General features: G+C 42.9%; 1 protein-coding gene and 1 long non-coding RNA gene across 4 annotated transcripts in view; both read right to left on the bottom strand.

The window, feature by feature from the left end:
- The window catches only part of LOC124469661, a 16,766-nt gene extending 1,122 nt beyond the window's left edge, over positions 1-15,644 (bottom strand). The window contains exons 1-2 of the long non-coding RNA XR_006956322.1: positions 15,496-15,644; positions 12,843-12,845 (exon numbers count right to left, since the gene is read on the bottom strand). This is a non-coding gene — a long non-coding RNA (uncharacterized LOC124469661). The remainder of the gene's footprint in view (positions 1-12,842; positions 12,846-15,495) is intronic.
- A 14,315-nt stretch (positions 15,645-29,959) lies between these two features.
- LOC124469328 lies at positions 29,960-69,594 on the bottom strand. 3 transcript variants are annotated; one of them, XM_047022542.1, is made up of 9 exons: positions 68,932-69,594; positions 54,127-54,263; positions 42,716-42,763; positions 41,035-42,618; positions 40,325-40,416; positions 31,034-31,131; positions 30,749-30,967; positions 30,498-30,598; positions 29,960-30,350 (listed from the first exon to the last, which is right to left on the bottom strand). In XM_047022542.1, the coding sequence occupies exons 4-9, from the start codon at positions 41,133-41,135 to the stop codon at positions 30,218-30,220; spliced, it is 744 nt and encodes a 247-aa protein (XP_046878498.1). In that variant the 5' UTR covers positions 41,136-42,618; positions 42,716-42,763; positions 54,127-54,263; positions 68,932-69,594; the 3' UTR covers positions 29,960-30,217. The 3 variants fall into 3 exon arrangements, with proteins under 3 accessions (XP_046878498.1, XP_046878497.1, XP_046878499.1); XM_047022541.1 differs by lacking the exons at positions 40,325-40,416; positions 41,035-42,618; positions 42,716-42,763; positions 54,127-54,263; positions 68,932-69,594 and having other exon boundaries at positions 31,034-31,592; XM_047022543.1 differs by lacking the exons at positions 40,325-40,416; positions 41,035-42,618; positions 42,716-42,763; positions 54,127-54,263; positions 68,932-69,594 and having other exon boundaries at positions 31,085-31,592.
- Positions 69,595-72,089: the final 2,495 nt, after the last annotated feature.

Raw genomic sequence — 72,089 nt, 5'->3', positions numbered from 1 at the left:
AGTCGGACTCCGCTTTGGCCACAAAATTTATAAGGTACGGCAGAACCTTTTCATCTGCAAATTCTATGCGTTTTCGGAGTTCATGTTCATCCACGGGCCAGGTTCCGGTAAGTCTCTCCTTCAAAAGAACTTATTTATTTTAATTACATTTATAAATTAAAGCACTGAAACCAAAGTTTGATGCAAATATATTTGTATGTTTGTCATTTTGTATCTCTGTCCATGTATTGTGTATGTCTCATCCGTGTGTAGAAAAATAGTTTAGAATATAGCCACCATCATTTTCTTCGCTTCCAAAATAATATGTTAATAAAGACAAGAGGTCTTTAGAGCTTGGGCTCAAAGCATGTTAATTCTCGCATGTAGATTCGCTTACGTCTCCGATTGAGTAGATTTGCGATAAGTCATATAAGTGACTACATATATATATATTACTGTAAATCTTGATAAATAGAGAAAGGCAAACAACCGGACCAGCCGTACGAGAATCGTTCAGGCGAGACAGCTCAGCGCGTCCCGTTTAGGGCACTCACTGCACACATTGCGGGACGGACATTGTCCGTTTCACTCAGTGTTAAAAAATTGAAAGGAATAGACTTGGTTTTTCTACTTGGTTTAAGGAAAAAATTTGCTAACATTCCCCATTGTCCCTTAAAGTCCAAATGGCAGGTACATTATTCCAACGAATTTGCGCCATTTGTTTGTTGGTAATAAACATTTAAACTGTTATCCATTGTATTTGATGTTGTTGGGTGTCACAAAACGCAACATAATACGAAAAAGATGCTACTTTTTGCAATTATTTTACAATGCATTGCATGACGTCACGTTGGCGAGACAACAGACAAAAGTCTGCTTTGAAACAATTGAAATCGATTAGAAAAAATACTAGCCTAGTACCAGAGAATGTCTAATATGGGCTTTGCTAGTACCATCAAAACGTGGGACATGTAATTGGAAAGGTTTTTACATTGTCGGGGAAAATATTTCATTTGGGATGATATTGGGGGATTTTACAGGTGGGACTGGCAAGTTAGCCCATAGCTAGCCCATAGCTAGCATGATGTCTTCTAGATCTAGATAGAGCTAGGTTTACCCAGTAGTCTATCTGAACTACAACGACATGATTTGTCCGGGACAAGTGGATTTGTAGGGCAAGTGGAAGAGAATGTACTTGCCCCACTGAACAAGTTTAAACTCAAACAAAATAAAATCGCATGTTACTTGCACTGGCCAGCTTGCAAATACTGAGGATAGCCTACCGAAGTTGAGTTAGCCAATGTCGCTAGCGATGCTAGCTAACGTTAGTTTGCTAGCTGTATATAACATTTCACTGGGTCTTGCAGCTGTTTGATTGACTGCAATTATTCCCAAATGTTATGTTCTACTACTAGCCATTTGCCTACTTAAGCAAGTCACAGTATTTCCAAGCTCTGATAATGTAACTGAGAAGACTCAGTAAATGATTCCTCTTTCAAGTAATAAGCCCCCGTTCAAGTCAAATTAGCTGCACGGTCTGTAAAGATATTGGGACGGAGCTGCAATACAGTACATAACAGGAAGTGTTTCATTCTGCAGAAATTGTGTAAATGTAACAAATACCGTTTTTTATAACACCTCAATTGTTATCATTTGTATAATATTAAAGCTCATCTTCGTTGGTCAAAGGCACAATGTTTACCCGGACGTGACTTTTGTGCGTGGAAAAGTGAAACGTAAATGTAGGCTAGTGAAGTGCCTCAAAAAGTAATGTCAGGCACTGAATGATCACTAGATATAAAGAAAATGTTGACTTCCACTCGGTGCTAATCACTGACAGTAAAAATAAATTGTATGTGCACTGCTGTTTGTAGACGAGCTCCAGAGGTCGTTGCTGCGTTGCTAAATGATAGCAACTCAACAGGAGGACACTTCATCAACTCTCCACTCATTCTCCTCGGTACAATGAATCGTAAATGAATAATTTAATAAATTATATATTAATCATTTATTTGGCTTTGACGGTCGGCTGCGGGCCATCATATACATTAGTGGTTCTTGCCACCTCTTCTTCATCCCAGTCAGTCGCCATAGTTCTAGTACTAGACTGAGGCTACTCTGTTCCACGACTCCCCAACATGACGGCATCGTCGAATTACGCTAATATGCTAATGCTAACACAAAAAATGACACACTTGCCTTAAACACCATTTTGAGACACCATTTTGAGATTTATTGTATAATATACATATCTTGAGTGCTTTATGTACCCATTAATCAACAGTGGTGGTTAACCTGCCATATGGCCTTTAAGGATTTAGTATTAGTGTGGCATTATTCAAAACCGCTAAATAACTGCAAACAAAACAACTTGTGCCAGTTTATTTGTCACTAAAAGAACGAAAAAAGTGTATAAACTGAGTAGCTTATTTTCGGACACAGAATAGGCAAAATATTTCCAGGCTGCTTCACATGAGAATGTCTTAACCATAAAACTGAGAAAAATGAGCAGACATATTTCTCTAACCTGTAACGTTTAAAACACATCCCGACCTGCAAAATATTAGTTTTAATCACAGGCCGCCCCGTAAATAGAAATAGTTGTTCCCTTAACCCGAAGAAGTGTATTTTAGAGAGAAACGCCTGTAAATCTCTGGAGTCGAGTCCGTTCGGCTTGAAAAAAGAGCAGACCCTTAACCATCGGAGCACTCACGAGACAGTCGGGCTGTCGGGGAGAGAAGTCTGAAAGATCTGTAAAAGGCCCCCCTTTCTCTGCCCCAGGCAGAAAATCACAAAGCTATAGATAAAGACAGGGAATAGTTTGTGTGAGTTTACGGAAAGCTCAATTCCAATGTTTCTTGGGTCCTAAGTTGTGAGGCATAGGCTATCTAAACTCTCAACTCTCTCTCGCCCCCTCTCTCCCTCTCTCTTTCTCGCCCCCCGTCTCTCTCGCTCTCTCTCGCCCCCCCCCCTCTCTCCCACACACACACAATCTACACACACCCCTCACACTCTCATTCACACACTCACACTATTCACACATCCTCACTCACATTCACACACACAACACACACTCTCCTACTCTCATTCATTCACACAAACACAGACACACACACTCTCGCTACTCACAAGTATTGTTTATAAAATAAAGCAAAAATATTATTTTAAACAAATCAAAAACCTCAGAGATCCCGTTTAAAGACAGTGTGACATTATAAGAAATGTAAATACTAAATAATAGTGATAACATTCTACTTCTCCCTCTCCCTCGCACATACACACACACCTCCCCCACACCACCTCTTCCACACACACACACTCACTACACACAAACATGCACACACACATTCCCTCTTTGCGGCTCTCGTTTTCTCGTTTTTACTGAAGTTGTAACTGATTTATTGGGCTGCAATAGATAAGAAAACAAGGACCTTTTATAACAACCTGAAAGGAGAGACGCTAGAAACTGTGCTTGCATTTGCAAGCTAAATTATCATTGAACACATCAAATACCCGAGAAGATCCAGTGGTAGTCGGTGTGTCACTCTAACGAATTGACATACTAGAAAATAGACAAACACACACATATTTATTAATTGAGAACTGACAAGATGCTCAGCTGAAATACTCAAAGCTGGGCAGATCACCAAATCATTGATACCGCCCCCAAATATCTTTTTCCCTGGCGTGTCTTGGCAACAAGCATTATATAATTGGTTTGATTCTACAGGTCTGGCCCAGAGTTTGGAACAGACTGCAGTAGCCTTTATTCTGGTGACTTCCATTTAAAAGTGCCCGTAGGGCAGACCATAGCAGTACGGCAAAGGCCAGCCACACATCTGTCCCTCAGTATTACCGTACAGGGACAGAGCCCCACCAGTATGACCACTGGAGCCACCCCCATATTTAGGAAGTAAACGCTAGTTTACGTATTCTTAGTATAGTTTACATTTACATTTTGTCATTTAGCAGATGCTCTTATCCAGAGCGACTTACAGTAAGTACAGGGACATCATCACGTCATTTGGCACGGCAGAGAATCGATCCAGCAACCTTCTGATTACTAGCCTGACTCCCTCACCGCTCAGCCATCTGACTCCCCCTGTTTAGACCTCATAATAAAAATTGTAAGACTCCTATATGTTTAATGTATGCACTTTCCTGCCAAAGCAAATTCCTTGTCTGAATTTGCTCCCCCCCCCCCCCCCCCCCCCCCCCCCCCCCCAAAAAATAACTTTCATGGGATTAAAAACCTATTCGGATTCAGATTCTAAAGAAACTTAACGCATCACCTCCAATGCAACAATCAACAGATCGCTCATTAGGGTAACGACCCAAACAAAAAAGCAGAGCGCAATCGCTGGAGGAGTGGGACAACATAAATCAAAAATGCCAAGACTGGGAAGAGTCATTGCAAAGGACGCATTATGAAATAAACAACCTGACAACAAAATTACGAAACCGCTGTGACAAGAAGTCCACACCCAGGCCAACATCTGAAGTCAGACCAAACGAGGACCCCCACAGCGCATGGCAACAGCTCAGCAGCAGAGGGGCTGTGCACTTAAGTCATACAACAGCAGCACTGGGTGAGAAATGGAGGAAGACTGGGGAGCAAAGCAGGTGGAGAAATGAGACTGGGAGTGCCTGGAACGCAAACAACACCACACAGAGACTGATGGTGATGAAGGCAATGCTTCAAGATGTACAAAAGTGTCTAGATGATGTGGTAGGCCTGATGAGAATGGACTGGCTATTGCTCTCAGGACACATAGTCCATCACGTCAATAACTGCAGCGAAGAAAAACAGGAAGCGGAGGCCCAGGTTCCCGAGAACCCGACACCCCAGGCTCCAATGAGGTTCCGGCCACCACCCCACCCTCCTGCTCCACCCAGACCAATGCAGGCAACACCAGTCAAACCCCCAACTATCACCCTGCCGCCAATCCAAATGCATGGTGGCCCCTCAGATGACAACCATCATTCCTGGAAGGAAAGACGTGGACCTATGCAACGTGGAGGGAGACCCCGTGGGACAGTGACAGGTTGAAAAAGAACGACAACATGTCGTAAGTCCACTAATGATTATAACAGACCCCCACAGCCAGGTATAACCACCAGCATACTGGTTACAATTGGCACCACAAGAATCTTCACTGACCCAATCATTGGAAGAGTGGGAGCCGTGGGTCCAAGCATTAGTAGGGAAACCAAGAACACTACTCCAGATACTGCTCCACTGCACTCTTCTATATGACAAACATCAAAGTCACACAGAATATTTTATTTGTATTTCTTCATTTATTTTGCAGGGACATAGCACAATCAATCAACAGTAAAACTGAACGTTAGCCTGAGAGGCTAATTTTCATTTGCTGTCCCCTGCCAGATGTTTGAAGGCAGCCTAAAATTATGCCGACTGTTGGATAGAGTTGATAAAAAAAATAACATAGATCTCGTGAATTAGGACCACTAATAAGAGTAGCTTTACAGGTATTAGAATAGAGGCCCACAAATAAATACACATATCCCCTGACACACGTTATCCTAGAATTTTAGGAAAGTACGACGGAGGGACAGCTGAGACAGTGAATATAAAACACCAACAGAACTATGTAAAAATATAATGTAATGTCAACCTTTTGTTGTCAATATTTGTTAGGACAGGTATCCCCAACATTATGGTACCCTACCAGAGACCGTATCCTCACCGACACCACGCTATAGACGGGATGAGACCCACTTAGGGTCTAGTGACTGCAGGAGTACCGATAGAAACAAAAAGCGCCTGTAATACACCTATTTTTCCAATTAACAAGCCACACTCTGATTGAATGATTATCAATTGGTACATGATCTGTGGGCTATTAACTCCACTGGAGACTTTCCAAAGGCGATTGTTTTTGATCCACACATATTACTTTCCAACATTCTGCCAGGCACTAAATTATAAACACTTGTTGACCTGTGCTCTGCATTTTTATGTTTCAGTACATCCAGACTCAGGTTACCTGTTTGCTTTCACTTTTGAAGGAAAACACAGTACTTAAACCCTGTTGCCCCAGGGATTCCTGGACAGCCCAGCTGAGTTTGATCAATGTTGGCCCAGGACCTGCAGAATCTGCAGGTTGCCAGAACCGTTATCCAGTAGACCACATAACTGTAACTTGGCTATACTTAATTTTTGTTAGACGACAGTAGATTATCTGGGGAGGCTGCTCAGTGGGGATAGGAGACAGATAGCCTTGTTACAGATAGAGGTCACAGCCAAAGCTCCGAAACCCCAGACGATAGGGTAAATGCTTACCTTGTTGGGAATGGCGGGATACAGCAGACCATGGATTTGTGATTATGCCCTCAAATCAGCACCTTTGCGAGCCCTTACTAGGACTGCAGGGCAGAGAAGTAATGCTGCTACATTGCAGTGGACCAAAGAGGCGGAGGGAGCTTTTTAGCCTTTTCAGCCAATCTCGATTACTCAAAACCATTTCATCTATATGTCATCATCATCTAACGATCTGGATATGCTACTGCTGTATTGTTACAGGACACGCCCATGGGGGAACAACCATAGCCTATTACAGTACATAAGTAGATAAAGGCAGGACTGCCACCTTGCTATCAGGGACTGGCAGCCGCTGCTTTTGTTTTCAAACAAGCATGATCACTGACTATGGGACACCCAGTAACTTTTCTACGCATCCCATCAACTATACACCTTACTCACAAACCCACATTGTGTCTTAATACAGGCCGGAAGACCTGATTACGAGGTCATACTGTCAGCCCCAGGACTCACCATACAAAGGCACGACACAGTCAACCCAGCAACTAAGATGGTGTTACCAGTAGATGGGACACCACATGACTGTGTTCATGAAACCGACATCTTTGTGCGTGCACGACAAGACCTGTTCAATGAACCCTTCACAGCAGACCTCACTCTGTTCGTGGATGGATCTTGCTATAGAGATGGTGTGGGTAACCACGCTGGCTACAGTGTTGTACAGCTCAAAGATGATACCACATTTGAGATCATCCAATCTGTAAAGGTTGACCAACCATGTTCTGCCCAATTGGCTGAAATAAAGGCACTTACAGCAGCATGTCAGTTGGCAAAGGGCAAGAGTCTTAATGTTTACACTGACTCTGCATGTGCATACGGCATCTATCATGTGTATGGTAACATATGGAAGCAAAGAGGCTTGTGCAGAGCCGATGGCACTGTGATCAGCCATGGACAGTCCATTTCGCAGCTGATGCCATGCACGTTCCAACAGCCCTGGCCATTATTAAATGCCCAGCCCACCAACAGACTGACACTCTCATCGCCAAAGGTAACAACATGGCAGATGAGGCAGCCAGGCAAGCGGCAGCAGGGACTGGGGCAGTGATGGGACCTATACAGGTAGCGGATGATCCAGCCCCACTCACCACTTTATCTTCCCTTGTGCTAGCGCAAGACCGAGTTAGTCCTCAAGAAAAAGATATGTGTTTGAAACGTGGGGCAATGCAACACACCCAGGATGGCAAGTTCAAGTCTTTTATTTCTCAGGTACACAGAACAACACAAGGTTAGACTGGGCACTGAAATTCTTAAGACAATACAACGCAAGCACCTGGCATAACATAACATATTTATTTGTTTATTTGAAAGGATCCCCATTAGCTGACGCTGAAACGACAGCTAGTCTTCCTGGGGTCCAAAAAGTACATACAAAACCAGTAATCACAATCACAATTACTCACAAATATCGTATATAAATACACACCAAAGAAAAAGTAAAAATTCGGAAAGTACTGAAAAAAGTTATAAAATTCATGCAAAACAACCTGTCACATAATACAATCATGCTCAACCATTCCAGACGATTTTATAATGAAAGCAAATACAGTCTAAATCTTTTTTTTAAACCAGTTTTTCCCTTGATTTCACGAACCCCATCTGGAAGATTGTTCCAAAGCACAATTGACCTATAAAACACTGTCTTCTTCAAAGAGTCGGATTTTGGTAGGGGTAAAGAAATCTGATGACTATTCGCCCCTCTTGTGTAATGTGAATGCATATCTGAATAGTAAATTATATTGTCATAAAGAAATTTAGGAGTGAGGGTGTTAATAATTTATGAAAATATACTAACATGTTAGCAGATAGTCTATGCTTGACCCCCAGCCAAGCAAGACGGTCATGCCTTGAACACTAGTCCGCAAAGAACAACCAAGAACCAGCCTTGCAGCCTTATTTTGGGCCACTTATAATTTTTTTAAGTGACTACTTGATGCAGCAGACCATACGACAGAACAGTAATCCAAATGACACAAAGCCAATGTACAAACAACACGACTGAACAAACGTGAATTTAGAAATTGTGCACATTTACGCGTTACTGCAACAGCTCTACCCATTTTAGTAACAACTTTGTTGACGTGATCAGACCATGACATTGTTGAATCCAGCCAAAGTCCAAGAAGCTTCACATGTTTTACTTGCTGTATATTTTGACCATTTACTTCTATATACATTTTGGGATTATCAGATAATCTATACATAGAAGAAAATATTATACTCCTAGTTTCTGAAATATTTAGAACAAGTTTATTTGTTTTGATCCAATTATACAATTTCCTAATCTCGAAAGACAGAACCTGATTAAGCTCTGAACATGTAGGAGCTGCAAAACAAAGAATGGAATCATCAGCAAACATAGTCAATGTAGCCTTATTGTGTATATACGGCATATCATTTGTAAAAATCGAAAATAGCAAAGGTCCGAGGCAACTCCCTTGAGGAACACCACAATCCAGGGACTTACTACACGATAATGCCCCATTAAAATAAACTCTTTGCGATTTCTCCGACAAATAGCTCTTAAACCATCTGATTGCTGATGAAGTAAAACCATAACTAGTAAGTTTGGAAATCAAAATGTCATGGTCAATCACATCAAAGGCTGCACTGAAGTCCAGTAAAATTGTACCCACAAGCATTGAGTTATCAATTCCTGTTAGCCAGCTATCCGACATTTGCGTCATTGCAGTGCAGGTGGAATGACCATGCCTGTAAGCATGCTGAAACTTAGTCAAATCGTTGTTAGAAAAGTAATCTTGCACTTGCTCAAATACTATGGAGCTAGAAAGCTGACAAAAGTATCTGAATTTGAATATGCAAGATCTGAAATATTTGTGTCGAATTTCATAAAACTGAAATATTTTGCTGTTGAATATATAATATCTGAATTATTTGTATGCCGAATTTAATAAAACTGAATTATTTTGATCCAAAAATACAAATTTCTAAAATTCAGATTGCAGGAATTCAGATAGCAGGAATTCAGATTCCTTAAATTCATATTGCTGAAATTCATTAGTTGCTAGTTTATTAGTTGCTCGTTGGAGGAGGAGTATGGAGCAAGTGCTTATGAATCTTGTGTCTTCTCCTCTGCCAAAATCGGAAGTTACTGTTATCAAGGGAGTCGAGATAGAGTCAGAGGGCGGCGGAGACCGATGGAAGACGCGGAACAACTGGCAAAGCTAGCCTTTATATTTATGTTGCGTTTTTTCTTTTCTGTGTTGGAGTTATTTTAAGAGCTTGATGGCATTAACATCCAACCTGATATAAAATCATGAACTTGAATTGTGTCTCTTAATTATAATAGACCTACCCACACAGAAAATCCAGGTTGAATCAAGTCACGCTAGCTAGCTACTGTATTACTAATAGACAATTTTGGATGGTCAAGCATATTTTTCATTGTCTCCTTATTCCTATCAAAGTCAATGTTCAGCCTATGTTAATTTCCTAAGTGACATTTCAGATCGGTTATGGATAGTGAAATATTTGCTGTCTGAGAGATCGGACATAGTATTTAACAGCATAGATATAAGGAGTGTGGTTAACAGGATATATCTGTAGTGCGGCCGGGTGTGATTGGATTCATCGTCCACACGTCGTCTGGAAGTCAGTTTCGATCAAATGCCAACGATCTCCATACTAGATCTTGCCAACGTATCTTCTACACATCGGGACGTTTGTGTACTATCCCAGATACGTATGTGTGATCTGGGTATTCCTCCAGCTAGCAACTCAGTTGGTTCTGAGGTAAAGTTCGGTCCTTCTGAAATCGTCTACTTTTTCCTGTGAAAGCAAGCTGTTTCACCTTTGGCCTAGTTCAGACAAAATCTGAATCTGAATTTCCGCAATCTGAATTTCCGCAATCTGATTTTCAGCAATCTGACTTTCAAGAATCTGAATTTCAGCAATCTGAGTTTCAAGAATCTGAATTTCAGCAATCTGAATTTCAAGAATCTGAATTCCTGCAATCTGAATTTTAGAAATGTGTATTTTTGGATCAAAATAATTCAGTTTTATTAAATTCGGCTTACAAATAATTCAGATGTTATATATTCAACAGCAAAATATTTCAGTTTTATGAAATTCGACACAAATATTTCAGATTTTTCATATTCAAATTCAGATACTTTTGTCAGCTTTCTAGCTCCATAAAATACAATCTTTTCCAGTAATTTACTTAAAATAGGCAGAATGCTAATAGGCCTACTGTTTTGACCACAGAAGGTTGATTTTTTTTCTTTGGGTAAAGGGATTATCTTGCCCACTTTCCAAAGTTTTGGACACAGCCCACCAATCAGACATCTGTTAAAAATGTGACAGATTGGTTTAGAAATATGTCCCGCTGATAACTTCAACAGCCGACTATCCAAGTTGTCTGCACCAACAGACCTTCCCACAGTTAAAGATCTCAACAACATTTCCACCTGCTCAACATCAACCTGATAAAATTCAAAACTACACATTTTATATATAAGTACACGGAACATAATTTACATCAATGCTGAGCTTAAATAAGTGAAACTTCCTAAATATACAGATAGCAATAAATAATCGACTATACTAACCCTAATACTAAAACTTCCTAAATTACAGATAACAAAAAAATAGTACACTATACTAACCCTAAATGCACATAAAACCTGTTTACATTTACATTTAGTCATTTAGCAGACGCTCTTATCCAGAGCGACTTACAGTAAGTACAGGGACATTCACCCCGAGGCAAGTAGGGTGAAGTGCCTTGCCCAAGGACACAACGTCATTTGCCACGGCCGGGAATCGATCTGGCAGATTACTAGTCCGATTCCCTAACCGCTTAGCCATCTGACTCCCTTTTCAACCCTATAACCTATTCTAACCTAAGTGGAGTACAGTACAATAGTGCAAATTTGCAGATCAGTGACTAAGTCAATAACCATACAGGAGCCTGGTGGCGAGGTACAGTGAGGTACAGTAGTGCAATGTTACTGATCAGCAACCAGTAGCTGAAAGTGACAGAGTATAAGTGACTAGTGTGCAGTAAAAATGTCCATATCAGTGTCCATTGTGAAAGAAATGTTGGGCCTATGTACAATGAATGTGTTTTAGGTGAAGTTTACAGTTGGTTAAGAAGCTTGATACATTGTATGTTGATTCGACTCATTTGGTAGAGATGCCACCTGTAGTTTTACACCTAACTAGGAGACATGAAGTCTAGGAGACGTGAAGTCTGGGTGACCTGAAAGAGTTTTTGTCACCTGGGGAGAAGAGACAGTTGTTCTGAACAAAATGTGGATTCAACTGTATTGTTCTAAGGATTTAACCAATGACAGAAGAGATTTGGTAAAGCTGCATGTCTGTAGGTAGGAAGGACCAATTACTTTTGAGAACTGTTGTATCTATAAAATGGTCTGTTGAAGAATGTTCTGGGGGGTTCAGGGCCATCAGCTGAGTAGTGCTGGTGGGCTGGATTCTCCCGGTTCCATTCTAGAATGCTAGATGGAGCTGTATGGAATTTTCTTTGTGTTATTGTCTTATGTTTGTGTGCTGATGATGTTATGTTGGTAACTCTATTATGTTTAAACCTACGTCAAATAAACATTAACTCTATACTTCACCCGACTTCAGCTTGAATGATCGATTCTCTCAAAAACTTCCACAACACCATTCAGAAGCCTGATGGCCCTTGGGTAGAAACTGTTGTCCAGTCTGCGTGTGCGCGACCGGATGCTGCGGTAACGCCTGCCAGAAGGCAACAGGGTAAAGAGACTGAAGGATGGGTGGGAACAGTCTCCTAGAATCCTGCTGGCTTTCCGTAGGCAACGTGTGTGGTAGGTGTCCTGTAGGGCTGGGAGCCCTCAGCAGAACGGACCACACTTCGTAGGGCCTTGCGGTCCCGGTCTGTGCAGCTCCCATACCACACTGTGATACAACCAGTCAGAATGCTCTCTATAGTGCATCTGTAAACGTTAGTGAGGATGACTCAGTCTATACCAAACTTCTTCAGTCTCCTCAGGAAGAAGAGGCGCTTACGGGCCGCTTTGACCACCTTGTCCGTGTGAACAGACCAGGTGAGGTCATTGCTGATGTTCACCCCGAGGAACTTGAAGCAGCTGACCTTCTCCACTTCCGATCCATTGATGAGTAGGGGTGCATGCTCCTCCTCCTGCCGCCTCCTATAGTCCACAATCATCTCCTTGGTCTTGCTGATGTTAAGAGAGAGGTTGTTGTCCTGACACCATGATGTCAGGGTGTCAACCTCCTCTCTGTAGGCTGACTCGTCACTGTCAGAGATGAGGCCCACGATGGTTGTGTCGTCAGCAAACTTAACAAGAAGGTTGGAGCTGTGCGTTGCCACACAGTCGTGGGTGAACAAGGAGAACAGGAGAGGGCTGAGCACACAGCCCTGTGGGGTGCCTGTGTTGGTGATCAGTACAGATGAGGTGCAGTCACCGATTCTCACCACCTGTGGCCTCCCCGTCAGGAAGTGGAAGATCCACTTGCAGAGGGAGGTGCTTAGTCCCAGGTCCACAAGCTTGGAGAGCTGGAGCCAGTCTGGAGGGGATGATGGTGTTGAATGCAGAGCTGTAGTCAATGAACAGCATCCTCACATATGTATTCCCCTTGTCCAGGTGGGAGAGAGCGGTGTGCATAGTCAGAGTGATGGCATCGTCTGTAGACCTGTTGGACCGGTATGCAAACTGCATATGGTCCAATGTGGGGGGCAGCGAGGAGCAGATGAATGATTTGACTAGCCGCTCGAAGCACTTCATGATGACAGAGGTCAGTGCTATCGGGCGATAGTCGTTCAGACATGTGACCTTGGTGTTCTTGGGCACAGGGATAATGGTGGTCCTCTTGAAGCAGGTGGGGAGTACAGACAGTTAAGGGAGAGGTTGAGGATGTCACTGAAGACCCCTGCCAGCTGGTCAGCGCAGCCCCTGAGGGCCCTACCTGATATGCCGTCTGGGCCAGGTGCCTTGCGAGGGTTGATCTTCTTAAAGCACAGCCTCACCTCGGCTACAGTTTGTGTAAGCACACCACTGGCTTGGCCTTCAGGTAGCTCCACTGCAGGGGGGTCACTGTCCCTCTCAAAGCAAGCGTAGAAGGAGTTCAGCTCGTCTGGCAGTAGGACAGAGGACTGGGTCTCATTGTAGCCTCTCCCTTTGTAGTCAGTAATGGCTTAAGTCCACTCCACATGCGCCTGGGGTCAGAGCCATGGTAGCTGGATTCCACCTTGGTCCTGTAAGCCCTTTTCGCTGCTTTGATGGCCTTCAGAAGGTTGTATCTGGCCTTCCTGTGCTCATCAGGGTCCCCAGAGTTAAAGGCGACAGTGCGGGCTCTCAGCTTGGCCCGGACCGCGGCATCAACCCAGGGCTTCTGATTTGGGAAAGACCGGACAACCTTCTTGGGGACAACGTCATCAATGCAGTGCTGGATGTAGCTGGAGACAGTGTCTGAGTATTCGTTAATGTCCCCATTCGCTGCCTCCTTGAACATCAGCCAGTCAGTGGTGTCAAAGCAGTCCTGGAGGGTCGCCACACACTCGTCACTCCATAGGTGAACTGACCTCTCAACTGGTCGGACCTGTTTTAGCTTTTGTTCATATGCGGGGAGGAGAAGAATGGAGGTGTGATCAGCCTTCCCAAAAGCAGGGCGGGGGAGGGGTTTGTAGCTGCCCTGGAACGTTGTATAAAAATGGTCAAGGATCTGGTCTCCACGTGTGAGACCACGTGTGAGACCAGATCCTTCAGGTAATCCTTCAGTAATGTACCCCCGATACATTTTTTCTCAGCCAAGTATCCCTTGACTGGCCCCAAACAGGTTAGATAAAAGCTATATAAAAATATATATACATATGTATATCATGGTCAGGGTGAATACTCAATTGTGATGGGCTGCAGGGGTGGTGGACACCTACTAAGTAGCTCCAGAGAAACTGTTCACCGTTCCAAATTATTGTGCTGGCTACATAGTATGAGCCTGTTAAGTGTCTGAAATAAGTAAGTAAGTAAGTAAGACTTTATTTATATAGCACTTTTCATACAAGAATTGCAGCTCAAAGTGCTTTACATAAATTCAACAAAAACAATAATACAAGTGTTGATCTAACTAGCCGCACTCTATCTGCGGTCTCTCGAATCCGTCTTAGATCCGAGCTGCCACTTCAGAATCAGAATCAAAATGGGATTTATTCGCCATGAAAGTTTGCACAGACAAGGAATTTGCTTTGGCAGGAAGGTGCATACAGTACACATATAGGAATCTTAAATTTAAATATGTGGTCTAACTATACTAAGGATACATAAACTAGCAATACTAAGTGGAATACAATTAAAATAAAATATACAATAAGTAAAATATAAGTTGCCAATTTACAATATAAAATACAAATATTACAGGAATTGAGTGTAGTGCAAAATGTAAATAGTTTTTAAAGACATTCAGTCAGTGTGAGCTTTGGCCTTGTTGAGGAGGCCAACAGCGGAAGGGAAGAAACTGTTTGTATGGCGTGAGGTTTTGGTCCTGATGGACCGCAGCCTTCTGCCAGAGGGGAGTGACTGAGACAGGGAATGTCCAGGGTGGGAGGAGTCAGCCACAATCTTCTTCGCCCGTCTCAGGGTCCTCGAGGTGTGCAGGTCCTCGAGGGAAGGCAGATTGCAGCCAATCACCTTTTCTGCAGCCTGCTCTTGTCCTTGGCAGTGGCAGCAGCGTACCAGGTGGTGATGGAGGAGGTGAGGATGGACTCAATGATGGCTGTGTAGAAGTGCACCATCATAGTCTTTGGCAGGTTGAATTTCTTCAGCTGCCGCAGGAAGTACATCCTCTGTTGTGCTTTCTTGGTGAGGGAGCTAATGTTCAGTTCCCACTTGAGATCCTGGGAGAGGATAGTGCCCAGGAGAGGATAGTGCCCAGGAGCCCAGTAATACACAAACATGACAAGGGGGTAGACAGGATGGGAAGAAATTTTCAGCATAACATGAGGAGAGAGAGGAGAAAAAAAGGAAACCCCCAGACTATGCTCCTAGAGTACAGTGTGGGAACAGGCAACACCTCAGCACGTAAGCACATACATTGTACAAGAACCACATGACTTGCAACGGGGAGGGGGGGAGGGGGTATGGACAAGCCGCATCTGGACCTGCAGCCATACTAGGCGCTGGTCACAGACCCGCCAGCCACACCGGGGGAACAAGCAGGCGAAGGCGTTGGATGGGGGAAGGGGTGTGTATGAGTGTGCCTGGGTTGGCGCCTTCGCCTAGGCTACAATCAGTCAGATTCTCAGTTCGTAGATAGTATTGCCATGGAGACATCCTTGGTCATGACCCAAGACAGAGACACAATCCACAAGTGAAAGTTAGTGTATGAGTAGGCCTGGGTTGTCACCATCGCCTAGGCCACAATTAGACAGTTCTCAGTTCGCAGATTGTATTGCCATGGAGACCGCCTTAATCAGGTCCCACACAGAGACAACAATCCTCAGGTGTCTGTTGGAAGGGGGTAGGGAATGCAAGAGAAGTCTCGCTGCAGTGCTCTTCAGGGGAGTTGTTGTTCCAGCAACGGCCTTTGCCAAGGCCTGTGCTGGTTAGGGTGCCGAAAGCAGATAAGATTGGGGTTGTTTGGTCGAGTAGCCGCATTCCAATTTGCACGTCTACTCCTTTTTCCACCGGTCTCCGTCGGTCCAATCATGTCGGCCAGCCTTAGAGGCTTTTTTACAGCTGTAGCCATTTCCTTAATTTTTCGATATGCCAGGGCAGCGCCTAATCCAATCAGCAAAAGCCTGTAGTCGTGGATCCAAATACGTAGATACGTAGACGGAAAGCGTCGCTGGACACCCGACGCGTCCATCGAGTAGCCAGCTGCGAACGTCCCGTCAGGACAGTCAGGTTCCCCCGAACCCAAGATGGTGTCAAATGCATTAAGAGACCAGCTGATCAAATCCATGATTTTTAGTTCGGAGAGCGGTGCGGAGAGAGGTTCTCAGTATAAGACACAAAACACAGGACTATACAATACGATAGAAGCCAAGCAGGGAAGGTCAGGGGAGGAGAGGGAGAAAATGCGACCGCCTTCGTCGAGAGCCAAAGGAAAAGCCATAAGTAACCATAACAACAGCCACAAAGCCTCCATTTACAATTTTGAAAGACTAACAAGCTAACATGTAATTACAACAATGAGTGACTTCAAAATGTATTTTAACTTTTTATGAATTTACAGTGTCAGTGTCACGTAACCACTTATTTCACATCCCATTCACTATTCACTGCGCTAGTCAATCTACTTCAGACAGGCTGCTGCACAACATGCCAATTCCTTTGTTCGTAAAAACTTGATTTGGGGACAATAGCATGGCTGGTTAGCTAGCTAGTCTTCTTGTTAAACATTGAAGTATAATTTTGGTCATCATGGAAGATTTTGTATCTATTTTAAAAATAAACTTGTTTCTATAAATCTTACGTACCCCTTACAGTACCCCCAATTGAGAATCACTGCTATAGACTGTGTAGACAAGATGCAACAAGCCTATAGGAAGACTGAGATACATCTTGGTACTAAGTGATCTGTCGCTTCAGTAGATAGGGTAGAGAGGCAGTGCCAACTACCTCCTGCCTTTTGTTAAACAAAAAAACTAAAAACTGCCGAACCACAAGATCTGCCATGAGAGGCGACTGTATGCTATGTCTTGCTTGTCCTAGGTTGCCCTGCGTGTGTTCATTGTTCAATGATTGTTGGTATTGTAACTGTTTTTAATAACTTGCCCAGGGACTGCGGATTGAAAATTAGCCGACTGGCTAAAACCGGCACTTTTACTTAATTGTGATTAATGTGCACTGTCCAATAACCACATTATGTGGGCTAAACATTTAAATTGGCATTCAAACTGTTAACAATCAGACAAAGGTCTGGCTGTGTTTATCATCCACAGTCACAAGGGACAGTCGAGGGAGCCAACGGTACCTTGATAATCAAGGTAACAAAGATCATGGCTGATGATAAGGTAAACTGGGTAAGCCTACAAACCTTACCGCCGGCACTAATAGTAATGCACCCGAGAACCAACCGCCCGAATACCAACCGCCCGAGTACTAACCGCCTGAAAACCAACCGCCCGAGTACTAACCACCTGAATACCAACCGCCCGAGTACCAACAACCTGAGTACTAACCACCTGAGCACTAACCACCTGACATTTCTAACACTGCATGAGATGCTACTGGAAGACTTTTTCCAGTTCCTTATTTAAGAAGACCCCTTGAGGGTCCTCCCCTCAATGGAATTGGTGAGGGAAGTAGTGTTTCAACAGGCAAAAGGTGCCACGAATGAAAAGGAACCAGAAATTCCAGAGAACCTGCAGACGGTTGCACCTGGAGATTGGGTCTACGGCTGAATGACCAACAACCCAGACCCATCTCCACCAGCCCTACTGGTCCAAGCCCGGGGTGGCCACCATCATTCAGTTCACCAGGACCATCTCACCGAATCCAGCGGATCGATGACCCAGGAACCACCAAACTACGGTCCAATGACCAACCACCACTTCCAGGAGTCCAGACCATGGAAGTTGAACCAGAGGATCCAATGGGAGGAGAATCCCAGATGTAGAAACGGACGAAGATACGACAAGCTGCTCACCAGACCCTGAACCGCTGAGAACACACGGCGGATTGGAGACGTGTCACTGGCTAAGTTAAAGAGCCTCTAAAGCAGGGGTTTTCAAAGTGGGTCGTATGCTCAGGGGTGCCGCGGAATGGCGCAAGGCTTGATCATTTAATGAAAAAAAATAAAAATAATTTTTTAATTCATTTTATTGATATTGTATTAAAAAAAAAACGTTTACGTTTTTAAAGAGAATGCATCCACCTCCGAAGGAACAGACATCGGAATCGAAATCAGCAAAGAGAAAAAAGAGGCATAACGACTCTCCAGTAGCTAACGTGCCCCGCACCAGTATGCCTGGTCTGCAGGGAGATGTTGGCTAATGCAGCCATGGTGCCTAGCAAATTGGCAAGGCACCTGGAGACCAAGCACCCGGCACACCAGAACAAAGACGTTGAAAGTTTTTTAAGACTTAAAACACAGAATACCACACAGAGCGAACACATGCTTTCTACTGTGCGTGTATGTGAAGGCACAAAAGGCTTGTTTTTTTAGTTGACGAGTTGTTTGCTAAATCTTAAAAGCCACACACTTTAGCAAATGTCGCTCATATTACCAGCCTGCAAAAAATGTATGAGGTAATGCTACGGCCAGATACTGCAAAAGAAAAAATCCCCCTCTCTGATAACACGATCAAACATTGCATTGATGATATGTCGGAGGACATGCAATCTGTATACTGAATGAAAAACTACGGCTAAGGTGGAAATTTGCGCTTCAAATAGACTCCACTGATGCTAGTGGCCTTTGCCAGCTGATTGCCAACGTGAGATACGTGGATGAGGACAATGGACAAATTTACAGATAACTTTTTAGTTTGCAAAGAACTGGACAACCATGCTACCGTTACATTACATTTATGCATTCAGACGAGTTTTACAAAAGTGCATAGGTCACTGATCAAAACGAGAAAGTCCCAAACATTGTGGGTAGCCAAAACATGAAGCATACATTGTGAAAAGTCCCAAAGGGAAGAACCATAAGAGCATGTAGTTGAACAAGTTACATTGAACAAGTTACTGGAGATGAGATATTCAGGGTGACAGTGATATAGTTGTGACAAAGACAGACGTTGTCTGTTCATATTCTGTTCTCTATTTATTCAAGAGTTCTATTAAATGAGTTGAATTAAAGAGTGTTTCATTTGAATATAAAAAAAATTAGAAAAACCTCACTTTGTCAATGTAATGCCTATAATAAAAGCAGTTATAGCCTATTCAAGATATCACAAGGTCAAATCAAATGGCATAAAGTACAAATATGACACAAAGGAGGTTGAGAGTAAAAAGAAAAAAATAAGGGTGTCGTAGATGGAGAGAGATATGTTTAGGGGTGACGTGAGCCAGAAAAGTTTGGGAACCACTACTCTAGAGACGGGTGTCCAAAAAAGATGTCACAACGTTTCAATACTGCATTGAAAGGATGCGCACGTCTAGGGTGGAGGTGGGGTGAATATCAACCCGTGCACCCAATGGTTCCACCAGACCAAGCTTATTATGAGTACAAGTGATTGTATTCCTAAAGAGAAGCCTTGGCTGTGGAGGATGTAATCCGACCACTTGGTCTGTCCCACCCTGGACAATTCGGTTCCCCAATGCATTTACTGCCCACTATTTGACACCCCTCCTTGGAGAACCAGCCCCTTCCCCAGAATCTCATCCCTCATTTCCCTGGACATCATCAGACTTTCATCTTCATCTTCCGGTATTAGTCACACTGTTTCACAGTCATGCACTGTTATTATATATTGCATGGAGCGCTGCCCCACCGTCTCAATTCATTCAAATTCAAATATATGTAATCTCCTTGTTCTTGTTCCACTGTTTTGTTTTGTTGACACCATATAGTACTGTTTTGTTTTGCTGTCATTGCAGCAATTTTTGTATTAATGTCATTGTTTGTATTGTTTGTTTTGTCTTCTGTTCAGAGATGCCCTTAAAGTTTAGGCCCTCAGCACAAGGATGCAAGGTTGTGTGGGATGTGTAAATGTGTTATTGTTAACTGCAACTTACTTCTGCAGGGTACAGTAACAATACAAGACCCTGTTGTTCACAAACCCATCATAGGACCAATAGACCTTCCCCCCTATTTTGACGATCTGAAACATAAGTATCAAAACGCAAAGAGCAAGTAACTTTGTGGGCATGACTTCAGCTTGGTTGTTATTTTGCCAGCGGGATAAAGGACTTTGCGCCTGTCGCAAATCTAAAAAGGGTTGGTCTGAAGTAGCTACATTACTAATGGGTGTGATGATCAGAGCATCATCTCACATTCCCTTTAGAGCAGCGCTTGTTCCATTGCGAATTGCTATCATAACCGGGTTTGCCAGGCTCACGCCAGCGGTTCACAGCCGAGGAGACCGACATTCTCGTCAGGGCCGAAAGATAGAGAAGTGACATTGTATGTGAAAGGCAGAGCAGTTTTCTCATTGCACTTAGTTACCCACTCATGCTGCTCATTCAAATTCTTATTCTTATTTTTACATATATAAAAAATAAAAATGTTATATTTTTTAATTGTTTAGTTCTTAGAATTAGTTTAACTAATGTACTTTTGTACTTAATTTATACCCGTATATGTTGATTGTTTGCACCTTCCCGCCACAGTAAATTGCGTATTTTTGTAACATAGGCTACATGGCGAATAAACCGAATTCTGATTCTGATGGTTATGGGAGAAGAAAACTAACCAAATTAGCTTCGGTTAAACAGTCATGGGAGGAAATTGCCACAGTTGTTACAAATCAAGTTCACATACATAGAAATTTCTTATGAAAATCTTTTTATAATCATTGAAGAAATGTAACACGCCATAAATCAAAACAATGTAACGTAGCTTCGCAGATAGAAGACCCTGGCCTTGCCAGCAGTGGGCACGGACCAAGCTTGCGCCCTTATAATAGCATCTCAATAATGCGCCATTGACTTTAGACCACTTTTTTCCTGGTCAGTAGCGGAATTGTTTTTCGGAAACTGCAAGATAGCACCAGGGAACGTTTGCGCCAGAACACGCCTCCTTTTTCGCTGAACCGCCCACGGGAGCGCAAGGTCATTTCGACGTGCGTCTGTGGAGGGAAAAGTCGGCTTTGCGTCGAGTGCAAACTAGGAATGACACTTGCGTCGTTGACTAAGTCATTTGCGCTGGGTGCAAGATAGGGCCCCTTGTGTGAGAGATATTAGCTGTCATGATGAAACGTAACAAACACTTATGCTAATGAAACGGACCAAAGTATTAGAACCTCAGTGCTGAGCTACTCAATGTGGATGGTGGATGGATCGTCACCCCAAACCCTTTCACTTAACACCCCGCTATGCTTTGCAATATGCAGATAAGCTTAATCAAGTATTGGAAAATAGGAAAGTCTACCAGGCCACCACGGTTGAGTTTTGCACATGATGACATTTAGATATAAGATGGAAATTAACAATACCCTGTTCTGTATTTGTGATGGTTCTACTGTTACAATGCATACTTGGGAAGTGTATGATTTAGTAGCCTAAGGTGTTTTTGAAAGGTTTGTATTCTATCAGCACTTATGTTCTTCCAGTTCTGTTTCTATTGAATATTTACAGTAGTGTTTCCAGTATGGATTGTGTTGGGACTTTGTCAGTCCCACAGGGGGAAATGTTGTGGAAAAAACATTACATGTAATTATGAAGATGGAGAAAAGGGTATAGATTATATCATTGAAAATGAACCTCTTAATCACCTTTTTACTTTTATATGCTATATTACTAAAACCAGATGCAAAGCTGTTGACTGATTAGTATTACCACTTACATTTATGCATTTAGCAGACGCTTTTATCCAAAGCGACTTCCAAGAGAGAGCTTTACAAAAGAGCATAGGTCACTGATTATAACAACGAAGTAGTCAAGTAGAAAAGCAAGCAACAGTAAAAAATATTTCACAGCGAGTACAACAATTTAAATCAGTTACCACTAACCAACAAGAGCAACAAGTCTCTAAGCAAGAGTCATTGTGATCCTTGAGGAAACTAACATTGGGTCCAGCAAACCATTCTTAAGTACCGGTGTACTCCCGGAACAAGTGCGTTTTGAGCCTTTTCTTGAAGGTGGAGAGAAAGTCAGGAGCCAAACAGACATTTTCTCTTTTACAAGCTTCTTTGTACAAAATAAACAAATGTGTTAAGAAAATGTGTTCTACTCCCATGCAAAGAGGGCTTTGCTGGGATGCCTTTACTCCACATGTAATAGCCTGGATTGATTTTTACTCAAGGGATGACAGTTTTATTAACCTCTTCTGAAACCTTGGCTCGCCGGCTCGCTGAAATGGGTGGCGCAGAAATGCTGCGCCACCCTCCCTCAGTGAGAACGCACTCAAATGAAAACATTTTTTTTTTAGACTGCTACACATATGATACCTCGTTGGAAAGCTACGATTCTTTAGCCTGGTCCTAACCAGACCCTCGTACATTTCATTTGTACAGAGGGTCTGGGATCTCTCGATTGACAAACGTTAACTTCCTTGAAGGCGGGTCCTCTGTTGAAGTTTAAAACTATTGGATCCGCCCAGAGCCACTCTGATTTGCCATAACCAATCGCAAGCGTTCGCCTTAGCCAACTCCTTCACCACTACTGTAACAGAGCTAGCTGCCGTAGCTGGAAAATCAAACTTTTCCCGAACCCTGCGGGGAAGAGGGCCACAACATCATGGCCACCAACAAAACTCAGCAAGGAATGTTCTTGCTCCGGCTTTAACCTATATTCGGCAGCGGTGCCACAACCGCAGAATAGTTTCGCTCGCATCTTTCTCCGCCGCCATTACTGAACTACTCAAACAAGTGCACAACATTAACGTCATCGTTCTCAGCCACTCCCTCTGTTCGCTGATTGGACCTACACATTTTTTTTTTCTGGAAACCGACTTCAGAACCGAGCTCCCAGACCTAGTACAGAAGCAAAATCCACATTGAGCGGAAGTACGTAGGAGGGCAGAGCCAGGCTAACGATTCTTGTGCTTCCATTGAAATAAACCAATTCAAGCTCAACTCGCAACAGAAAGTAACGTCAACGTCTTTGTCCGGTGACCGTTCCTTCAACAATGCCAGAGAAAAAAAGTTTTACTTACCTACGATTACTTAGGAATGTTCCAGGTATGCACATAACTCATCAAAACCTCATCTGCTTACATTCCCAAGGGTCCAAAGTATCAAACCATGTCGAGTAGTTGTCCAAACAATGAATTATATCCACACATAGCCACGATCTTGTTGCTTCATTCTTCCTTCGTTAAATTATTATTTTTCAGTCTCTAAGTTAGTATCGCTTATAGGAAGAGATCTGGGACGAGTTCAAAGGGGGAATAGTATTAAAATGGCCGCTACACTCAGAGGTTTCGATTGACATATCGATTTGACCAATAGGAGCTTCCATGCCACGGTGACAGCCCTCTAAAGCCAACCAGGTCTGTACGTCCTGCCCCCACCCCCCCGCCCCCTCTACACAATTTTTTTCTAACTGGCTTCGACTGGCTCTGAAATGAGCTAGTTATCCTTGTAGCTTAGCGCTAGCTGTAAATGGCGATACCCCATATGCCAGGTTTTGTGGAGCCTTCAAAATAAAAGTCGATTGCGCAAAATGTCAGTCTTCTTTGTATGCCAATCCTGGGAATCAGATAAAGCACTCCAATGTGTTCATGCTTCAGTTTTTGTGTTTCAGTAATACTAATGAGGGCTGTTATATGTGATAGTTCTAAGTACCACCTTTCATTAGAGATAACAATTATACCTTTTTATTCTAAGAATTTCACCTTGGTAAGAAGGGTCATTTTGGAGTCTCCAAAAGGCCCTTTTAGAAAACGCCTGGATTTACTCTTATAAAAACGTGTCAAATATGAATATATTGTGGTATTATGTTTGACTTTTGATCTGAATTGGGTAAGGCTTCAACCAGTGGTCCAATTCTGTCTTCCAGCTAATACCTACCACCTCTAGGCCTCTTCAGGCCTGTGTTTTCAAAACAAAATCAAGGCAGATATAGAAACTTTCACTTTCCTTGTGTTCAAGCTTCTATTTCTCAACACCAGTAGGACTGACAGGGGTCCTGACAACAAGGAACATAACTTCAGTGTCAGCTTTCAAAAAAGTCAATTTACATGCATCTACTCCAAATGGTTCAAGAACTGCAGTCAATTTACTTTGGGTATGCTGTTTCTGCGTTTTTAGGCACATTTAACAGGTTTCAGAAGAGGTTAAGGTAGCTTGACATGTTTAAAATGGTCAATATTGTAAATATGGTAAGGAATGTAAGAAATCTAACATTGATGTGCTTTCTGTTTTGCAGTACTATGTTTGCAGTGCTTAACTTTCCAAATGAAGAAAACTGTTAAGCTGTTGTCTCAGAGTTGGTGCACAAAGAACAGATGTTATTGGCCTCCATATAAAACCCAGGAGAGATTGCGGAAGGCAGTGATCTTGCATGAAGTTCCAGACATTAATACATGGGAGGTGTTCTCAATGGAGATATTGAAGATCAAGGGTGCGTCCATTAACCGAATATTTTCAAATGTCAGTTTGTACACAGAATGTGTACAGAATTGTTTATTTTCAGATTTGTATGACAAAGCACATGAGTGCCTGGTTCAAGCTTAAAAAGGTTCAGGTCTTGAAACAGAACCAGAAACCACACAAAGGAAACGAAAGTAAGATTTACAGTTTTTAACTGTTGTTGCAATTCATGCTTGCTGTCTTTCCCAGGCGAAGTATGACCAGACTGACTGAGGAGTCCGACGCTGCTGAACAGCCCTTCCCCCCAGTGCCGAAGCCCCCCAGCTTTACCACTAATAAAAGTATGTGTAAGATGTTTTTTCTGGGCCATGATCCTTTTATGGAATTATTATTATTTCTTGAACATAAATTGCGGTATTTTCCACCCTCTGCTGGCAAAAAAATATATTGCGATTGTGCCACTCGTTCCGTGTACTCTGTTGGGGTGGCACAAGATTTATTTGTTCCGAGGGGGTTGGGTAAGTGAAGAAATCGCCCGGGGCCGACAAATGTACTAGGACCGCCACTGTCACTTATGGACCTTTGTTCAAAATTAAGCGAGATTCCCATGTTATCACAGGCCAGCTACATTGTTTAACTTTTATTATTTGTGTATCCAGTGAAATAATGCTGTTGACAGTCTCTTTGGCGGCATGTTTGATTCCAATTAGTTAACAGCTTGAGATACATAACAATCCAATTACTTGGTTGGAAATAACTGTTGTAGACTTAAATATACTTATAACGAATGGGTTTCTATTGCGTTTCCTTTTTTTGACAGCTTTGACACAACCTTATGTTTTTAGATTTCCAACGGCTGATTCTTCAGCATCAGAGGGAAATGGCAGAGGAAGTGATTGAGTTGCGCTGCCAGACAACGCTGAAACGTAACCTTTTACTGCAGCTGACCAATGGGACACATTTGGACATGGGTCTGCCAGAGGACGTTCTACTTCCTCTGAATTGATCAGCTAATGCTGGAAGACCTTGAACAAAGGCTTGCTCAAGATGTTGAACTTCAAGAGAAACTGGTAAGCACCAAAATAAATGTTATTGTGCTAACTATGTACAGTAAACTAAAGCATTTGTCCATGATTGGGCATGGTGAACAACTTTCATAGGTATTGCATTTACCAAAAGCCTAAGGTCAGTCCATCTGTGATGATTAAACTGTTGCCACCCCCTCTCATGTATAATTGCTTTTCTCTGCACTCTGTATGATATTACTGTGTAATTAAAGTGCAGACTCTATGAGTATTGTACATCATTTTATACATTATGTACAACAAAAGTAACAGTAAAATGACTATTTGTGAAAACATTTTAATTCTCTATAATAAACTATATTAATATGTGAAAATTATTTTAAAGGTCAGGATTTTGGCTGCTAAAGGGGGAAAGTCCACCAAAGACTCTGAGAAGAGGATGTTCTTCTACATGTTTAGCAAAAACCTAACAAAGCTCTGCAACTGGACTGGTTTGGGCCAGAAGATTGCTTTCAAGGGTCTCATTTTAAAAGAATATTGTCCATAGTAAGCTTGACAACAGACATTATTATTTGTATATTTATTATCTTATCTTCAACAGTTTAGCAAAATACATTATTGTAGAATACAAAACAAAGTATGTTGCCATTGTAGAAAATAGCCTTGACTCCAGAAGGAATTTGAATTCCACAAGGGAGCATTTTGTCTCTAATAATTATAGCTAAAATAATGGGGGTAATGCATTCCATGTGGGAAAGTGGGGGGGCATTGAAGGGCTGGCCAAACCTGTTTGAGTAACACTGTATTAAACGATCTTCCATGATTTCAGGAGCAATTATAAAGAACCTAGGAACCAGAGATGCAACAGAAGGGAGTCTCCAGGAAATTGCATCCAAATACATGAAGGGAGCTGCAGACAGAGATGGGGGAAGAAGATACAGACATAAGACTGTGTAGCACACTTGTATTCTATACCAACTACTTAATCTTTTGAAAGATGTGTATATATGTTCATTATTTGTTTGCACTATGTTCACTATTTGTATTTCTTGCACTTTGTATTTTTTATACTATTTGTATTTTTATATTGTATATTATGGCCATTTTATATTTCATATTCTTTATTTTTATTCTAAATTGTACATACTTTAGCCCTTTAGCATTAGTGAGACTTTGTACCTTTAGTAAAGGTAGACCACATATTTAGGTTAAGATTCCCTTACGGAAGGAAAATATATTGCAGTATATTGGAAAATATCATGTGATATATTAAGCAATATATGTCAATATATGGGATTTAATATTTATATTGTACAATACATTGCAACATATTAAACATTAATATATAATATATGTGTTTATATATCCCAAATTATGAGCAATTTTATATCTATAAATACCTCCATAATGTATTCCGATTTATATGGGAAAATGTATTGGTAATATATGTAAAGATATAGTGTCACATGTATGTTTAATATATGTTAGAATATATTTTAACTATATGTAAAAAATATAGCTGCAAGCAGCAATGGTGGATTCCTCCTTCAAAATGGCAAAATATTGTAAAATTGACATAATAGATAGTTACACCGGGATTACCCAGAAAACTAGAAACTGTTTTGTTAACAAACAAAAAAAATGCCTATGTCTGGAGTTGAACCTGGAACCCTCTATTTACCAGCACAACCTCTCTTCCAATTGAGCCATTCCAAAATCTAGACTTTGCAGTTACTAAATAATAAAATAAGACGTTTCTCCTATGGCAATCATAGTCACATTTGGTCCAAGCTCAAACAGCTCATTATATGGAAAAATATTTGAAATATATAATGACAATGATCGCTTCCAGCAAACTTCTTTTGAATAAGCCATTTCCCCCTAAATAAATGTCAATCTTACGGTATTTATGTTTTTGGGGGCACATTTTCAGCTAGCAGGTGGTACTGTTTGAATCGGGATTCCATTCGCAATATGACCGTAGGCCAAGAAAGAAGAATCTCACATGAAGAAATCATCATCCTGTTTTCAAAATATAAACAAAAAAGGACCATTAGAATCCAAATGTATGGAAACAAACTTTTTCTCTAACTTCTCCACCCTTCTTAACCCACCTCCCCCACCCTCTCCCTCCACCCTGACAGCAGACGACTTCTCCTCCTTCTTTGAGAAAATAGTCGCCGACATTAGCAGTCGGTTCCCTAAACCCACCTTTCCTACCCTCTCACCCTCCATGACTGACCCAACTAAATGTCTAAACTCTTTCTCTCCCCTGTCCGAGGCAGAGCTCTCTGACCTCATTCTCTCTCATCGCCCCACCTCCTGTCCCCTTGATCCTGTCCCCTCCCCTCTCTTTCAAACCATCTCCCCCTCTATCATAACTTTTCTGCTCCATGTTCTAAACTCCTCTCTTACCTCTGGCACCTTCCCCTCTGCCTTCAGGCCAGAGTTACCCCTCTACTCAAAAAACCCTCCCTTAACCCTGCCGTCCTCCAGAACTACAGACCGGTATCACTGTTACCCTTCTTCTCTAAAACAATTGAATGTGCTGTATCTAACCAACTGTTAACTTTCTTTCTCAGAACAACCTGCTTGACCCCAACCAATCGGGCTTCAAGACCGGCCACTCCACAGAGACTGCCCTCCTTTCAGTCACCACTGCCCTCCAGTCTGCCAGAGCGGCTTCGAGGTCATCCGTCATCATTCTGCTGGACCTTTCTGCGGCGTTTGATACGGTTAACCACCAGATCCTGCTCTCCAGACTCTCTGAGATGGGGATCACTGGCACTGTACTCCAGTGGATCTCATCCTACCTGTCGGGAAGATCATACCAGGTCTCCTGGGGAGGCAAAGTGTCAGACCCTGGCCAGCTCTCCACTGGTGTCCCACAGGGCTCCGTCCTTGGACCCCTCCTCTTCTCTCTGTACACCACCTCACTTGGACCAATCATCACCTCCCATGGCTTCTCCTACCACTGCTACGCTGACGACACGCAGCTGTACCTGTCGTTCCCCCCGACCGATCCGGGGATCTCAGCTAGGATTGAGGCCTGCCTCGCAGACATCTCCGCCTGGATGACCGAGCACCACCTCCAGCTGAACCTTGCCAAAACTGAACTTCTCATCATCCCGTCCAAAACCTTCATCTCCCACGACCTCTCAATCACCCTGGGATCTGCTACGGTGACCCCCTCATCCTCTGCCAGGAACCTTGGGGTTACCATGGATGACGAGCTCTCCTTCACGGCCCACATTGCTGCGGTCTCCCGGTCGTGTAGATTCACCCTCTACAACATCCGGAAGATCAGGTGATACCTGTCTGAGCACTCCACCCAGCTGCTTGTCCAAGCAATGGTCCTCTCCAAGTTGGACTACTGCAACTCGCTGCTCGCCGGTCTCCCAGCATGCGCAACCCGCCCTCTTCAGAGGATTCAGAACGCAGCGGCCCGCCTGGTTTACAATCTACCCAGACGTTCCCACGTTACCCCGCTCCTCATCTCCCTCCACTGGCTACCCATAACGGCCCGCATCAGATTCAAGACCCTGGTACTGACCTTCCGAGCAGTGAACGGGACTGCACCCGACTACATCAAGTCTCTCCTGCAGCCATACACCCCCACCCGCCACCTACGGTCCTCTTCAGACAACCGCCTGGTGGTCCCACCGCTCAAGACCGCCCGGTCCCAACACAAGCTCTTCTCCTGCCTGGCCCCCCAGTGGTGGAATCACCTCCCCACCTCCATCAGAGACACAGACTGTCTCTCCACCTTCAAGGGAAGGCTCAAGACGCACTTGTTCCGGGAGTACAACGGTACTTAGGAATGGTTTGTTGAACCCAACGCTAGTTTCCTCAAGGATCACAATGACTCTTGCTTAGACTGTTGCTCTTGTTGGTTAGTGGTAGCTGATTTAAACTGTTGTATTATATTTATTCCTATTTTTATTGCTTTTCTACAGGTACACTTGCACTTAGAGATTCATGTTGTGTATTGTAATCTGCTTAATTACATGCTCTTATGGTTTCTTCCCTTTAGCACTTATTTTTGGTTGTTCACAATGTGTACTTCTGTTTTTGGCTACCTGCAATGCTTTGGGGCTATCTTGTTGTTATTATCAGTGACCTATGCACTTTGTAAAGCTCTCTCTTGGAAGTCGCTTTGGATAAAAGCGTCTGCTAAATGAATAAATGTAAATGTAACAACTTTGAAACAAATAGTCAAACAACAAATATGGGAGGACATCATAGACACCATCAATTCAAAAGGAGCTCAAAACACTGCAACCCGCAGTATAATCCACACAGAATAACCTGTGTTGCAGTTATACCCCCTATTAAAAGAGGAACTTTTCAGTTACTGTAAAAAGAAATAAACATACTTTTACATGATGTTGTGGGGACTGCTTATGCATTAAGAAGCATAAATGCAACAGATGAGACCATCCATATGTGAGTGTCTTACATATAATCACAAAATAACACAAACAAAAGACAATTTCCTGCTTAGTAAATGTTTATTGGTGTATTTTCCTGTACAATTATATAAACCAGTGGGAGTTAAGAGCTGCTTTTCTCTTTCCAGTAGGCACTCTGTCCATACCGAAATGCTCCATGACCAGGTGCTGTCAGGGTGGTTGAAGTCTCCAGCAGGGTAGAAAGGGTTAGGGGCTCCCAGAGTGCACAGCTCTCATCTTTGAACTCCCAGTCTTGGGTCAGTTCTGGGCACATACACACGTGCAGGAAAGCTAACAATCACACTTAAATGGGATTCCAGAATTCATTAATATCAGTATCACTGGTAATACCTTCTTCTTTTATGTCCTTGTCTGAAACCATTGACCAGTTCTCAGAGATCTGAACACAGACACTGGTCGGTACTTCTGATAGAGCCCTGTGTTTAATTGCAATTTGGAAAGAGAAGGGTAGAGTGGGAAAAATGTTACCTCGTTGTCCATGGTCTGCCAATTTTACTCATCAATTAATATGCTTTATTTGTCACCCTACATCATCTTAAAATGTAGTATTTCCCAGTACAGACCTGTGCGGTATGCTCAACTTTTTCTGTTTCTGGGATGGAACTTTGGAAGGTTTCATCAGTGGAGGCAAACCCTTCAAGGGGCCTCCAATGGAAGCCAGCCTCTAAAAAAACAGTTGGGAGGGGACCAAACTATAATCATAAAATAATGAAGACTCCCAATAAACAGGAAGCATTTAAGGGATCTCTGTCTTATTGGCAAGGGTACATTGTATGTGTGGAGGGGAGGGAGGTAACTGCTATACTTGGTTAACCTTTGGCTGTGCTAGGATGTCATTAGCCAAGTATTTGGTGGGACTGTCCCCCTCTTGATGGCTGTGGAGGTCTGGCAGGGGGTTGTTGGCCATAAGCAGGGTTGTTCTGTCGAGGTTGCTTTCCGAGGCTTTGAACATGAGGGCCACTCGACTCCGGTGGCTTTGAGATCTTCCCTGCAGCTCCATTAGTTTCCTACACTCCATCCTCTCGTTGAATGACTGTTGGCCAGACAGAGAAAGAATCAGAAAGAGAGACAGACATTGACATTATTTGTGAAGACCAACCTCAATCACAGTGTGCCAGCTGTGCGACATTTCTATCCTCGCCAGCCTTGCCTCAGATTCTTCTCGTAGAATGTTCCATATCTCTTGAGAATCCATCACTGTTTTGTGCACATCACACATAAGAGTATTTACTTCCTTGTATTTAATTGTAGCTCCAACACTACAGTATGTAAACAAAGGATGACTGACTGGATGAACATTCTCAGGTTCAAGGTCAAGTTGAATTGTCATATGAACTGGAACATACGTATACACAGAACAAAAAAGCTTTAGTCCATGAAAAGGCCAGGTGGGACTAAACACCAGGGGCCTCATGTATACAAGATTGTGTAGCTTTCATACCAGAAGATGGCGTACGGCCAAAACTTGAAAAGTACCTAAAATTATTATTATTTTAGGGCCGTAAATGCTGTAGGTTCGGAGAACCGGACCATGGCCGAAATTAAGAAGAAATGGTCCCATGTAAAACTCTAAATTAAGAAACGAGTGTTGGGGCATCGTAACAGCATGGCAGCTATAGGGTTAGCGTGACATGCATTTCCTGAGTGATTTTGTCATTCATTTGACACCCTCAAGTTTAACAGAAGTTATTGGTGGCGGATTAAACAAGTAGCATGTACCCGCAGAGCCGGAGAGCTGCAGTTTCAGGATCGCAGTTTCAGTTCTAGGACCCTCGTTTTATCTGACAGCGCCACCTAGAGAATTGGATAACCATGGACCGGAACAAGATAATCAATATTTTTCTGCAGTAGTGTCAGTATGACATTAAATTATAAAAAGAAGAAGAGGAAGTGATGTAGGCTAGCTTGTCTGATAACAAGATGGACGACAATCAGAGAGTAAGTAGCTCATTTGAATTTGTATGTTATGTATAAAACAATTCTAGTGTCTTGAATTGGACAATAAAGTTAATGTTAGCTAGCTATCTTCAACTTTGCTGTCAAAATCATTTCACGACACCGGACTGGTTTTTATAACCACACTTAATTCACATTAGCTACTTTTACCTATAAACTACACTGATTGTCAAACATACAACTGTTAACAACCAAGTTGTAGACAGAAAGTGCTGTTTGTGGGGAATACTGCTTTGGTTGAACTCTTTTTTGTCTTTTGGTGGTCACGAAAATCTAGAAATCCTTCAAAATGTTGCTCTCAGGAGAGGTTGATGGGGTGGAGGGAATGATGACGAGTTGGATGGAGCGATGCATGTGTATTTGCTGGAGGGGTGGATGGATGTGATACTGCAATTGTTATTGTTTATTTTTGTTTTCTGAATTTCTGAATAATCAAATTCCCCAGTTTTCCTTGTTCCTTGCCTCTTTCAAACCATTCAAATAGCCTATCTTGTTGTGATCTAGTGACACGTACGCAATAGTATATTTCGTCATCCAATTCGCTAGGTGGCGCTGTCAGATAAAACTAGGGTCCTAGAACTGCGGTCCTGAAACTCTAGCTCTCCGGCTCTGCAGGTTCATACTACTTTATTAAAGGCCATATGGGAGGTTAACCACCACTGTCGATTAATGGATACATAAAGCACTCAAAATATGTATATTATTCAAGAAATCACCAAATGGTGTCTCAAAATTGTGTTTAAGACCAGTTTTTTTTTCATTTTTTGTGTTAGCATTAGCATATTAGCGCAATTCAACAATGACGTCACGTTGGGGAGTCGTGGAGGAGAGTAGTCTAGTACTAGAACTATGGCGACTGACCGGGATGAAGAAGAGGTGGCAAGAACCACTAATGTATGGCCAGCAGCCGGCCATCAACGGCAAATAAATGGATTGTTCATTGTACCGAGGAGAATGTATGGAGAGTTGATGAAGTGTCCTCCTGGTGAGCTGGTATCATTTAGACACGCAGCAACGACCTCTGGAGCTCGTCTACGAACAGCAGTGCACATACAATTGATTTTTACTGTCAGTGAATAGCACCAAGTGGAAGTCAATGTTATCTTTAATCTAGTGATCATTCAGGGCCTGATATTACTTTTTGAGGCACTACACCAGCCTACATTTACGTTTCACTTTTCCATACACAAAAGTCTGTAATATTATACAAATGATAACAATTAAGGAAAAACTGTATTTGTTACATTAAATATTTACACAATTTCTGCAGAATGAAACACTTTCTGTTATGTACTGTATTGCAGCTTCGTCCCAATATCTCTACAGACCGTGCAGCTAATGTGATGTTCAACACTTGAACGGGGACTTAGTTAGTTTTTTCATTCATTTATTCAATATTTTGCAAAATAATACATAAATGAATTAATAGTTATCCAGTGAAATTAGGGATTTACTAGCAAGGGGGTTTAGCACTTTTGCAAGGCACTGTACTGTATTCATGTCCGATTGGGGGCTGAGCACCCCTAAAATTGCATTGCCAAAATTTTCGCTTTTCATGCTTTGTTTTTGTATCAATAGATAGCTAATTTTGTGCTGGTCGTATACAGTTGTCTGTGGAATCCAACAGACTTAAACTGCCAGTACAGTCGTATTTCTGACTGTACAGACATATAAAGGACATCTCTGGTTTCGGCAGAGACTTGGGTCTCGGACAATATCCTTATTTTTCGGATTGGACGTATAGTTTTGCGTCAAGGTTAACTTGTTTGAGGTGTAGATTCTAGCTACATTTCAGTTATTTTCTGGCCTCAGCAGGGGCGGATTGGCCATCGGGGATACCGGGAGAATCCCCGGTGGGGTTTGGATGGTCCAAAATACCGGCCCAATTCCAGTACCAACCAGCCCTCTGACATAGGGCATCTCATATTATTTCACGTCACAGCTTGCATACGTATAAATTGGTATAAGACCTTTTGAAGTCTAGAATCACTGACTACGTTTTATACTGCTCCTCGCGATCTGTATTCACACTCATGGTGTCTATTTTTCTGACGTGTCTTATGAAATGTGCTCTTACGGACTTCGGAAGTTTAACGTAAGAAATTAAACATAGATGATGTAATTTCTTTGTAATCATTCAAAATGATGCTAAGTCTATGGGTATTTTTCCGAGTAGGCCAATGACTGGTCGATATGTGCGATACATTGAGTGGACAACGCGCCGTGTTTTGAGTGGGCCGCACGCCGTTTACTGAGTGGGCCGGTCAGACAGTATAACTCCCGAGCCATTTTTCCCCCCAGTCCGTCCCTGGCCCTCAGCGCGTTATGCTGGGGACACACTACAGGATAATCGGCCCAATTTCGCCCCTTCCGACAATCCTAGGTAACGTCCCGATTATCTTGATGGTTCTACAGATTATTTTATCAGATGTTTCCTTGGTGTAAGGTGTGTCAAGAGTGACCGAATCTGCTCGGAAGGACGTCGGAGGTGCCTCGATCGTAAATCCTAAATATTCAACATGTTGAATATTTGCAATCAGAAATCCTGATGTGTGGGGGGAATCCCGAGGACAAGCGTCGAGTTTATCACGTGAAACAAAACAATATAAAGCAAGCTGAGAGAAGACGGAAGCATAACAAACGGAGTCACGGCGCAGCACAAAGTTAAATGGAATTGGGCTGTGTTCGAAAACTTAGACAGCTGTCTTAATCCTTGATGTCTTACTAGACAGGTGTCTAACGAGACAGCTCTCTTCGGGGTAAGGTATCTTAAAAACCGTTGTTTTCGAACAGCCTATTAAGACAGGATGTACGTCATGGCGCTGCGTGTACTTGTGTGCTCGCACTAGCGCACTTTGTCAGACGGCAGTCAATTGCATTGAGTTTATTGTCACACTAAGTCAAGTTAAGCTGTATTTAAACTTGTGTTAGATATAGGCTCAATAGCTCATAACATTTGTGTTTGTATTTCAGTCATTTGATAGGATTATGATAAAACGCAGCAACTAGCTAGTGTCTGCTCTGCACTGCGATGCTAGGTACTGTACGTTATCGAAAAGTCTGAGCAAATTTACAAATTAGGAGTATTATCAATAAAATAAGTACATTTTCAGCAACTACACTGCCCATTTCTCGATACATTTCTATTCAGATGCTGATTTACAAGTACCGTTTAGCTGAAATATGAATTGTAAAAACTTAGAGCAATGGCGGTCAAAGGATTCTGTTTAACTTGTTGCTCACGGTAACCCCGCGCACAGAGTTATTGGTAATACGTGCTGCCATTAAGACAGCAAGGCAGCTCAGATGCTCTCTTAAAAAATGACCGTTATGTGACGTATTTCAAGGTATCTTATTAGACAGGAAGAGAAGATTTAAGACATTTCGAACAGACCTCGCTGTCTTAAAAGGAAGGAAGGAAGGACGCATTTTAAGACATTTCGAACACAGCCAATTGGTCTTTGTCAGGTGACGTCACAGTTGCGAAAACCGAAGGGCATTATGGGAGTACCATTTTTCATGTACGCATACAGCGCTGTTCAGTGAGTTTGCTATTGATTCATATAATTTAAGTGTCAAAATGAGACGTTCTTGTTGCGTGATCGGCTGCAATAGAAGATCTCACGACAGCAAAGGTCATACACTTCACAACGGGGATATTTTTTTTTCCTTTCCCACTTCGAAGAAAATATGGGGCAACATGTAGCGGATCACATGGGTTGCAGCGGTCCAGCGCAAAAACATCACCTTTGCCAACATATCGCGTTCTATGTTTGTTTGCGCTCAACATTTTCATCAAGGTAAGATATTTAAGTGATGTTGACAAATTTGAAATATCTAATGTTACATCCACGTGTAGTTTTGGACGAATTATGTGGCACAGGAGATGAATAAAAACAATGCATGGTTGATTATGTTCAAGTTCAAGTCTTTTATTATCGGCAAAACATTTTCTGTTTATACCTTTAAATGTCATGCAATCGTCTTATAGGCTACAGAGCTGTAACATATATGTACTCTTACTTTAGTATAATTTCTGACTAATAGTAACCCTTCTGGTCCCACGTAATGAAGCTTAAACCTTTTTTAATGTTATTGTAGGTCAACCAACATATGACATGATGGAGACAGAAATCACTCGCACCAACACTGCACGCTCTGCAAGGCAGTGTTGACCATCCTGACCAGCCTTGCATTTACAATAAAACATATGAAAATATTTTTCCGAAATGTGTTGTTAAATGTTTTCTTGGGATTTACTTAGACAGCTAAATGGAAACATATATATATATATATATATATACATGTTTAATACTCCAGGGGTATTAAAAGTCATATTTTGACGATTACAATAGTGCAAACTGCAAATCAGTGATCTATCTGAACAGAAAATGTATGCTTAAGTTAATGTCAGTGCAATTTATATATTTGTGCATGTACTGACATTAAAGTCCTTTGGTCGGAATGTAAATCCGCACTCCAATTTACCGCAGTCAGCTTGTATGGATCTATGTCTTGAATAGGGTTGCCAACCGTCCCGATTTGTCTGGGACAAATGTCTATGGGTGATTTTGATTTGTCCCGTCCGGGACAGCTCCAGTCCCGTTTTCCAATCACAGCCTCGCCGGCCAATAATATGCTACTGTAAACGCACCAAAAATCACGCAAACGTTGCGATTGGACACGCTAGTTGCACAGCAGAGGGCGCCGAGTCTGGGTGGCTGGCATCTATCCGATTCGTGCTACCCAGGAGTTGCCCAGGAGCTCTGTTGACATAGACGTAGCTAACGTTAGCTACAGCTTGATGAATTGAGTCATTGAACACAGGAGGAGAGAACGCAACCTTAGCCAGCTAGCTAAAGCTCCGTTGGAAAATTCCAAATGAACGTATGCAGCCTTTGGTGCCGCTTACACACAACAGTGACACTGACATATTGAAAGCTAATTTGAGACAATATAAAGATGGAAAACCAAGCTAAGAAACGTAAACGTAATTACCTTCACAAGACAACGTTTTACCAATTGGACCAATTTTACCAAAACGTATGTTTGTTTCAAGCTCCAAAAATTATTTTTCGCTGAAATCAGCCAAAAAAAATTGGGGGGGGGGGGGGGGGGGGGAGAAAGTGTCCCGCATTTGGGGTTGAGAAAGTTGGCAACCCTAGTCTTGAATGGATGACAATTTCTCAAAGTAACGGTCCCTAGCATTTTTGGTAAGTTTATCGCAGTACAGCCATTTCTCAGTTTTATTGTGCTTCTTCAGTTTAGCGATTTATTTGCTTGTTATCTTCAGTAAATTCTCATCAGTGCTCATCAACTGCACGTTAGCTGTACCTGGAAAATGGCGGCACGGTGACGTCACACAACAAACCCACGTGTCTGACAAAGACCGATTGATTTGTGGCAACAGCAAACCCTTTTCTTTTTTTCCGTGAATTTTTGGTGAAAATCATTGTAAAGACTAACATCACAATTTCTTACTGCATATCGTCCGCCATGCTTATTCTTAAGTCTCGAGAGATTTTGCAAGATTTCTTGTTTTAACAGTTCGGACACTAGTTGGAAATATGTTTGTGTGTGGTGTGCTGTCTTTGTTAAATCATGGCACACCACACACTGTAGGAGCGAAACGGTTAAGTCTAGGATTTTTTGTCTTCATGTGTGTGGTCTCTCACAGTTTGAAGATCTTATAAGATCAAAAAAATCGTTAAGTGTGTCCCCAGCATTAGCAATCATAGCTGCACCATCACCGTGGCAACGACAGGCACCACTCAGTCTCTCAAACAGGTGATTGGTATTAGCTGATTAGTGGAGTCACAAGACTGAGTTTGATAGTATTTCAACCTAATAGAGGGTTTTCACGACGCGTCATCGGACCGGAAGTCGCCATCTTGGAGGCACTCCTCATCACAACAAAGCACTGGCACTTAAGTAAATCCCGAACGTCGTCAAGAAAAATTGTAAATTATTGCCGTGTTTCAGGTTGTACCAATAGGACAGATCGAGAAAAACATTTGGTATATTATCGACTTCCAAAAGTTGTAAAAAACCAGGGAGGAATGCCAGAGATTATCTGAGTAAAGGAGGCGCTTGTGGTTGGCAAAGCTCAACCAAGATCTACGAGGAAAAAATCTGGACAACATCCGTATTTGTTCGGCACATTTCTGTCAGGTATTGTGAAATGTTTATTTCAGCGGCTCATATCACATTTTCTATTGTAATGATAATATTTTTTATAGTAAATAGTAAAAATAATTACTTATTTTATTGTTTTTACTGTGCGCTTATTTTACTGTAAAGCTGACATTGACATAATATAATTCATAACAAACTACTGCATGTTTATGGGTTCGGCGAGAAAACCAGGTAGCCTAGTTAACAATATCGGGATATCCAACTGAAGGCTAGTGATGGGAAGTTCGGTTCTTTTTACTGATTCGGTTCTTTGAATCTCGTTCAGTAAAATGAACGAATCTTTTTTCGAGTCATTTGTTCATTTCAGGGGGGGGGGGGGGGGGGGGGGGGGGGTTGGGGGCTATACGTCCACTGCAAAGGACGTATAGCCCCTATACGTCCACTGTAGGTTAGTGCATGACATGTGCACCAGCAAATACTATTTCAAAATAAATTCCTGCATTAAAATAATGTATCATGAGTTTGTATGATTTGGTCATGTATTATCACACTAGCATTTAATTATCACGTCAAACAATTACACTGCACTAAACTGTAAGTGTAAATGTAAAGTGAAAATAACAAAACCAGTCAGTATGATGACTTGAGCGAATATCATTCATTCACGTCTTACTAAAACAGCGGCCACGCGAAAGGGAATAAGGAAACTGTTTCCTCTACTAAAAAATACAATGCAGGTCACGTGAAAAAAGGATCCAAAGACTCGTAGAAAGACCGAGTCGGGGAAGGAACTAATCATTCGTTTCCTCTAGCTACAGAGCCTATGCAGGTCACGTGAAAAATGATCCAAAGACTCGTAGAAAGACCGAGTCGGGAAAGGAACGAATCGTTCGTTTCCTCTTGCTACAGCCTATACAGGTCACGTGAAAAATGATCCAAAGACTCGTAGAAAGACCGAGTCGGGAAAGGAACGAATCGTTCGTTTCCTCTAGCTACAGAGCCTATGCAGGTCACGTGAAAAATGATCCAAAGACTCGTAGAAAGACCGAGTCGGGAAATGAACGAATCACTCGTTGAGAGGACTCGTTACTCCCGAGTCCTTATAAGGATTCGTTCAAAATGAACGAATCGTTCACGAACGACACATCACTACTGAAGGCAGAATCACCGGGTTGTCACGGATCCAAGTAGAGGGAGCTAACTGGTAGGGATCTGCACCGCCAATAAATCCTAATTTCTCAAAATATCGACCCTTTTCTTGTGGTCCAAGTCCTTCCCTATATGCCTTTGGATCTTGGACGCGTTTTGATGACCATTTTCGTCGTTTAGACATGGCTACAGTTGTACCAAATAGTATAGAATATACGTTCTTTGGTTGTTCTCCGTTCAGTTGTTTACACCGAGTGCCTCCAATATGGCCGCGCATCCGGGTTACCGCCCAGAACGTGACGTCGGTGAAAACCCTCTATACAATTTACAAGAGGTGACTGCAGGTGCTAATATCTATTTTACTACTATTGCTAATGAAACTGTTTTATTCTACTACGCCACTGAGTGCGTTTACTTGACCATGAGAAACCCGATTACCTGCTCGCAATTGTCGGTTTATGCCAATAATACGATTACTGCGTTTACATGCGTATTTAGTTATGCTATTACTCAAACTCGTCTACATGATTCATTTTATTAATCGTTGTATGGTCCACGGACAAAACTTGCACCATCATCCTTCTGCAACAAAGTGTCGCCGTGTCTTCCTATATATCGGCCCTACTGCTGTATGATTCATTCAATCAACACATTGAATCCTACTAAGAAAGCCGAGTAAACGCACTCAATGATAGGCTACATCTGCTACTGATATTACTATCCCAACTATAATTTCAGCTGTTAAAACTATAATATTCTTGTTACGACTAGCTAGCCTACTTCTTCTGTTTAACAGTTCAGCTTTCAGCTTCTCCCGCATTGTAGGCTATTTAAGCTCTTGGTTACATGATGCAGTTCAGCTCCCACACTGCCTCTTGAAATTCAACTATTTCTTCGATTGCTTCACAACGTTCAAACTTTTTCTCCCGCATTGTATTTAAGCACTTAGCTAGTTAGATGATGCAGTTCAGCTACACTGCCTCTTTCGTGTAACTCACACATTTTTTTAATTAATGTCATCTTTCAGCTTGTGGGTATTTTCTCATTTCTGTATTTTCAGCCATAATTTTTTTTTTTCAGATTTCAGCATTCCAACGCATTTTCAGCAGGAAATGCATTTTCTAGTTTCTTTAAACAGACTGACTCTCACCTTTGGCTTTCTGATAGATCTCACGGGCCTTTACTGCTATAGGTACATCCCCTAATTTGAGTACTGACTCTGAGGCTTTCTTTCCTGAAGTCCTGTATCGTTTGAAAACAAACAATACATGATATCTAAATTATCACATACACTTTATAATGAAGTATACTCTAATGTACATTATCACTACAGTACTTAGTTACACAAACCTACAAAACTATAGGCTATGGTTTTGACAAACCCTTACTTTCTTGCCATCATCCACAACCGTTGAAATTAGAGTAGAAATAAACTGAGAATGTTAAATTGTCATTCAGAAAATAAAGTGAGGGCATGTCTGTCTCCACTTCTGGAATGTCAGTATGCATTCTTAATCTGTTCAACAGTCTGAAGTGATGTCATAAAGTAAGGGCATGTAAACAAAGGTTAAATAGCCACCTATATGACGCACACTCATTAGGATATACAGTTTCTATGGGCTCACCTGAGGGGTTTTACTTTAAACCTTTTTTATACAGGCAAACTAAGAACACGGTTTTTCTGACGATCCATTAATTCAATTAAAATTTAATTAATAAGGATTATTATTTTTTTCTATATTGTAAAATAAAGATTTACAATACTTTATTTTTATATAACAAAACAGAGGGAACGCATTGAAAACTCAATCATGTTGAAAGATGACAAATGTATAGATTTTCAGATGGCTGACAGGATACCTTTCCAAGGCTTGGATGTGGAAAGGAAAGTTCTTCTTATCCTCCTCCTCCAGTTCCTCTCTCAGTCCGACCCCATTCTCCAGGATGGTCTCCAAAGTCATGGCCAAGTTCACATTACAAACAAAGAACTCTATCTACAGCATGACTAAGTGTACATTTGATCTGAAGTGTGACATGGTAACTCAGGGCGACAAGGACAGAGCCAAGATAAGATAAGTCGAAATTCCGTCATTAAATCCTCTTTGAGGGCTTTCTGCCTCCTCTGTCTAAACCTATTAAAGTCCTGAGGAAACAGAAACCTCTGTGGCTGAAGTTTCAATAATGCTTATGTATGTTCCTGATGATATCTACCTCCATCTGTGTTTTTGCTGTGTCATTCTGTTGTCATGCTGGCTGAACTGGGATGGGTCCCAATAACTGCCCTAAAACCTAAACTAACCCTTAAATGTAATGGATCCATGGTCACCAGGTAACACATGCCACAGTCTTACTGCAGTGGCCCAGGTTCGATTCCAACCCAGGGTATTTTTTACATGTCTTCCTCTCTCCCTGCCTTTTCTGTCTCTCTCTGTCACTATCAAAATAAATAAAGAAGATTATGCCATATCGGATTGGATTCACGTAGGTGTACTAAACAGGTTTACAAATACTCCCACCCAATATTATGTGACGATATGAGAGATGTAAGAACTGTAGAAAAATGACAGGTAATAGTTCAATTTTATTCCTAACCATTTAAATTGGTAAAGATACAGTCGTATCTTTCTTTCAATATTCAAAGTAGTATCTTTCTTTCAATATTCAAAGTAGAGTCGAATAGAATCAAGATGACGAAAGAGTTAAACAATGACACATTCATGACAGTTCATTTGGAGTCGACTGGAGTGTTCACTTGGAAGACTGATGAATTGATCTCCATTTTTATAACCGATTTCAAATGGTGCTAGATGGAGGAAGAGGGACTCTAAGCACCAGAAGAAATCAGTCATCTTTGACTGGAGAAAGAGATAAGGAAGAGCAGGTGACAGAGAGACTCCTTCAACGAGTGTCCTTCACTGTGCTGTTCCCCTGTCCTCAAGAACACTGATTTCATATGGTGCTAGACACTGGGAACACAAATCTAAACCACCATGTGAAACCAGATTCTGGGGGAAGACCAGAAGCACCAGGGTGGTGCAATCACCAGGGGCATAAAAGGCGAGCAGAGGATGACAGACATGCAGACAGCAGATTAACCCGGGCCCACCACATAGGAGTCCATTTACTGAGACACAACAAAGACACATGGCCAATAACTAAAATACAGAGTCAGTAGCCTATTGGAAGAAGCCTGTGTTCTTCTGATGAATGTGGTTGTCATGACAACCTTGCCATAAGACCATGTGTGAGATCATGATTTTCCCCTCCATTCTGCTCTCTTTTAACGTTGAGGTGTGAAGAGGAATTAAAATACAGTTCTGTTGACTCAACTGTGTCAAAGTCTGTAGAAATCAATGCCCATTTTCTGGAATCACATCAATTCTTCAAGGTTAACCACACACATAACAATTACAAATGTGATCTTCTACAAAACACTGGGCCAATCTGTGTTGGAAAGAAAAAAATATTTAAAAGTTTTTAGTCATTTCAACTGTTTAATCATGAAAGCTGTATACATCCTTAGCAAAGCTACAGTACTCACCAACTTAAGTACTGGTATCAGTGCAAGCCAACCTCCCTACCACAGGTCCTGGGAAAAACACACAGAAACATCAGATGACAACAGATCAGACCCTATAGAGTGTGAGTTTGTGTTTGTGCAAGTGTGTGGGCAAACACCACATCCACTAGACTTACTTAACAAGACCTGCTTCCCTGGGCCTGCTTTATCATAGCCTAACAACAGACTGCTTATTGTGTGCAGCTTAGTGTACCTGCCCAGCAAGTTTCTATGGACACATGGCACATGCATATGTTCATGTGACAGGTGTGTCAGGTGTCCTTGCATCCAGCCTACTAAACATACACACCTACCCAACGATGACACCAACACCGAGACACTCGAGATCACACTCTCCAAATAAGACACACGGTACAAACTTGTGTGTGTGTGGGTGAGTGTGTGTGTCTCAGGTAATGTTGAGCAGAAACTCCACATACACCTCCCACCAGACATGGCTGATGTATCAGGTTCAGGTGTAGGAATGTGCAGTGAAAAGGGAGGTGTCCTCTGTCAGAATACAAAAAGAATACACAGGCTTCTGCTGTGTTCAATGGAAACTGGCCTGAACAATGACGTAACTACAGCATCGTCATGACAACATTACAGAATAGTCACAGACGTTCTCACAGTTGCGTGAATGCTGGGGGTTAGATTAGACGACCCATTAGGTCACACGGAAAACACAGTAAATTTTAGGGCAGAATGTACTGGAGGCTTTATGGGAAATGTAGTTGGACAACACATTTAGCTCAGAAATGTAGTTATTTGTAAATTAATTGTGTTCAGTGAATGCTTTTGTAACCTTGTCTAACAAAGCTTGGTGTATGGACAGAAGAGGGCGCTGCAACCCCCCCAAAAATCCCCAAAACACTTGTACATCAGAAGCCAGCCATTGGCACAGTGGCAAAGGGTACAAAAGAAGGGAAGAGAAATTTAAGTAAAAATCACAACAAACAATGTGTAATTGATAAGTGACACACACTTTCCAGTACAGGGGTGGTGATTGTCTCCCCCCCTCTCTCTTTCTCTGTCTCTCTCTCTTTCTCTCCCTCCATGTGAAAGGATCCCTTGTGGAGGTGAGGTAGCGCTGATGTCAGTCCTCCATCGCTCTTCTTCCTGTTCTATTCTCTCCCAGGAAGTGACACACTGAGACAGTCTCCCACACACCGGCAGTATGAATGGCAGGCCATGGCTGCCTCAGACAGCGCTGATGTCATCCTTCCGGGTGCTTCTCCAACCCTAATGTCAGGGCGTGGGATGGAGGGCAGGAGATACAATGGTGCATTTGTCTAGACAGACATTTACGGATATTTTTCCTCTTTACGTTTTGTTGTTCTGCCGAGTCACCTATCTCAGAGTTTGACCAAATGGCTTCCGGGACTTCCAAGGACGTGCCATGAGAGTGAATTTAATCTCAGACCAATTTAATCAAGGGCCAAGGCAGGTCATCCATCTCTCAGTCTAGGAGCAATAGTTTGGTACCTCTGTCCTCTCCACAGCCCCGTCAGAGCCAACACTAGAGGCCAAAGGGAGAGAGGGGGGGGGGGGGGGGGGCAACAAGCAGACTAGAATGAATGAAGAAAAGAGATGACGGCAGACCATGAGAATGAGGAGACAGGGAGGAAATGGATGGGGGGGGTCACTCTGATAAACAGGAAGTGCTCATCACTACGCAATAACTGTTACTCAACCTATCACAACTGTGTTGTGCCAAATGACTCATCGTTATGCACCTGCCTGGATGCACATAGAATACAAAGCAGCACATTTGTTTGACAGATGTTTAAAACACATTCTGAGACAGGACTCTTAACACAAGGTGTACCCATGAGATCCTAAAACACAGTATCATGACAGTCTTAAGACTATCTCAGTCTCTGTCTATCCAGAGCCGTACATTTCACATGAAAATACTCAGGAGTAACACAAGGAGTTCTACTGATAGGATCAAATGCATGACCTGAAGTCAATCGCTTTAGTTCCCGTAAAGGCTCTCTTTGATTCGTCACAGACTGTTATGTTCATGTGAGGAATCTCTGAGCAATTTCTGGCCAGCGATTAAAGATGGTAGTGAATCACAGCAGAGTAACTGGTGACATCCTATTGGAGTATTAATCTTAACCCCCCCCCTCACCCCTTACCACTTTCACCAAGAAGTTATGTGAGTAGAGGTTGTAGGTGTCATAGCAAGGAGTTATGACACAACGTGTCTGCCTATTTTGCAGACACGTTGTGTGTGTGTGATGGATGGCTGAAAACATGAGTCACTCACAAAGCGCTGAGTCATTTCATCATAATTACACAGAGGCCAGACTTCTGACCACCCTGTTGCTGAACAGCCATTGGACACCGGACACCATGTGACTTCAGAGCATTTCCTGGTCTTGAATTGGTGAACCGGTTAGCCGTTACTTCCTGCCAGACTAAGTTAGCTGAAAAGGTCGATTGGCTTGCACTTCAGCACCACACACACTCCAGAACCCAAGTCCACCATCATCTGATAAGACTCAGTTGTCAACAACACAAGGCTGACGTGTTTCTCTTAAGATTGTTTATCTGTTTCCAGAGCAAAAGATTGGTCCATGAGGGCCTTACCACAGAAATTGGACCAATGTTCGATGCGTTCCTGGAACAGGCTTCAAAACTAAGCCAGATGTTTGAAATTCTCGAGAAGGAGAGAGAAGCACTTGTTTTTCCCTCTCTCTATAGGAGCGAGAAATCGCTTAACAGCCTAATTGTAAGACGGATAAATATAGCAACGGCTGCTTCCTGTAAATCAGGAAGGCAAAGGGGGGCAGCAGGGACACTGGTGGTGGTGGGATAGAAAGAAAGCGAGAACAGGAAATAGAGAGAAAAAGGTAGAGAGAAAGGTAGAGAGTGGGAGACAAAGAACAGGAACAATTAAAAGAGAGAGAGAGAAAGGTAGAGTGAGGTAGAGGAAGAACGGGAAATAGGGAGAGAGAGAAAGAAAGAAAGACAGAAGAAGCCAGATAATGAGAAGAAGAGACGGAAGGAGATAGAGAGGAAGAGAATAATGCAGAGGGAGAGAGCAGAGAGTGTTGACCACTGGAACAGGAGCAACCAACAGAAGGATGAGTAGCTCCATTTCTGATGCATCATAAACAACCTACACCCAACCCTAGAAGCAGAAGGATCGTTCAATTGTTTTCCCACCCAATTCGCCTCATCACGAAGCAGGGGGTTGGAAGGAAACCATGTTTGAGTGTATGTGTGTGTGAGATGGAGAGGAGAAGGAAAGGGAGAGGCAGAGGAGAGTCTCCTAATGCAGATGTCATTGAGTGTGAGTATGACCATGTGGGCCATATCACACGATGGCTTACTCACCTCTCCAAGAACAAGGGGTGGCTGACAGGCTCAAAGACTAGATAGATGCTGCTGCCATCAGTGTACTGAGTTTCATTTTTGCACCTCTGTTTGCGAGCGTGCATGTACGTCAAAGTTAGACCTCAACAGCTCATTCCAAACCAGTTACTGTGAGCCAATAACGGCATTCTTAGCATGTCATACATAAAAAATACGTTAAGCGCTAAAAAAAGGCTTTCAACCATTCTGGGTTTGAGAAATTCTTGTTTTCAATTCTGACACAAGCCTACAGAATGTTGAGTCACTCTGGCACTTCTAATCCCATTAACTGTATCCTGCTGTGTTCCTGTCAACATGGAGCCAAAATATCCTCTTCAAAAGCACCCTCAAACCCACAAAGACCCAGGCTGATGCATGCCTTGGTGTGATGAATACACACGGCAGTTACCACACATACACACACAACCGCAGGCTGACTCCCAATGTAGAGGCTTCTCCCTTCACTTCCCCCATGGCCCATTGCCAAGATGACTTCCCAATACCGGTGTTGTTTTACTGTAAATGTTGCAGCACTTTCCAGGAATCCCCATGTGGCCTCAGCTCTGCCTCTATGACTGTACACACGTACTCCATCAACAGCCGCGTGCTCCACTTCAGAATGTGAGTAAAGCGGTGTGTGAGTGTGTGTGGATGGATGCGTGAGTGTGTGTGATTTTTTATCCTTGGAAGTAAATGAGTAGATGTTAAATGTTGTGGTCTGCTAATGACAGTTAAGGTCAGACGTCAAATCAAATAGGTGAATCTAGTTGTCAGACTTATCAAATGCGTATCAAACAAATAGTTTCTTATTCTCTTTCTCACTCTCTGTATTTCATTCTCTCCATCACCCTCAGTTTTTGTTCTATTACTCTCACTTTAATAGTCTAGGACTCTAGTAGTTTAATACAATATATTAATCTCTCCCTTGCTTTCTTTCTCTCTCTCCTTTTTTCTCCCACACCACACTCTATCTTTCTGTTTTCCCTCACTGAGGTGAATGCTGGCACAGTGTCTCTTACAGGTTGGTGTTTACTTGTCAGGGGTCAACACTCAAATCTCTCCGCCTATCAGACGTTTGACAACACAGTACTAGAACATTCCACCACCACCCACTGTGGGCGAAAAATCAATAGCCACTCACTCACTTTACATGTTTATGTAAACAGTGTGCTTATCATTTGTCACTCGACAGTCTGGTTACAGTGTCCCTGTTGTGACCCCCCAGTTGTGACAGTCCTGATTTTTACACTTTTCTTGATTGGGATCACTCTGTGGTATCTAGCTGATCGGGCCTAACCCTTGTGGAATGTATCAGAGTTGAAAGGCTGTAACTGACATGCAGCGAGACAGAAGCACTCCTTGGTGTGATGGAGTTGAACTCACATCCAATCCCTCTGCGTCACAGTTCACAAGAATCATATGCTGCTGTGAGGGTGAAGATCACACAACCTACTCTGTTATACTACACCCTCTAGTCAAAGAGAGAGAACCGACAGACAAAACGAGGGAGACCGACATCCAGACAGAGAACATAACATCCAGGAAGTCAGAATCTCTAGAACTTCAAGAAGGTAAGAAAAAGAGAGAGACAGACACAGACAGCGAGAGAGAGACAGAGAGAAAAAGTGAAGGCCAGAAAGAGAATGAGAGAGAGAGAGATGAGGCTTTTCTGGGCGCACAGCCAACTACAGGACACCCATCACGGTCTCTGTCAAGCCTATCACTATATATGCCCCCTCATATCCTCAAACACAGATACACGTCCCTTTCACAACACCGACATAAGGATACATCACGCATCAACTGCCATGAAAAGTTAACACACTTACATGCACACTTAAAAATAGAGTATGTCTTCGTTCTGTGAGTGTGAAGGGCTAAATCCCGTAACACAGGGACCATGAAGAGAAAAATATATATTTGAGGAGTCAAAGGCGGTCCTCTGAAACAAAAAGGCCGGACATACAGTATTCAGTTTGAGGCCCTGCGCTTACAGTATGTGTCTCTCTAGGGGGACCCTGTGACCTCTCCGCTGGGGGTGGAAACAATGATGACGAAGGGCCGCTGTGGTGACCAAATGACAGATAAAGAGATAGGGAGGGAGGTGGAGGGTAAAGGCGAGGGGGGAGATATTATGGAACTGGCCAACCAGGTTTATGGTGCCACTCAGGCCTTCTGCCAGTGCCCTGCCAAAAGTGACATGGGCATGGCTCGATGACATCATAAGCCTAGTGGCGTGAGAGAAAGAGAGCTGGCACACACAACCTTGTTAGTGCCTCTGAGGGAAGCCTCTCAACGTACCAAAAACCCAGGCCATTACAAGATGTAAACCTAGACCACTCAGTGTGAACAACATTCCCCGCCATGGACGATTCTCTGTTCTTGAAGAAACAAACTCCATGCTGAAAGGCACTAATGCCTACATGCCTACCACTTCCTGTAGAGGACTTGCACAGCACTCTAAAGAACTAGTATTTAATTTTGAAGGTGAAAAAGAAAAGATTTAATAAACACTTGGTTGAACAAATCACCCAGAGGCATAATTTGTCAGAATGGATTAACAGGTAGCATGACAGGGAAACTCCCTTAGCAGCTTCAGACAGGAGAACAGAATAATTAACGTTTACCTATGGTGCCATTCTCTCTCTCTCTCTCTCTCTCTCTCTCTCTCTCTCTCTCTCTCTCTCTCTCTCTCTCTCTCTCTCTCTCTCTCTCTCTCTCTCTCTCTCTCTCTCTCTCTCTCTCTCTCTCTCTCTCAGCAAGGTATTTATTCCATGACAGAGCCATAAGACGTGGCACAGTGTGTGTCTGCATCACCAGATGGCCGGGCCAGCAAGGGCCAGATTCTGTTACCCTGCACTGACGCACATGCATACGCACGGATCAACAACCAAACACTGGCCACACACATGAACGTACACACAAGAATAAGAAACACACCTTGAGTGATAGAGAAATACGACATTACACAGCCAGAACATATAGTCGTACATAAAACATCTGGATTCACAAATAAAGGAATATCACTCACTGTCTCCTGTGACATGCAGCTGTCTGGCTGGCTGACTACTTTAGATTTCCTCATCCCTCCTCTTACTCATCCAACAAAATCTATGGCCACAACATTCCATTTCCTGACAAGCAAATGAAAACATCATCCTAACGTCAGCCGCTCTCCCCCCCCCCCCCCTTCTGTCTGTCTGTCTCTCTGTCTCTCTGTCTTTCTCTCTCTCTCTCCCTTCTCTCTCTTTTTTCTCTCTCCCCCTCTCCCTCTCTCTGGTGAAGGGATCCACCTTTATCGATGCTTCATCCTTCTTGTCTCCTTCCCCATCTACAGTGAGTCTCTCTTTTCCTTCTCTACTTCCCTATCATCATCTTTTCATCCAGCCATTTGAACATTGTGGGTGTGTCTCTTAACCTCCAGAAAAAAACACAGTACAGGAAGCCAAGAGCCTACACACCCATGTGAGAGAGAAAACTGGCACTAAGTAGCGTAAGGTGATGTAGGAAGTGTGTGTGTGTTGTAGTGTGTGTGCGTGTGTGTGTGCAGCCCCACCTCTTGGCAACTCTCTATCTCTCCCTCTCTCTTTCTCTCTCAAACACACCCAGATATGCACGCCCATTCAGACACACACAAAATGTTGTGGCCACGGTGTCACTGTGTGATGCCAACCACCAAGTTGTAACAGGAGGGAAGCTTGCTGAAGCCAGGAGGATGATGAGAAAAAACCAGAGAGATCCAGGAATACCGACAAGGTCATGCCACAATGTTCCTAGCTAACAAACCGCCAGGAGAGGGGGGTATTCATGTGGTGGGAATTTTAAGATCAATCCCAAACAACGAGATGATATTGTCGAAAATGTAACTTGACCTGCTAGGTAGACATTGTTTAAAGGACTGCCCCATTGCCCAGGTTTCTAAGGAGCAGGGTAACCTGGGTTGTGCCCCGCAACCACATCCCTTCTGCACACACACAGCATTGTGGGAAACCGGACGCTCTTCACGTGGTCTCTCTGCACGGTTCACTGTGGTATCGCTCTCAGCGTGCTCACACACACACACGCGTACTCCAGTTACATTAAACAGGGATGTTCCATGTTCCACATAAGTAGTGAGACAACCACCTGCTACCCCACTAGTTAGGGTCCCCTTCCTCCCAGGGCAGAGAAAACAAACACACTCCTGGCTCAGATTCAAATTAGGGACCATCGGAGCTGTGTCTCCAATTAGAGACGACTGATCTATGACCATGCTTATGGCTCACAAACATCGCTGGGTCACAGCTGTGGGTATGTATGTATGTGTGTGTTTGTGTGTGTATGTGTGTGTGTCACACCAGAGGGATGAATATGCTTTATGCTAACAAGGGCAAATACTACAGTGGCCCACATCTCCTTACTATGCCCCTACACACTATCAGTCAGCACTGACAGAATGAGGCCTCTCTCCTTAAACACACATGCTCAGTCATCTAATTTCAAGGAAAGTATCCACTCTTAATAAAAAATCCACTCAAAGCATTACTATCACGTCTGCAGAATGTGTGTGTGTGCGTGCGTGTGTGTTTGGGGAGATAAAGGTTTATGAGTGTGTGGGCGCTGACAAGGTTAGGGCAAGGTACAGCAAGGCCGACACACTTCTCCCAGATGTGTGTTGTTTTGTATTTTCAAAATTACTACACTACGGGAGCACAAGTAGACCAGAAGAGTCACACCAATACAACAGCCACCTAAACACTAGTATGCATACCATTGACTGTAAATGTGTGTTTGTGTGTGTGTGCATGTGATGCAAAGTTTATTCATTTTCAGCCCAGTTTCAAACGGGGAAAATAGCAAAAATGTTAAGCATAATCTGGCCCTAAAAGTGAAAGATTTGTGACATGAAGCAGACATATTATTTATGACATGAACTACACCCACACACACACACACACGTAGGAAGTAAAATTTGCCGGCTCTTACTGTGAGGCTGTGTTTCTATGCTCTCTGCAACCTGATTTCTTCATAGCCCATGTCCATTCTAGGAGATAGAGAAAGAAAAGAGAGAGAGTTAGAAAGAGAGAGACAGAGAGAGGGAGTGAGAGAGAGAAAGAGAGAAAAAGAGAGAAAGAAAGTGAGTGGAAAAAAAGTGAGAGAGAAAAAGTGAGAGAGAGTTTGTTCCAGGAGCTCCAGAGAAGGGTGACCCAGTGTTTCTTTCTCGTGAAGCACAGTGTCTCTGAGTCTTGGAGACTGCACTCTGAGAGCAAACTCCTCTACCGCCCTCCTCTCTCATCCCTGCCTCACCACCCCAGCAGGCGCATGTGGGTGTGTGCGTGTGGTAGAGAGTGCGTGGCCCTGTCACACATAACACCACTAGTAAAGTCATTCCAGCTCAGTGACTCAACAGGCAACAATCTGTCTCTCTCTCTCTCTCTCTCTCTCTCTCTCTCTCCCTTCTTCTTTGTCAAACTCTCTTTTTCTCACGTGCTCTCACTCTTGCTCTCTAGTTTTCCACCTCCATGATTTGCATGTCCACTAGCCAGCCAATCATGGTGTTGCTGCACTTGTAATAGGCGCTAATGATGGGCTGTCGTGGAGCTGAACAGCTGGGATGTTGTGTCTCGGGCATAGGCATTTCTGCGTATGTGAATGTTGGGTGTACATGTGTGTATGCTGGGGGGGGACAGTCAATCAAATTTACACAAATTTAAATTTACTAAAAACAAATTTCCAATGTCAGGGGAAACAGATGGTTGATGAAAATGCTCCTATGGTCTTTTAAAGGTTATCATCATGGAGAGAAATTGGGAGGTAGAGAATAAGAGGGCGAGAGAGAGAGGGAGAAGGAGACACATCTAGGTTAAATTGAGCTGCTAAAAACTTGCATCTGACTTTAAATAACTGGGGCTTTGCGCTGGGACAAACACACAAACACACACACAAACAGTGGAATTCACCCCTGATGATGTGGAATTATGTGGTGAGTGGTCAGAAGAGGCCTGCGGTATGACCACGTAGACTAAGACAGGTGTTAGTGCAACGGCAAGTGAGTCAGAGATACAGTGTCCAGGACAAGGGTTTGATTTCTGTGGTGAGACATAGAGGTACCCATCAAGACGCACACATGCACACCCACAGCTCTGTTTTGCGATGACTTCAGGATGAATCACGGATGTTCAGACCCCCTCATCGTCACAAGAACACGGTCTGTGTGTATGTGTGTGTCACCCCATCCTCCACACAGATCCCCACCCCAGCATAACTCTTCAGCCAGTTGCATCACCTCTCCTGTTACATCCGATATTCTGACCTTACACATCCCTTCCTTGACCCACACACCCTCAAGCTGTTGTCTAACCTCCTCCTCCTCCCCTCCCTCCAGTCCATTTCCAGCGTAAGACCGCGTAGCCATGATGGGACCGGAGGACAAAAACAAACAAGTCAGGTTGCAAAAGAGGAGCAGCTGTGAACGGAGGCGAGGTTCAAAGTAGGAGTGGTGGGATGTGGAACCAGAGAGACCCAGTATGCATGTTTTCAGGTGCACACAGACACGCACACACGCAAACACACGCACAGTGTTTCGCAACAGGTATGATCATGCAGGTCACCCACTCAAACATTCCTCACGTTCCCTGGCCAGGTAAACAATGAAGTACAGAGAGTAGAGGGGAAAAGGACCCACACATAAACACGCACGCCCACACACAAACTTCCAGGTTTATACAAGCCCCCCCCCCCCCCCAGGCTTCTAGGACTGAACCTCCTCTTTCTGCCTGCCCTTGATGAAACAGTCAACAAGCCTCTCGGGTTCAGCTGAGTGGTGACACTGACGAGATCTACATAAACACATATAGGCACACACGCGCACACAGTGGTAGCCACACACTTTCAACCGGAAACAGAATTTACACACGCAAACAAACACAAGCAGAACATCACCACGGATGCTCCACCATCTCATTGACACACTCTCTATCCCTGGTCTAGCTATCTCACACACTTCCCAGTCTCTCAGACTCTAAAACACCTTCTGTCCGTATCAACAAGGAGTGCACCCTCTTGCGAATTGTTAACACCGCACAAACACACACACACCCACACACAGTGATGAGTCACAGACCCATTAAAGCATCTCATCAGTCACAATGCAAGAGTGACCACCCAATGAACACCCAACGTTTAACCCCCCGCCCGCCTTGATGACCTGCTACGAACAGCTTCGTCCATCACTTTAATGGGATGCACACACTGGCACACACATAGACACACACAGACATGTCTGGTGTGAAGCCTTACTAACAGATTCCAGATCATAAACGAGTGGACAGCTATTGATCGTCGTGGAGGTCAACCTCCTAGACGGGGGAGATGCTACATCACTAACTCCCCCAAGCTGGGGGGAGAGAGGGACAGGGGGTGGAATGGCACACACACACATGCAGATAGTACATGTACACATAAACCCTTACACTTGCGCACACACATTCAAACACACGGCTAACCTAGGAATCCCATCGTCCTCAACTTCCTCTTTAACCTCCCAGTCGTTCTGGCCTGACATGATGAGTCACCACAATATTTCCGACACAGAGAAAATCAGAAGTGTTCTGTTCAAGCCCAGTCTAATCTATCAGACTTGTTATTATGACTGCTCAGAACAGTTTACCTCTCCCCTTCATTCTCTCTTCCACTCTCCTTGTTTTCTTCTCCTTTTGGTTCTTGAGATTATTATACGTTCTTTACCAACTGGTGAAAATACTTTTTTTGTCCCCCAAAAATGACAGTTACCTCAAAGCTTTTCCTGACCATGGGAATGCTCCTACTGCTGTATCTGTGATGATGGTGCATCTGTATCTGATCCTACTGCTCCGCTCCACGTCCGATTATGAGCGCTATTCATAGCAAATGGCCTTCAAACTCACTGTAAGAATCGCAGTGTAATGTTGTGTGCACACCATGGGTGTCTGCATATGTGTGTGTGTGTATGTGTGTGTGTGTGAGAATATGTGTGGGTAAGCTTGTGAGATGTGTATACAAAGACTCACCTGTCGGTCACGTGCCCACATGAACACAGTTTGGTGTGATCAGTCTTGACATTTTTACAGAAAGCCATCCTTAAAACGAGTTTGAGGCAAAGTTAGCAAGCCCAGTATGGGAGCAGTTGTAGCAGGTGTGGGGCCATCTAGTGGATACAAAATGAAGCAATTCTGTTCACACAAAGGCAGAGTGACAAGCAGAACATTTAAAGAGAAACTTGACAGGGAACTGTCATCTATGGTGTGTGTTTCATTAGAACATTTAGTAATTTAGAAGAAACACACACACAAACACACAGAAAAAGGAGTAGCAGTCCTGGGTGTCCCCAGCTCTCTCTCTGCCTCTGTGGCTGAGGGAGGGTGAGGGGAGCTGGGCCACGAAGGGAGAGAGAGGTCCCTGGACTGAGGACCCTGGAAGCCACAGAAAAAGCCAGAGACAGTAGCGCTGTTGTTCCCGTTGCCCTTGGCGTCCAAGCATTGGAACGCTTGTCCACTGTTTGGCCATGAACACAGTCAGGAGATTGTGCAGTCCATTGGCCAGAAGATATGTCAGTCAATAGTTTCACCAAGTGATAGTTTCCCTAAAGGTGGTTCGACGACACTGGGATCATTTTATGGGGATTGGACAAACAGTGGTATAACTGTTTATCACTTGTATATCAGTGGTATATAACTAGACTTAATTTCAGGGCACCACTGACGTTCTGGTGTTAGGTTGCATCCAGTGTCCAGTACATTGTGTTCCTGAGTGGCGTTTTACTGCAGGCCTGAGACCTGCCAAAGAATGTGATTTTTGGCATGGACCTGAAACACAGCCTGACACTGTCGAGATATTTCTCTCTCTCTCTCTTTACCACTCTCTTTGTGTACATCACTCTGTCTTTTTCTCTCAATCTCTCAATCTCTCTTTCTCTTGTTCTCTTTCTACTTTCATATCGGTCTTCCTCTCTCTAGCCCCAACTTGTCTCTCATGTATAAACACTTTCTTCTTTACAAACCAACTATTTTCCACATTAGTTGAAAGAGCATCTGACCTTTTCACAAAACAATATGAACACCACAACACTCCATGTTATGTTCTCCTATTAAGTACTGCATTGTCCTCAAATATCATTAGCGACAAGAGTTCAAAGAAAAGAAAGTTATAAAAGTGACTTGGGGACTGAGAGCAGTAGTGAAAAAAGTCTGTTTTAACGAAAGCACCTCATTACTCACTGCGTCATAGCTGTCATACAGTCATAGCTGTTGATGTCTCTGAGAATGTCTGTCATAGTGACAAGTTGATTTACATATTATCACAGAAAAAGAGAGAGAGACAGACAGACAGACAGACAGAGAAAGAGAGAGTTCCATCTGAGAGAAGCAGCCACGACAAAAATTTGCTCCTAAAAATCCAGAAATTGGACCAAAAAGTGAGACAGAGAGTGTAAATAACTCAAGTAAAATATCAAGAATAGAAAAGACATAACCTTCTCCAATACAGTAATGGTATAAAAAAGATACCCATCTCAAAAATAAGAAGAGATATGAAGAGAAACTAGCTCCAGCTAGCTCCAGCAGTGAACAACATTCAAGCAGGGACGGACTGGGAGTAAAAATAGGCCCTGGACTTTGATCCAGACCGGCCCACCAGAACCGGTCCCGTATACGCCACCACAACGAGCACCCTGCTAATGCATGCTAATTCTGAGCCTAATGTGATGCTAGTTAGGCAGTGGTGGATCTAAGGCAGCTGCCACCCCAATAAAAAATACTGTCACCACAACTTTTATTTTATGCATTTAGCAGTCGCATTTATCCAAAGCGAGGGCTTTACAAAAGTGCATAGGTCACTGATCATAACAACGAGATAGCCCCAAACATTGTGGGTAGCCAAAACATGAAGCATGCATTGTGAAAAACCTAATAAGTCCAATAAGTCTAATAAGGGAAGAACCATAAGAGCATATAGTTAAACAAGTTACAATTAAACAACATGAACCTCATTCTCCCCTCGGAAAAATTAGATTTGTACATTACAGAACATTTCAATAAATAATATTAATGTTACTGTTTAATTTAAACTACAATGTTGTAGCCTAATAATTTACCATAGGGAGTACTGTACCCGGGTGGTTGACGTGACGCTCCATTTTTGTGTTCATGGTGACAAATATAAATACAAATGTATAATATTTCATTAAAATATATTTTTCTATATACAGTTTAATCTTCCGGAACTAATACATCTTTAATTAATGAGCATTATAATTCAAATATGTAAATATTTTGTTTTAAACATGACATTTGTCCACTGGCGTGTCCGGGGTAGCGTTGCTTATATTAAAACTACTGTAATTAAATGAAATATAAGTCTAAATACTACATTAAAATACCTGAATAGATGTTATAGTAGTCTTAACTTAATGAACCTAAAGGTTCTTTAGGTCTCCATTTAGAATAATTATGACACATTACATTTTGTCCGTAAAACTGGTGTCCATCTGGTGTGACGCCATTCTGTAGATATAAAACGGGCATTAAATTACAGTAGGCCTCACTCCAGATCCATTATGCAGTCCTTTGGTGTGACGTAATTTAAGTATTGATCTGAACATTTTTATCAATTTATATTGATTGACTACTGAAAATAATGTAAACGTTAACACTGATTAAGATTGACGACAGTCTCTCATATAGCTAGGTCACAAACTGGCCTTGATCTTGAAAACGTCCACTGGTGTGACAGCACTGTCCTATAGTGTGACATGAAATCAGCGTCACACTGGTGGAAATGGCTGTCACACCAGTGGATGTAGGCTCTATCAAAGGGTACTAAACCATCACTCTAACCCTGGAAAACTGGTTGAGGAGTCCAACAAAGAGTTGGAGGATATTGCCATTCATTAATTCAACTGGCTTCACCAGGCCCCAAAATTCAGGCATCTTAAAGAAAATCTAAAAGACAACGAAATGGTTTAGCATGTGGACTTTTAAGACTGAAAACTGAATACAGAAATTCATTCCTTTCATTTTGATGGAAACCGGCAGCAGGCATCCATCCATACAATTCTATGCCACAACCTCTGACTGTCAGCCACGAATGTGCTGTGTAGGCCCACCTCAAACCAGTGGTACAGGAAATTAGAGCAATGGCAGACAACTATGTCCATGGGGAGAAAGACATACAAAGCCTTGAGGACCTTTGTGAGTTCCTGATATCATCACTATGCGGATATATATAAGGATGGAATGAAGCTTCATTAGGTTTAAAAAATGTTTATAATGAATATAATCCAGACGTTTGGGTAAAGTCTCCATGTGTACATCTTCTAGGAGGATAATAACATGATTCAGAATTGTTATTGGTTACTTTTGATGTGGGACTATAATTATGACAAATTGATAAGGATTGTGCATATCTGTCACAAAATCTCTGAATTAAATATTAACATAAAACATTTTGTCACACCGGTGGACAATATTTGGGACTACAACACAAAAAAGTTCACAAAATGTTAGATAAATAAGGAATTAGAAAAAGGACACATTCAGTTTTGACTTATTCACATATCAAGCAATATAATTATATGTCATTTGACATACATTTTAGAAATATATATTTTTCCACTTTGGATTTGAGTTCACGTCAACCACCCCCTACTTTGGGTTTTGATTCGCCTCCAGGAGGCCACTCAACAACTTCCTTCTGCCACCCCATTGCCACCCCAAATGAAAATCTCCAGATCTGCCCCTGTAGTTAGGGACTTCCACGTTTAATGCTAGCGCGCATAGCGCGCAATTTTTTGGGGCTGATTTGAGCGATTTTTTTTGTTGTTGAGCTTTATGTAAAACAAACAAACATAGCCGTTTTTTCAATTGATAAAACATTGTCTAGTGAAGGTAATTACGTTTACGTTTCTTAGCCTGTATTTACATCTTTATATTGTCTTTACTAGCTAGCTTTCGATCTGTCAGTGTCACTGTTGTGTATAAGCGGCACTAAGGGCTGCATAGACGTTCATTTGGAATAGACCAACCGTTCTGGTGGAAAGGGGGGCCGGCCAACCGTGTTGCTGGCCAACCATGTCGCTCAATCTTCTGCCGAAATTGTTATTATTAGTAAAAAAAATTATGAGGCAAGCGGACCTCCAGCCCAGAAGTGCTTTGGCCCCTCGGGAATTCTCCCGGTGCTCCCGATGGCCAGTCTGCTAATGCATTCAAGTGTCAACAACCAACCCATCACAAGCCAGTTACCAAACCTAAACCAAAGGATACTGTCACTGAAGTCAAGAAGACAAACTGAAACCTGGTAAAGTCAAAAGATCTTTCTTAGTCTACAAGCAATTGAACAGCTAACATATTTGCTAGCTTTGACAGTTGGCTAACTAGAGAACCACAAAAAATACCTGATTACCATGACAACCAACAATGCAGGTAGCAGTACACAGCACAAGAATAAAGATAAAGTACCCTACAAACTGTAGTTTAAATGCTAGGGAAAAGCACAAAGAAAATACTTAACATGCCCATCTCCACACTCTCCTGGCCGACTACGTTGAGCAAAATAATCGAAGGACCAAAAACATTATTATATTTTACACTGGATGTTTTAAAGCCTGGAAGGTAATCTTATGTAAACACTATCAACATGTACTAAAAGAGGGCATTGAAAGAGGTGGCAGACTCACAATATGTGAAGATAGCGCCAGAGCCTGTTTAAGGAGAGCCTTGCCACTCCCTATTAAGCCCCGTTTAATTTTGAATTTTGTTGCAGTTCCGCCGGAGTTCCACTGGGAGTGATCACGGTCGAGTGCAAAATTAATGGGGGTCTATGGAGCTAAACGGCTAAATTTGTCTCTTTATCACATCTCAGATTTGATTGTAGTTTTTGCATGTTCAACATGGATTACAGGTCAAAAGTTGAATGAACGAGTACTTATGTCCTTTCGATTTCTTACAGGGTAAGTCGTTGTTGCCTTAACACGCTAGAATTCTGCTAACGAATGCCGATTGGTTTGTGAAGGCCTGACTACGACCAGGGATCCCGCTTGATGGCATCAGAAGAAGAACCAGAATGTCAGAGCATTAGCAACATTAGCAACAACATTAGCAAGCCAAAACTCTTTCTAGCATGTTCACTGACAGGGAGAGCCTAACCCACATGTCAAACTCAAGGCCCGCGGGCCTGATCCGGCCCAACAAGCCATTTAATCCGGCCCACCAGCTCCTCAGAATGTTGCAAAAAGTTCCATTGATTTGAATGAGCAACGGTGTAATTTTATGTTGCCCGCCTAATTTTCCCTCGGGATAAATAAAGTATCTATCTATTTATCTATCTGAGCTTGTCTGCCACACATATCTGCTATTATACTGTATTGTATTTTATTGTATCCAAATATACCGGCTGCTATGACAACTTAATTTCCCTTTGGGGATGAATAAAGTACTCTATCTATCTATCTATACCTGTCAACACTCCCGTTTTCCCCGGGAGTCTCCGGTATTTCACACCCATCTCCCGCCCCCCTCCCGTTTTGTAATTACTCCCGTGAAACTCCCGTAATTTGTATGGCCAAACCTCGTTATATAAATATTCACATCAATATATTATTTCAATGTTGTCCAGTTGCCAGATCTTGTATGAAACGCATCCTACTCACATAATACATAGACTATCACACATATTGAACCCATTTGTGACCGCAACCAGAGCCCGTCTATATTAAACATTCTCTGCCGCAACCTACAACCCAGTTGTGCTGTTGATATCTCCGCAGGTAGGCGGAAGAATTTGAATAATACACAGTCGAATTTTGATACAGAATCACTTGTAGAAAATGGCAAAAGTCTCAGGTGGTGCTACGGCAAAAAAAATAGAAATATAGCTGCAAATTAACAGTAGGCTACACAGTAGCTGACTGGCCATCGGGAGCACCGGGAGAATTCCCAATGGGCCGAAGTACTTCTGCTTGCCGCTTGCCTTATAATTTTTTTTACTGGGCTACTATTAAAAATCTTAGGCAGAAGATTGAGCGAGACGGTTGGCTGGCCCCCCTTTCCCCCAGGACGGTTGGTCTATTCCAAATTAACAGAACACTTAATGTATCCAAACTACAAACAATCACATTACACGTATCAAAACAGAATGAACACAACAACAATCCAAACAATGCTTACTTAACTAAGTTTAAACCTTTAACTCAGTAGCTTTTCATTTTGCCGCGGGGCATTCTGGGTAACAGGAGCGTTGCCACTACAAACTATCTAATCAACTTTCCTTCGTCCTACTCGGGCGTCTTTACATTTATTCATTTAGCAGACGCTTTTATCAAAAGCGATTTCCAAGAGAGAGCTTTACTATAAGTGCATTGGTCAATTATCATAAACATCGAGATAGCCCCAGAGAGAGCTTTACTATAAGTGCATTGGTCAATGATCATAAACAACGAGATAGCCCCAAAAAGGCTTTTGCAGGCTTTTGTAGTCTTTGATTGCATGACGTCAACTACCCGAGCTCAGTTCACAATTCAAGGTTCCTATGTCTAAACCAAAAATTATGTTATTAAGTTATTTGTCCATGGCATGAAAGTAAATATCTGCAAAATAACAGTTAAAATAGCTAGTTTTGATAAAGTGAAGTTATGTGTTTTAACAGAACATTTTCGTGAAAATGTTATTATTATTTGTAAAAAAAAAAAAGAAATCTTAGTGTATTTTTAGGTAACAACATTTGGCTGTAATTCTTATGAAAAATTATTAATTTACAGTTTGCCATTGTCTTTCTATCTGTATTTCCTGTCATTCAGAAATACAGAACAAAACACAAATAATTTACAGAAAAAGTGAGGTTTTTTTTACAGTGTGTCTATGCTCGCCATGGCTTTTGAGTTGACAGTTCCGGGAATTGTGTCGGACGTAGCAACAGTAACTAAGGGTCAGGGCCCTAGCAAATGGTCAATTTAAGCGGGCAAGCACAATCGGTTGCCCAACACTGTCTGCAGCCTCATCGCCTGAGATAAAGTTTAGCTTGCAACCTGTCCATCATTCAACAATGAAATGGCCAAACGAAAGGTGGACCAAGAAAACAGGGGTTTCCAAGAGAGGTAGGGGGCAGAATATATGTTTACGGAGGTAAAGGGGAAACCTGTGTCGCTTGTGTGCAGAGCCGAGGTGGCAGTCATGAAAGAGTACAATTCAAGGCGGCACTATGAGACGAAACACCAAGACAAATACAAACATCTGGACATGACACAGAAGCACCAGAAGGCAGAGGAGTTCAAAAGAAGTCTGGTGTCACAGCAGACTATGTTTGTAAATGCCAAATCCAAAAGTGAGGCTGCTGTGAAGTCAAGTTATATTGTGGCAGCGGAGATAGCTAAAGCAGCCCGACCCTTTAGCGAGGGAGAATTTGTCAAGGACTGTATGGTTTAAGTTTGCGACATCATGTGCCATGAAAAAAGGCAAGCATTTTTTAATGTGAGCCTTAGCAGGAACACCGTTGCTGATAGTGTTTGTGACCTTGCCACCGATCCGAAATGTGTAATCTAGCACCCCATTTATTTGTTTACGTCAAGAAGAGTTGCCTTCAAATGTGCTCGCAGATACGAACAGGGCATGAGCACTAAAGGGAACATTATTAGCCAATCGCTGATTTAACTGAGCTGAATGAGAACAAGGAGAAAGGGCTTGATAATCTACAGTTGCCTGTCTTTGCTGTAGCCAGTTGGTTACAGCCAGGAGCGGACTAGCCATCGGGGATACCGGGGAATCCCCGGTGGGCCGACGGGGTTGGGATGGTCCAAAATACTGGCCCACTGCTATCACCAACCAGCCCTCCCTCTGAAATTGCCGGCACTTCCAACAATCTTCCATTTTACACAGCTTGAACACAATTTGCTCTAAGCAATAAAAGGCTCAAGACACACTTGTTCCGGGAGTACAACGGCACTTAGGAATGCTTGGCTAGACCTGTTGCTAGTTTCCTCCAGGATCACAATGACTCTTATTGAGTGACTTGTTGCTCTTGTAGGTTAGTTATAACGAAGTTAAGTCTTGTACTCACTGTGAAATATTTTACTATTGATTGTTCCTCCACAGGTACAGTCCTGCACTTTTTGTGGTTCATGTTGTTTAATTTGTAAACTTGTATAACTGCATGCTCTTATGGGTCTTCCCTTTTGGCACTTGTTTAGTTTTCCACAATGTATGCTTCATGTTTTGGCTGCTTGCAATGTTTGGGACTACCTCGTTGTTATGATCAGTGACCTATGCTCTTTTGTAAAGCTCTCTCTTGGAAGTCGCTTTGGATAAAAGCGTCTGCTAAATGCATAAATGTAAATGTAAGCCCGTCTAACACACTGACTGAGTTTTATACTCGTCCTCGCAATCTGTATTCACACTCATGGTGCCTATTTTTCGAACATTTTCTGAAGTGTCTTCTGAAATGTGTTCTTACGGACTTCGGACGTTCAACGTAAGAAAAGATATACATGATGTAATCTCTTTGTAATCATCCAAAATAATGTTAAGTGTATTGGTCTTTTTTTGCGCTGTCAGTTTAACGCGTTATTAACAGCGTTAACCCAAACCCATTTTAACGGCGTACATTTTTTTATTGCGAGATTAACGTTCTTTTTGGCCTAGCAAACTTTGTAGTTTTTTCCACATGCTGTTGCAACGGTTCCAACAACTACTGACGTTTGAAAAACTACAACACCACACCGGATCTAGCTAGACCGGAAACAAAACAACAGGCACGCCGCACACAGTTGTTTGGGCTTGCGAGCTGCCTAAAGAGTAGTAGGCTAACGTTACGTTTTGAGTGGATGGCGAGCGCGAGACGCCGAAATGGATGCCAATACGATTCTGAATGGAAAGTTTACTTTAAAAAAGTTGGTAAATGGTTCCATTGACAAGACCAAAGAGATCTGTGTGTCTTGTCGTTGTGAACTGAGCTATCATCGCAGCACGTCCAGTCTGAAATACCACTTGATGGCCAAGCACACAGCTGATGCGAATTCTCCACCCCTCGTCAAAGCCAGGCGGTTGCAATGTTGTTTAAAAAAAACCCCACAAAAATCCACTTTTCCATGTTGATAAAAGCATTAAAATGAGAAAAAAATATGGGACAAAAATAAATCATGGGACATTTAGAATAGACAAAAATGTGCGATTAATCGCAAGTTAACGATTACATTAATGCAATTAATTGTGATTAAATATTTTAATCATTTATCAGCACTATAATATATATAATATATAAAAAATATATATTTTTCCAAGTAAGCCACTGATGGTCAATACATGCGATGCATTGAGTGGGCAACTCGCCGTGTACTGAATGGGCCGCGCGCCGTGTATTGAGTGGGCCGGTCTGACAGTAACTGCCGGGCCACTTTTTTCCCCCAGTCCGCCCCTGGTTACAGCGAATGGTTGCACAGATACATGACGGTTCTTTAGGGCTGTCCCCGACTAAGATTTTCTTAGTCGGCGACCAAGACTCGACTAAACACTTCTGAAAATCGACGAATCGAAATTTGAAACGTTTTTTTTCCCTATAAATGTCACAATGTTTTTCATCAAACCATTTTGTGTGATGTTTAACCTCACTGTTTTAGGTCATATTAAAGAAATACATACGTAAGAAGGGAGATTGACAACTAGACAAACATAAAGGTACAAACATTTTCCTGATCCGACTCAATGTAGTTGATGGACATTCCAGTTTCAGCCGCTATAAAATAAGCTATTACAGATTCAAGACCCTGGTACTGACCTTCCGAACAGTGAATGGGACTGCACCCGACTACATAAAGCCTCTCCTGCAGCCTTACACCCCCACCCGCCACCTACGGTCTTCTTCAGACAACCGCCTGGTGGTCCCAACGCTCAAGACCGCCCAGTCCCAAGCTCTTCTCCTGCCTGGCCCCCCAGTGGTGGAATCAACTCCCCACCTCCATCAGAGACACAGACTGTCTCTCCACCTTCAAGAGAAGGCTCAAGAGGCACTTGTTCCGGGAGTACAACGGTACTTAGGAATGGTTTGCTGAACCCAATGCTAGTTTCCTTAATGATCACATTGATTCTTGCTTAAGACTTGTTGCTCTTGTTGGTTAGTGGTAACTGATTTAAACTGTTGTATTCACTCCGAAATATTATATTTTAGTTCATCTTATTTATTTATTTTTTTACTGTTGCTTGCTTTTCTACAGGTGCACTTGCACATACCGATTAATGTTGTTTAATTGTAACTCGCTTAACTACATGCTCTTATGGTTCTTCCCTTTGGCACTTATTTTTTTGTCATTCACAATGTGTAATAAGCGCAGCTAGTTCAGGCAGGGCAATCGGCCAGCGCGTCTCATTCATTTATCGGGGACGTAAGGCGTCTTACTCCACCTTCCTTTACTCCGCCCACTACCACACCCATGTTAAGTGCATATCCATTGGGCCACGTCCGATAAGGCGTCTTTAAAAGACGCGCGGATAGGCACACACACGCACACACTCAGCCATTTGTATGATCAGTGCTGTTGCCACCCTCCACCATCCCCTTCTCCCCCATGCTGTCTGTATGTTCTGTCCGCCAGGAGGATTATATCTCTATTGCTCCCTGCCTCATATTTCATGTCATGTATGTGTTGCATCGAGGAGTGCTTCCCTTATCATCCACTCTGCCAAAGTAAATCTACATGTCCATGTCATGTAACAAACAAAAGCTCAAATCTAATACGTGATTGTCTTGACTGAACTTCATGTTTTGGCTACCCCTAATGCTTTGGGGCTATCGTGTTGTTATTATCAGTGACCTATGCACTTTGTAAAGCTCTCTCTTGGAAGTCGCTTTGGATAAAAGCGTCTGCTAAATGAATACATGTAAATGTACTAATAATAAGCCTCGTGTCACCAGTCCTGTTGTTACCGTTTGCCGATATAATACAAAATGCCTGATTGTAAGAGATAATAAATAATAACCAATGTTGTACACATTAAAAATATTGTTTGTTTAACATGCAACTCATCCGAGCACGCTGATCCCTGCCTGAAAAAGTGCAGAATGCGAACTTACGTAGAAGCAGAGTGGGGAACGGTGCAACAGAGATAGATTTTGTTGTCTTGGCCGGAGAAGATAATGTCATTCAATTTGGATCTGATTATTACAATAGGCATATTCATTTTTCAACCCAGCGCATTAGCAGCAGCGAAGTAGTCCAACTTAAATAAACCAGCGAAGTAGTCCAACTTAAATAAATAAACCGTTGTTGGCAGAGTTTTCATTCAACGTTTTTCGAGTCATCCGGAACTTTGTAAATGTACTTGAATGAAATGCTGCCATACCACAGATTTCTTTGCCATTTTGACTAATAACACCGACAAAGTAGGCTATGGCAGAGTTTGTAGTTCGTCAGCCAATTGTGCTCATGCTGTGTGCCAAATACCAAACCAAACTAAACCGCAGATTAACGAAAGGGAAAATAGCAACACCTTTTCTTTTAAATTATATATTTTTAGAGTTGCTTTATTTGTCTTAAATAATATATTCGACAATTTCTGTAGATGTAGAACATTTCGTTAATTCAGCAATTATGACACAAGCGGGAATCAGATCTCACCCTGCCATATGGCAGCTCGACTAAAAAAATATTAGTCGACCAAGAGCATATCGACCAGAAAATCGACTAGTCGACTGAGTGGGGACAGCCCTAATGGCTTCAATATGTACTAAACAGAAGGCTAACAGGTAACACTAGCATGCTAGTAGCATTGCTTCGAGTATTGTGCTTGCTGTGGGGACCGTCGGAAATATTTAGAACTCACGCATCTAAAGTTTCGGTTAACTCATGCTGCTGAAAAATGACATAGAATGTGCTGCGAAAAAATGTATGGATCGGCCTGTGGATCTCTAACATTTTCCGATCCCCGATCCAGGTATTTTGTCCATAGGTAAAAAATCAACAAACTGGAACTCTCTGACTCTGACAGTGACGAGAACCCAGTGACAGAGATCACCACTAACATGATCGACCCTGCTCAGCCCAGTGACACCAAAAAAATGATGGAAAGCTTAGCTCTAATCAATATGAACTTTTTTTGAATTCAAAGAGTTCACCCAGACCAGGCTCATTAAACCGTCAAGCAGCTCCATCCAGCAGCTCAAAGAAGAGATCCAGCAAATAAAGACAGAGAGCCGGACGACAATCTCAGACCTCAGAAGGACACTGAGAGAGCTGGAGGAAGAGAACAGAGTCCTCCGTGGGCATATTTCAAAACAGAAGGAAAATGCATACGAGAGGTCAAAATCATCAGTCATTTGCAGTTCCTTGAAGATCAACTCCATCAGATCCAAACCACCATCTCAGACACCACGGCCTGCTATCCTCATGCTTCCCCCCCCCTCCCTCCTGCCTACAAACAGGACCCAATGCGGTTATCTCCGAACGATCCCCTGACCCTAACCCTGATGAGAACCATGCACAAGAGGTCACACAACAGACCTTCAACCCTCCTGCCCGCCACTCCAGAGGAGCAAGGTCCAGAGGTGGTTCTCCTGATGGACTCCAACGGAAAATACATTGACACCAACAAACTCTTTCCTGGACAAAGTGTACTACACAAATGCTGTAAAAACACAGGCCAGGCCTTGCAGCTGCTTAACCATCCTTGGGAACCCACGACACATCCTGATCCATACTGGTACAAATTACCTGAACTCCCTTCGCCACGGCATGGCTACAGCAATAAGGAAAGTGTCAGAAAAGGCCTGCAGGGAATTTCCTGACTCATGGGTTGTCATATCAACACTGCTAGCCTGCACTGACACCCCCCCCATACGTGATCCACGACATCAACACAGAGATCAGCAGAGGATGTTCAGCACTGTGTACACCACAGATACATCCCCAGCCTCCGGGAGCATGCAATAGCAACGGGGCACCTATTAACCCACGCCCCACCACCTCCTCCTCAAGCCTGCACCCAGCTGCCATAAGGAGCGGCTAGAGAGCACCTCCCCCTACCAGAACCACCCAACAGCAAAGCCAGCGGAGCTTCCCTTCCATTTCTTTAATACATTTGAAACCCTTATACCATCATTAACCACACTATCCGATGATGAAAAGATGAAAATACTCTTAGCGGAGGGACAAACAGCCTTCCTATCTGGACGATTTCTTAAAGAATGCCATGACATGAAAGAAAACATGTGTACCATAACCAGCCTTAACATTTAGCCTCCTATTTATTGTCCATTTCATTGTGTACTATTGACTTAGTTATTTTTGTTTTGATTGAGTTTTGATTTTGTTGTCACTGTGTCTTACAAATTATTATTTGTTGATGCATAGTTATCTGTTATTTTGCCTCTAGCTTTGGAGGGAAAACGTAACTGAAAGCATAACTGGCGGTGTTGAGTTAATTTAATCGCAACCCTGCTAGTGTGTGTGTGTGTGTTCCTTCTTAGCGTATAAACTCCAGCCAGCACATCACTCTCAGGTAAAACCCCTTGATTTGGCATGCATGAAGCAAGAGAACCCTGTTCCAGACATGATGTTGGACATAACATTTATCTTTCTCTTTATGACTCCCCAGAAAACCCATATGAGCATCTCCAGTCCCTTTAGTCTACAATCTAAAGGCTGCCAAACATTCTAGATGTTACTTTAACATCCATAAGAATGAGTCGGACAACAGAAGAAGTCACAGAAAAAGAGTCAGAGCAGAGGGAGAGGCACAGCAGGGGCGGATCTACCGGGGTGGCATAGGATGGGAACTGACACCCTAAAAATAGCCTTGCCACCCCAGCTGCCACCCCAGTTGGCAGCTTTGAAAACAAAGAAAAGTTGTGGCTCAAGTGCAACTGCAAGTGAATGCAGCACTAGACGAAAGATGATCGTGATAAAGTTAGTTTAAAGTTCGATATTCAACAGATATTGGGATTCCCAGATTTGTGTTATTTTAACCGGTGTTCAGCACCGCTACGACCGGCCGCTTAGCCAATGCTTTTGGCTGCCTAAACAATGCGTTTGTTGAGGGACCGTCAACAAATTAAAAATGTCAAAAGTCAATAGCTTTTCACCAACATGAACTAGGAGCGTCAAAATAATGTTAAACTGTTGAAGGTGTATGCAATCATGCTGCACAGCCTCTATTTTGTTAATTTTCATCTCAGGTTATTAAAAAATATATTTTTATTCAAAATAAATCTTCAAACTTCAATAGATTTTTGAAGAAAATATTATTATACATTATTATTCTAGATCTGCCCCTGGAGGAGAAGTAGAGTCAGAGCAGAGGGAGAGTCAGACAGCAGAGGAAGAGTCATAGCAGAAAGGAAGCAGCAGAATAAAGGAAGAAGGGTCAGAGAAGAAGAGGAAGAGTCAGACAGTAGTCTAATATAGAAGAGGGCAGGGAAAGAGTGTACTCACCTCTAGGGAGCAGGAAGGAAGGAGAGCTAAGCTAAGAATGCAGCTCAGTCAACCTGAGACATCCTCTGTTCAAACATCCTACTTTCATACCTCTGACATCACTCTCTCTGTGTCTTTCTTTCTCTCTCTAGAACATGCATGGTATTGCATTGCAAACACTCACATACCATACAAAGTAGCTTGAAGCATTCCACAAACACACACACACATGCACACACACACACAAACACACGACATACACAGCAGTAGAGTTCCAGATATCTGGTAGCACTTCTTTAATTTTCTTTTGAAGCCTTCTGTTTTGTCAACTGAGTGACAAACTTGAAAGATTCACTCAAAACAGAGCCCCAGGACAGACGAACGAAAGAAAAAAAGATAAAGACAGAGCTAAATAGATAGCCTTAATTACCTGCTCAGTGATGTCCAACACTATTTTGATTTCAACGACGCCTGATACAACTCCATCTGATAATCTCACAAAATAAATCCAGCCATCATGTTTTCCATGTTGATTCAATGACTAAAGCTACTTCTTCTGCCAGGCACACACACACAACAAAATAATCAGCAATCCAGTTACTATTGGCTCCTTGATGCCTTTGGATGCCTCACAACCAATAGGCAAACTGGGCCGGTTCTCCGTGACCTGTCAATCATATTACCCAACATGTTGTTCTCCATGGAGGATGATGCAATCTAGCATCCTAGCTAAAAACAAAAACAGAGCATAAAAACAAGTGTGTGACTGAGAAGGTCAGGCCATCTGTGTGTGACACCAGAGACTCTTTCCAGAAACTTCTGGGTCTCCACTCACACTCCGGAACCAGGCCGATAGACAGGTTTAGGATTATGGTTATGGTAAGGCTCAGTTTAAAAAAACTGGGTCTAAGGTGGTAAACAATCAATCAGAAACTCCCATATGCGGTCATTCAAGACAGAAGCTCTTAGGTTGGCTAAGTAGTCACTGTGTAAGAGATGCGAAGGAGTGAGTGGGTGGGTGTCATTTGCCCTGCCATAACCTCTCATTACCGCTGAGAGGGGGTTGACTGCTACACCCCAGAAAACAATTGCACACACCCTTACAAAAAAGAAGTATATTAACGTATACTATAAGTATACTAAAATATGCATAGTACACTTTTAGTTAACTTTTGATATACTTTTAAGAAGTATGCTTTGAAAATAGTTCGCTTTTGATGTACTTTTAAGAAGTATGCTTAGAAAATAGTTCGCTTTTGATGTACTTTTAAGAAGTATGCTTAGAAACAGAAAATTGTATAAATTTATTCTGGAGTAGGATATACGTTTTCTTTTATTATACAGCAAAAACAGTCAAAATAGTTTTAAAGTACATTCTAAGTAAAAATTCTCCACCCTGTATTCTTTATCAATCTTGTATAGTCAAATTATTCATGTCTAGGAAAATCCATTATGCATTGCACATTGAATCTTTTTTGTTACTGAAGCTGTAACCTTAATTACTGCCAAAACATTTTGAAACCCTATACTCCCAGGTGAAAAAAAAGTATACTTAAGAGTATTTCAAGCATATTCACATTTTCAATAGTACATTTTTAATATACTAAGAAAAAGTGTACTATCTGTGAATATATAAAAAGTATACTACCATCATGCTTTTACCAATTTTAACGTTAATACGTTGAACACACTTTAAAAAAAATTGCACTACAGTACACTTTTAGTAAATATATTATAAAAAAATATACTTTAAGTAAAACGTATATGTAATTTCTAAAGTGTACACCTGGAACTTTGTGTTTAAACATATTGTAGCGACCCACGGATTGGTCGCGTGTTAACTCGCGCTGTTGGCGCAAAGGATTGTGGGTGGCGCAATTCACATACTTGTTTCATGTTTGGTTAATGTTGTATGCATGTTTGAGTTGAGTGTTGTTGTTCTGTCAATTAGGTTTGTCAGTGGATGATGTATGGACATTAGTAACTATAAGTTATCGTTGTTGCCATAACTGTGAATTGTATGTGAGTTAATGACTTGTTGTTGGCATTCACATGTGATTGGTGGTGTAGTAATAAAACCTGTAGTCGAGCGGTGTATGGGACACAGGATAAAAAGGTCTTCTTCTCTGCGTCCGATTATTACGCATCCACTCCAATATAGACCCCTAGCGCCATCGTTACATTGGTGTCAGAAGTGGGATGGCGCAACCACGCAGGATGGAGGAAGAAATCGCAGATCTTGAAGAGACCATTAAGAGGACTCAGCTACACCTGGAGAAACGTAGGCTGAAGATGGAGCGTTCCAGGGCAAGAACGTCGTCCCACGCTGATGGGTCCAGTGTGCCACGGCCTTGTCGCCCCCTAGAGGCCGGGAGTGGAACCACAGAACACACAGCCATAGCTGTGGACATCCAACCTGACCTACCTGGGGCGTCCCCACAGGTGGATGTTGGGGCCATCCTGCCACGTTCCACTGCCATGCCAAGAACACCAGCGAAGGTGCCCAAGTTCAATGGAGAGACGCTCCTGGAGCCATATCTTGCCCAGTTCCAGTTGGCAGTGTGGCATGGTGGTTGGAGCAGCGAGGAAGCCGCCACTCATCTTGCCCTGGCGCTGGAGGGAAATGCGCTGCAGGTGCTCCTGGATCTGACCCCGGGAGAACAGCGGAACCTGGAGACCTTGACCGGGGCCTTGGAGAGGCGGTTCGGGCAGCCACCATTCCCTGACAAGAGTAGGGACAGGCTAGCCAGCTGTCGCCGCCAGGAGGGAGGGAGTTTGGGCGCTTTCGCCGCAGATATCCAGCTCTACGCTCGCCATGGCTATCCAATGTTCGACGCCGCTGCAAGAGGGGAGCTGGCTCTCCATGCATTCCTCAAGGGGCTTATGCCAGAGCAGCTACGCCAGCATGTGCGTCTCACCATGCCCAGAACCCTGGAGGGGGCTCTTCAAGAAGCGGTACGGGCAGAGGCGGTGCTCTGCACTCAGGCTGCCCCACGGCTGTCCCTTCCACACGTCCGGGCCATCGACTGTGAGGGTGAGGAGGCCGAGCCAGTTTGTCAGGTGCAGTTTCTCGATCCACTCTTCGGTGCTATCGTTGTGACGAACCTGGTCACATTGCCCGTGACTGCCCAGCACCAGCACCAGTCTCCAGAGCACCACAGCAGACGGGAAACGACGGGGGGGTGGCGCAGTGAGGGGCCCGCCACCCCAATCGTTGGCCCCTCCCTTAAGCCAAGAACTGTTGATTGGTCGTGTAGGCAACACTAAGGGACTGTATTTGGACTGCTGGCTTGATGGCCAACCCTGCCAAGCTCTAGTAGACACGGGGGTCTACCGTCTCACTGGTGCGTCCTGGCGTCCTTCCAGGAACCATGGGGACGCGCTCCGGCGCATGGGCAAAGTCAGACACGAACCTGGTGACGGTGACAGGGGAGAAGGCTGCTACAAAGGGGAAGAAGCATCTGCGGATCCAGGCTGGGAACCAGGAGGCGGAGCACGAGTTCTGGCTTGCCAATATTCAGGACTCGTGCATTATCGGCCTGGACCTGTTGTCCCGTTGGGGTGCCTATGTTGATGTCCTGAGGGCAG

The sequence above is a fragment of the Hypomesus transpacificus genome, chromosome 7 (genome assembly GCF_021917145.1).
Source record: "Hypomesus transpacificus isolate Combined female chromosome 7, fHypTra1, whole genome shotgun sequence".
Taxonomy (NCBI): domain Eukaryota; kingdom Metazoa; phylum Chordata; class Actinopteri; order Osmeriformes; family Osmeridae; genus Hypomesus; species Hypomesus transpacificus.
The sequence above is the reverse complement of the archived record's forward strand: the minus strand, read 5'-3'. Positions and strand labels throughout refer to the sequence as shown.

Bases quoted from the DNA above. Each gene is read 5' to 3' on its own strand.
- LOC124469328 (XM_047022541.1), bottom strand. From the start codon at position 31,348: ATGAGGCCCCTGGTGTTTAGTCCCACCTGGCCTTTTCATGGACTAAAG. The intron at 30,599-30,748 runs GTTAACCAAGTA...CTGTTTTTTTAG, and splicing joins ACATCCTAGCACAGCCAAAG to AGGCTGGCTTCCATTGGAGG. The intron at 30,351-30,497 runs GTCTGTACTGGG...AATTAAACACAG, and splicing joins AAGTTGAGCATACCGCACAG to GGCTCTATCAGAAGTACCGA.